The sequence below is a fragment of the Agelaius tricolor genome, unplaced genomic scaffold (genome assembly GCF_023055355.1).
Source record: "Agelaius tricolor isolate 1412-34295 unplaced genomic scaffold, bAgeTri1.0.p SCAF_9, whole genome shotgun sequence".
Classification (NCBI taxonomy): domain Eukaryota; kingdom Metazoa; phylum Chordata; class Aves; order Passeriformes; family Icteridae; genus Agelaius; species Agelaius tricolor.
The window spans coordinates 2,487,181-2,558,338 of record NW_027269269.1 but is presented as its reverse complement, the minus strand read 5'-3'; the positions used below and the strand labels follow the sequence as shown (position 1 = coordinate 2,558,338).

General features: G+C 44.0%; 2 protein-coding genes across 4 annotated transcripts; one reads left to right on the top strand and one right to left on the bottom strand.

The window, feature by feature from the left end:
• The first annotated feature begins 40,514 nt into the window (after window positions 1-40,514).
• GTF3A (general transcription factor IIIA) lies at window positions 40,515-45,353 on the top strand. Its single transcript, XM_071434012.1, has 9 exons — window positions 40,515-40,698; window positions 40,927-41,027; window positions 41,413-41,509; window positions 41,698-41,786; window positions 42,680-42,753; window positions 43,977-44,060; window positions 44,449-44,678; window positions 44,770-44,829; window positions 45,076-45,353. The coding sequence occupies exons 1-9, from the start codon at window positions 40,549-40,551 to the stop codon at window positions 45,232-45,234; spliced, it is 1,044 nt and encodes a 347-aa protein (XP_071290113.1). The 5' UTR covers window positions 40,515-40,548; the 3' UTR covers window positions 45,235-45,353.
• On the bottom strand, window positions 45,300-50,783 carry MTIF3 (mitochondrial translational initiation factor 3). Of its 3 annotated transcripts, none has more exons than XM_071434016.1 (5): window positions 50,638-50,783; window positions 49,034-49,242; window positions 48,221-48,684; window positions 46,812-46,957; window positions 45,300-45,576 (listed from the first exon to the last, which is right to left on the bottom strand). In XM_071434016.1, exons 3-5 carry the CDS (start codon window positions 48,681-48,683, stop codon window positions 45,364-45,366), a joined length of 822 nt encoding a protein of 273 aa, XP_071290117.1. In that variant the 5' UTR covers window position 48,684; window positions 49,034-49,242; window positions 50,638-50,783; the 3' UTR covers window positions 45,300-45,363. The 3 variants fall into 3 exon arrangements, with proteins under 3 accessions (XP_071290117.1, XP_071290115.1, XP_071290114.1); XM_071434014.1 differs by having other exon boundaries at window positions 49,070-49,242; XM_071434013.1 differs by lacking the exon at window positions 49,034-49,242 and having other exon boundaries at window positions 50,638-50,770.
• Window positions 50,784-71,158: the final 20,375 nt, after the last annotated feature.

Below are 71,158 nucleotides of genomic sequence, written 5' to 3'. Positions count from 1 at the left end.
ATGTTCAAAGGGGCTTCTTACACTCTCAGCTGCATCCTTCAAGTGAGTTCAGTGTGGCTCAAGCAAACTTGGGCAGGACATGCCGTTTTTCAGAGGAACATAGAGGCTGTGATGGGCTGAGGAGCAAGGAAGGTAGGAAGCTGCAAGAAATGCTGTGGAGCACTCTGCAGCAGCTGGACTTTGAAGGCTGAATCTGACTTAATTTTCTGACTTCCTTTTGATTAGAGACAAGAGAGTTACAAAAAGGAAAGCCAAGAAGCAGCCAGACTGGAGAAGCTCTAACACTGTCTATATAACCACTGGATGTCATTGTGCAGTCGGACTCTTACAGACAGAGAGGGGGTGAGACATCAAACATCGTGAAGATTTTTGTCAAGAACACATCTCATTAAAAGCTTATCCTGCAGATGTTGCTAACATCTGCCTCTTTGTATTTGGCATCTAAAAGAAGATTCCCCAAGGATATAAATTATCAACCATATAATGATATGGATACTCAAAAGGAAGTTCTCATCCAGAGCATCATCAGCTGTGGAAGAAGATGCAAGTCCAGATGTTTATTCAATAGGCACACCATTAGAAAAAGCACAGTGCTCAAATAGCCAGGTTGCTTTATGCAGCATGATAAATTATTAGTCTGAGTTATACACACTTACAGTCAGCTTCCCTGTCCCCTGCCAGTAAGCTTTCCAATCTCACATACCAACACAGTTCATGTGCAGGGTAGATTTATTGAATTTCTCTCGGCTAGAGACTGCCCAGTCTCATTCATTTTAGTTTTAGGTTTTCTTGGGTGGTAAAGGCACAGATTTCTACATTTTTGAAGTATGCTTAAGCAATTTCCAGGAAATAGATGCATATCTGTACGTGCTCTAGTGTTACCCAAATGGTCCTTAAGAAATAGGCAGCAGATGTTTTAAGGCAGAAAATCCCAGTATTTCACAAACAGTCTCAAGTTCTGTTTATTTAAAGAACGTACTAAATAAGTCCATTGTGAACATAATCATAAATAAAGTAAAATGGATGCATTTGCCATGACACTTTTAGCTCAAACTTTTCCGGATTTTGTTTTCTTTCAAGTTCTGCAAGAGCTGAAGACTCAAAAGGTGGCCTTCATAATTCATTAATCATCACAAAACAGTTCTTTGAGGGAAAGAAATATGAAAGGTATGTGCAGTGCTGAAAGAGGGCAGCTTCATTCACAGCAGATTTGAGAGTCTGGGCTCTGAGCCAGAGGATGATTTTTCTTAAAGAAATGGCCCATCCAGCCCCCAGGTGCATGGGAGGTCCTTCCAGCCTGGTGTGCATGGTTGTTCCCCCTCTAGCTGTTCCCCCTCTGCCTGTCCCTTCCAACCTGACACCTCCTGCTGGCTCTGCAGAGGTCAGGGCTCACCTCTTTTGGCAACTCAGCTGTGTGGTGTGGTGGCTTGGCTTGTTACTCCAGCTACAGCTCAGCTCTTACACCGTCACTTCTGCCAGAGATTGTCCTTGCCTTGCTTTTCTTCTGGGCTCCCTTTTGGTCTCTGGATACGCCTATGCAGACAAACTATGAAGGGACAGGACTTGGGCCTCCACCATTGGCCTGCAGCTGTGCTGGTGGAATACTTAGCACACCCCTGGCACAGTTTTTATGCCCAGCAGCCAGCCTTTGGTGCAGCAAACACCTGGGCACAGTTCAGCTCCCAAGAGACTCAGTGCACATACAAGTGCAATGGACTGTATGGATCTACACCTGAGCTGAAGGTGCAGGCAGGTTATCCAAACAAATGCGCACTGCCATGGATATGTTCACTGCACGTGTACAGTAGCAGTCAATGGGGTTCATCCCTCTGCACTACCCTCACACTTGGTTGCTCTACAATCTGTTCTAGGTCAACAGAAGAACCAAAAGGAGCAATCAGGCATCCCAGCAGAAAATTTCCTTGGGGTCAACAACACAAGATTTGTGAGATCTCACCTCATGAAAAAATAAGCCTGACAGACAGAAGAGTCCAGGTCTACCATCACCTTGGAGGTGAGACTTGCTGTGTATGGGTGTGTCAAGTTAATTGCTCCACCAGTGCTGGCAGTGCCAGGCCTGGGTGTCCTCATCATGAGTAGAGCTATGGCTGCTCATGCCCTCTGTGGCTGGGCAGGATGGCAGCTCCATTGGCACACACCATTTTTCACCATAGGGCTGCTGGATGCCCTTCACTCTTACCCCACACATCTTCCAGCTCTCTGAGCTGTGCTCGTGGCCATTTCACTGTCTGAGTATCACAGATGAGGCCTCTGGTGCATGTAGCAACTGCTCACGTGGTCCCCTGCAGCTCCAATATGCTGATACTGTTTTTCCCTCACACCACAGATGTCACATCTTCAAACTTGTTCTATTTGAAGCAGTCACCAGCATCTGTCTGCCTTACCAGTGCAGTGTGCAGCCAGACCTGGAGAGCTTCAGCTACAAGATCTGTAGGAGTGGCATTACAGCCTGAGGCCCATACTTGGACATCTAAGTAAAGCAGATCTGTCTTTAAAGCCATTCAGCATTGCAGATCTCCCTGATTTTGTCAGTTGTTAGCTGAAAAGGAATGAGAATGTGATTAGCATGGTACAACTCTCCATAACTCATCTGGGATAACTCCTTGTTTCCTCAAGCAAGTCTTCTTTTAGCCAAGCTTGCTACACAAATGAAGCTCTTGCTATGCCATGGTTTAGGCAGAAAAGCATGTGCGCAGGTGTTCCTCCTTATTCCTGCACTATCAAATTTTGACTGACATAAGCTAATATGTCTCACTATTTTCACAAAAATAAATGGCTATGTACAGGAGAAAAAGAGATGCTGGGCATGTCAGCATGGGGAAGCAGGAGAAAAGGACCAATGTCTTCACAGATACCAGGGAAGTTCTATGAGACTGGTACATTAGGACCACCACAGCCACTGATAAAAGTCTTGGAGCTGGCACGAAATAATCCATCAACTCAGCAGAAATCCACCAGGAAACCACTCCACCTACATTCCCACCGTAAGTCATGTTTTCTCAAGGCAAACACATCACCAAAACCCTCTTCATCCCTCCACTTGTTCAAATGGTCTTTTTAAGCCAGACAAAAAAATAACAAGAATGTGTCTTGGCTTGGAGGAACATGAAGTTGTTCAGGAAAGATACATAAGCCCCAAATGTTCAGGGAGGAGAAGCACAGGTACAAGAGCACATCCAGAGACACTGAAGTGACAGTGGGCAGCAAATCAAATACTTGCAAGAGAACATACCCTGAACTCTACTCACACACATGCATTTTGTCATGGAGAAATGGGTGAAAAGACCTTTTTTAATGGGCTTGATGTAGAACAGAACCCTCTGGTCCCACTCCAGCACAGCAGCTGAGCAAGGTTTTATTTTAAGGGCATGTGTAATCTCAGTAAAGCAAGTAGGATTTCTTGTGTTCTTAGAGTTAAACACAGGTTGAAAATTGCTTCTCTGTCTGGGACAGGGTGTTTACCGTGTAGGTCTTCCTTGCTGCCTTCAAAGCCTCTAGGAGTGTACACTGAGCACTGAGACCACCGTCTAGGTGGGATGACAGAATCCAGAACAAAGCCACAATTTCAGGAGAAGACCAGAGTGATCAACTTCTAAAGTAAAATCATAAAGCAGAATAAGGTTTTTCTGATGTATAACACATGTGTTTGGGCAGATGTAAAAGCAGTCTGTAAATATCTGAGGAGAGTAAACACTGTTGATAGAAAAAAATTACTCAGGAAAGCACACTGACAATGTAATTAGGGTAAATGAGAGAAAATTAAGAAAAGGAAAATTCAAATTAAATACTATGGACATATTGGTGAAAGAGTTTAGGCAGTGAAACTGCTGCCTGCAGTTTTTGCTAACTTTCACAGTTCTGCTTCTCATAAAGCCATCAGGCTGGAATTAAAAAAAAAATAACATCAATACTGTGGATTTTTAATTTGTTTTAATTTTAATTGGATTGCCTTTGCATCAGTCACTGTATCTCTATCACAATCAGGCCACTCAATGCCACCTCTACAAGAAGGAAGAGCCAAATTATGCTGAAAATATTGGTATCAGTCTTCTTAACTGGTTTTGGGCAAATGATGCTAGAGCAGTGGAAATCAGATGCTGTTCCAGGCTGTTCAGATTTAGGTGATGTACTTTGGATGTCCGTGTATTTTTCTTCTAATGTTTCAGAGTAAAAGAGCTTGTTATGTATTCACATAATTCTATCATCTAAAAATAGTTGACATTTATTCACACAGCTCTTTTTCATGGTGAAGATAAAGCACACTGGGATTTTAGTATGAGCAGTCTGCCTAAATCTTGTGTGTCAGCAAAGGAGAAGCAAAGACTGGTGCCACAGCCTGCAGTGAAGGCAGGCCTGTCGTTTCCTGTGCCTTTGTGTTTCAGACAGCTCAGGGCTTCACGTTCACAGAGGATATGTTGCTGGTTGTTGCTGATCAGCTGTCTGGATCCACACCCATGGGACAGTTTGGTCCTGGTGGGAGGATTCCAAAAGCCTGTGCTGAGCTAGACAACAGTGTCCAGGTTGTGATGAAGCCACCATTGCCCCTTGGCAACATTGCATCCTGGCTTTAGGCAGGGCATGTTTTGCTTCTGCTCTTGTCCTTGTTTTTCCCTCTGCTATTGCTTCTGCACAGAAGGATGCTGTAGGATCAAGGAGAGCCCAAATAAACATAACCCAGGGTCCAAACCCATGGGCACAGGTGGCTGGCAGTGCAAGCTACCACAGCATCTGTAGAGGAATTGTTCCCACTGGCACCTGTTTGCCTACAACCCCCCTGGATCTCTTGTTGCACCAGAGTTGGATGAGGGAGACTGGTGCAAGAGCAAGCGCCCAGTCAGGTCACAAACCACTCCCTCCCTGCCTGGGGGCTGGTCTGCCAGGGAGAGTCCCCTCCAGCATTCCCAGCCTGCTGCAAAGGCAGAGGGGCAGGAAGGGCCCATTCTGCCAGTGAGGGGGGCAGAGCAGTGAGCTGACCCCAGAGCCGCAGATGCTCCTCCTCCCGCCCTGGTAGGTACAATGCTAAAAGCACAACGTGTGTTTTATAGCTTCATCCCTCGCTGTGAGCAACTTTTGCTGCTATTTGCCTCCTTGGGGTTGCCAGAAGAAACTTCCCTAAGAGATCTGAGGTTTTGCTTTCCTTCTGTGATGATGCTTCTCTTGGCAAAAGTGCCTTCATCTACGTGAGCAGCTGGCGACTGAGCAAATCCTTTCAGGAAAGCTCAGTTTCTGTGGAAGCCTTGCCTGTGCCCTTACTGTAAATCTCCGTAAACACTGGTGTCACTGTGGGATCGGACGGCAGCTATTGCTGTGTTTCTTGATAAACACAGATGGTGTTTATGCTTAAATATGCCAAATGTGGTAACGAGAGCAAACTTTCAAAGGATTTATTTTTATGTTGTTTCCATTCTGTCCCTCTGATTATTAAGGCTGTTGTGACCTGCCTTTTGAAGGAGGAAAATATATTTATCCAGTGCTATTCAGCTTTCTAAAATGACTAAGGAAGGTTTTGTTTGGTTTTTGCTGAAGGACACTGAGCTCCTGTTTCCCAGGTTTTATTGCCCTGTATTGAGAACTGTACACCAAGGTTTACAAGGATAATTTGTCTATTGGTTCATCTACATATTAATTGCTTCTAAAGCTTTCTCTATAAAATTACTATTTTTTTTTCTCCAGAAAACGACATTAATGTAAGACTTGGAAAAGTTTTACTCTCTTCTGTGTAGGTTCTTATGCCATGGTCATGCAGTAGCATTGACCACCAGTGAGAAGTAGTATGTTGACATGTATCTGTCTTCTGGGACATGCCTCTTCTCCCATTGCCTATGGAGGTGAGTGTGCTGTTTCTGATAAACACTGACACATGCAAGCATGGAAACAAATGTTGATGATAGAGGCAAGATCTGAGGAAGTCTTACACTCTGTGAAGAAGGTGACAGAACTCCCTACATAGTTTGCTTTCCTTGTCCCTATGGAAAGGACCTTCTTTTCCTTCGGATAAATTTCTTTCCTGAAAGGATGGTCAGGCATTAGAACAGGCTGCCCAGGGAAGTGGTGGAGTAGCCAGCCCTGGAGGTGTTTAAAAGATGTGTAGATGTGGCACTTGGGGGCAGTTCAGTGGTGGACCTGGCAGTGCTGGGTTAATGGTCGGACATGATGATCTGAGAGGTCTTTTCCAACCTAAATGATTCTATGATTTTATTATTCCTCCTGCAGGGACTAGTTGAGGTTTCTTCCCACACACACATCTGCCATCCCTCTTGGAGGAGAGCATGCTTCTCTGCAACACAAGCAAAAAACTTCCCTCAGATTATGGTGCTGAAAACCTGGGATAGATCCATGTAAGGCTGCTCTGAAAGGTCAATTTGACTGACCAAGCTTGAGCACAGAGCACCCCTATTTGTCTTCTGTCTTCAGGCCAATGCACAGGAAATCTTTCAGGGCTAATGCAACCTTGTGCCATGAGCACTGGCACTGGATGCTTGGGATGAAATAAATGAGCTGTGACATTTCAGTGGGGTCAGCATGGAAAAGATGCTAATGTGACATATCAAGCAGGCTATGACAGACAGCTCCAAAGATGCCTTTCCTTCAAGGGCTCAGCATCAGCCATGCTTGTTGTGGGTCCTCAGGATTTAAATTTTGATCCTTGTTATCCCACTGTTTTATTGCACTAAAGGTCACAGACTCCCTGGCACCTCTTCTGTTATCAAATACAACCTGTAGCAGAGTCTCTTACGCTGAGTTCTTAAATAGCTGTGCCTAAATGTCACTGTTACAGAAGGAGACTGCATGCACAGAGACTGTATGCTCTGTTGGCACAGAACTCTTGCAGGAATGGCAAACTAAGAAGAATAAAAGAAAAAAGTGCAATTTCTTTGTATTATTTAAAAATTTTGAAATCATCTTGAGATGACTAAATAATGCAAACAGCTTTCTAACAATTTGACCTTCCAAGAATATCCACTTTTTTAAGGAGAGGTAGAGTTTCACCATATATCTTGTGACTTTGAGATAAAAATAATATTTTAAATTTGTGTTCTACCTTACGGTGTCTTGCAGATGCAGTGAGGAAGACACTAGGATGTTTTTTTCTGCTACAGCTGTTACCATTTAAATTGTGGCCGACAAGAGCTCTGTGCAATAATAGTTTCAGCAGTCTATAAGGCAGCAGACATGTAAGAGACAGCTGTATCTGTTTTCTTCTTTATGTCATCTCGACATCTATAGCTGCATTTGCAGACTTGTGCAAGAGGCCTCATTTCCTGCGCTGCCAAGCATCTTCAGCTTCCACCTTTGAAAATGAGAGTGGATTAGGGGGCTGAACCCTGGGAGCAGGAGATACTGACTTCCATGGCTACCTCAGCATCACAGCATCAATTCGCAAGGCACTCAAATGCAGAGCACAGAGCAGGAATTGCTGATCACACCCATTTCTCTCTTAGGGCTACACACAAGTCTGTAGGATGCTTCTGGTCTATGGAGTCTGTTACCCATAAAAGCTGACTCAGCTGATGATATGGACTTATTCTTCTTGGGTCAATGCAAAAATTAGTGTTGAAATGATGATTGGATCACCTGAAAGATGGTGGTGTAGATGTAGAGGTTTTACATGCATTCAGTGAGTAACCTGTGATGAAAGCTCGGCTAAAGGTTAACATTTGCACAGGTGGAACCAATTAAAAAGGCCTGGCAAACCAGACACTCACAGGGACAAGCTTAAAACCAAGTGCAAATCAGTTGCTGGAGCAGCTGCTAAACACTCAAGAAAATCAGGCTTTCAGTCCTTCTGGTCCAGACCCTCCTACAACTTTCAGAAATTCACCTCATAGGAGATCCATGTAGCCTAACTTTAGGTACTTAGGCTCCCTCTGTAATCAGAGGAGAGAGAAAAGCACTTAAAGGTAATTCATCCTACTCACATCCAGGAATATGTCTTGATGACCTCTGCTGAATTCTCTCAATCATCCCCATCTTATTTTTCCTGTATTGGGGAATACAAAACTGGATGCAGTATGTAGATATGGTATAATGAAGGGTGATTAGAGGGGATAATCCCTTCTCTTGATCCACTACAATGTTCTTTTTACTTCTGCCTGTATGAGCAAAGGCTGAGAAACAACCTATGTACCCCATCCTTTTGCCCAGCTTGTGTGAAATGATGGGGCTATAGGGTATTTCCCTGGCCCTGTTACCACCCCATGGCAAGAGCACCATTACAGCTCTCTGGCTGTAATGGATCTCTGGGCTTCCTCACAAAACTCCATGTGAGTTTTCCATGCCATTTAAATTCGAGCAGGACTTAATTTTACATCCAGACTCAAAGATGGGAAATATCCTGACAATAGCTTAACAGGATGTGAGCAATATGAACTCAGAAGAAAGAGTCTGGTACACAGCTTAGAATGACTGATTTCTTAAAAGAAGCACTGGAATTTGCTTTGATTTTTGCAATGACTAAGTAACAAAAATAGTCACAGTCAAATATTAATCCAAAAGAAATGAGGCATGAAAGATTAAGACATAAAGATCACTAGATTTTCCACGTCATTTGATTTTAAACAGTTGTTAGGAACTAGGAAAAACAACAGTAGTGCTTGTCTTTTTATAAAAAGGAATTTTTTGAGGGCATGCCAACTGCCCTACAGCATCCTGAGCTGAGTCTTAAAATAGGCTTCTGAAGTGTGACACAAAAACATGAAAAATATTTTAAGAGCAGCTGGAAGGGATTGGGATTGAAGTTCCCGACTAGAAACAGAAAGAAGAGGTCCTGGGAGCTGTCTCATCCTCAGATCCAGGCTGATTTCCCCGAGTCTGTCCGGCTCTTGTTTCCCTGATTTGCTGGCACCACCTGGTGGCATCCCAAACAATGTGGTTTATGGAGAAGCTGCCAGAGCAATTTCTTCCTCTGCAGGAATGGATAAATCTAAACCACAGTAAACTCTATTCCGACACTCAGAGCATGATTATTAGGAACTATCAATCAAAAAAACTTGCTCTAGTCTCCTTCGAATCCAAACCAGTCATGTTGCACTTATATCCAAATTCCTGGCAGTATCATAGCTGGGCAGCTTTCCAAGATTTTCACATAACTGACATTTTTACAGAACAGCACTGACATTTATACAGCTGTAAATTCTAAGGGCTTCAAAAGCAATAATTGTGAGGTACCATTAAAGGGTTGGAAGATGTCAGCTGGGGGTAGGTGAGCAGAACATTTAAGAGAGAATTTTGCCAAAGGACATCTGCTAAATCATGTTCTTAAAAAAATAAAAGTGCAGGATGTTAACATGCAGGAGCTTTCCTTATAGGAGCTTTCTTTACAGATTTTATCCAAAAGAGCACCACAAGATGGGCTGCATTAAATTTCATCCAGTCTATTATTGGAGATCAGACATTAAAGTTGATAAACACTCTTCTTCCACATGGTTGACAATCTGAACAAATAATTTTCTGCATGATTTGCATTCTTGTATCTCCAGAAGGAGTTTATTTTATAATTCACAAAATGAAACATAGTATTAGTCATTTGCATCACACATGAAATATACTGTGCTTGCTTATAGTGTTCCAATCTTTGGGGCTGACTGCTGGGGAAGCAGTGACTAATGGATGAACTAACACCCTGCTCTGGAGCATAGGGAAGTTTTCTCAGTGATCAAATTGAGCTAATCAGGAGAGATTTAGATTAGAAAATATATAAATGAAGTAATAAAGGCAATTTATTAACAGTAGGAGGTGATATCTATTGATCTGCAGAAGATATATAATCAAGGAGGACTGAGATGAGGTTACTCAGAAGGAGTATGGGAGACAGGAAAAATTTATGGGCCTATTTATTCACATGCCCATGAAGGGCTGAATAATGAAATCCAAAGAAGTGGACATAAAACAGGAATTTAAAAAAAAATAGGAAGAACATTGATCTAGAAAAGGTAGGTAATACCAAATAAACCTGAATCCTTCTTCACAGGGAAAAAATTATTTAGTCTCTGTGGGTATCTGAAAAGCACCTCATTAGATGACCTCAGACAAATTATCAAGCAGCTTTTAGAAAATGGGATTCAACATAGCACATACGTAAGGCCAGGCTTTCAGGTCACAGCAGATTCTTCAGGAACTGGTCATGGACAGAATTTCCCCAGTGATCAAAGCAGAGAGCAGAACCCCAGGATGGTACCTGGAGATGTTCAGTCAGTGCACAGGAGGACTGGGACATTGTAGGGGAAGAACCGGTGGCCTTGGAGACTGGAACAGGTGCTGCCCTCTCCCAGCCTGAACCAGTTTCCCACCACAGAATGAGAATCATAGAATGGTTTGGATTGGAAGGCATCTTTAAGATCATCTAGCTCCAACATCCCATGGATGCCATGGGCAAGGATGCCATTCACTAGACAGGTTGCTCAGAACTCCACCCAACCTGGCCTTAAAAACTTCCAGGGGTGGGGCATCCACACCTTCTCTGAACAGCCTGTTCCAGGGCTACACCACCCTCAGAGTAAAGAATTTCTTCCTAATATCTAATCTAAACCTGCCCTGTTTCAGATTAAAACCATTGCCCCTTGTATCTGCCCATACAAAAAGTTCCTCTCCCTCCTTTTTATAAGACCCCTTCAGGTACTGGAAAGTGCTATAAGGTCTGCCTGGATCCTTTTTTTTCTCCAGGCTGAACAGCCCCAGCTCTCTCAACTTGTCTTCACAAGAGAGGTGCTCTGATCCAGCTCTCTGATCATCCTTGGTGCCCTCCTCTGGACTCACTCCAACAGCTCCACGTCTTTCCTGTGCTGAGGACCCCAGAGCTGGACACAACACCCCAAGGGGGGTCTCATGAGGGCAGAGTGGAGGTGCAGAATCCCCTCTTGCTGGCCACACTGCTTTGGATGCAGCCCAGGATGTGGTTTGCCTTCTGGGCTACAAGCCCTGTTGGCTCATGTCCAGCCTTTCATCCTCGAGAACACCCAAGGCTTCTCTGCAGTTTGGTGCCCCTGTGCCAGTCTTGTGCTTTAGGAGCTGACTAAAGGTGTGAAGAAATAACATGAGGAAAGAGGACAAGTTGGATTAACATTTATGGTGCTGCAGATATTGCAGTGGCTGTGGGTGCTATTACACTGTGGGAATGCCAAGGTACTGCTTGTACCATCTCTACCACTGCCTCACCTTACCTAAACACTCACAAATTATATGCCAGGTGACAAAATAATAAAAAGCTTAAAAATCACAGTATTTGAAAGTATGAGGGTTGTTTATTTTCTATTCACCTTTGAATTTGACCCTTTGAGTAGTGTATTTACAACTTTTTTTCTTTATGGCTGCATTGATAAGAATTTGCAAGGTTCAGCCTCATGCAAGAGCCAGGATGTGGAGCAACAATGCTCCAGGTCCAGATTTCTGGCTGTGCCCACAGCCAGGCACTTGTTGAGTTGTATCCAGCCAGGGCAGTTTGTTGAGCATGGATCCAAGTGTTATAACCTGGAGCTTAACTATAATATTTCATCCAATACCAACAGAACAAAAGCCACCAGCCTGGAAATATTTATTCTAAAAATTACACAAGTATTTAATTTTTGAAAATATGTGTTGGATTAGTTATTATTCTAGGTTTTGATCACAGCTAGGCAGGTGCTTTTTCCTAATTTTACCTTATACTCTTCAAAAGGTAAAAAATATTAGAGAAATGACCATTATTTTGCCATTCTAAAACAAATCCTCAAATAAGTGGCAGCAATTTTCTGTAAAGAAAACTTCACTAATATTACTTCATATTTTTAGTTGTGCTCTGAACTGGTTGTGAATTTTCAATAAAAGAAATAGATCCAAAATCTAATCTTAATTGCAGGGGAATAAACTACAGGGGGATAACCTCTATTCATGTCTCAAGATTTCCTACAGCTTTGCATTGCTCCATTTGAATTCCCAGCTGTTTTTCAAACCCCAGACAAGGTCCGTGGCATGAGACACACAGCCTTCACACAGTTATAAAAGTAATCTATCGGCTTGGACCCTGGCGCAGTTAAACGAGCAGTTCAAACAGCACACAGCCTCCAGTGTCACTTTCCTTGGCACAGGTTTTTTTAGTCGTAAAAGCATAAAATGAGGCTGAAGGCACGGCCGGTAGATGTCACCCATGCGCCAGGCACTAGCGGGCAAACCCCACTCTGCATTTACCCAGAGAGCCGCCTTCCCACTGCAGGCGGCAGCCAAAGCAGGCAAGGAGGCTTGAAAGGAAGGTTTACCTCAAATAAAAATACCATGGACGGTGCAGGGGTGTTCAGAGGGCATCATGGGCATCCTGAGCGGGGAAACTCCTGTGAGCCATGCCGGACAGGGGGACAGCATCCAAACTTCTGCCTCCACTGCTGGCATCTGTACAAGGGGTGAGCCCTGAAGGGAGGAGATGTTACTGTCAGCTCTGCTGGGCACAGGGACACCTGCCCCAACCAGGGTGCTGGCACCTTGGGAAGCCGGTCTCCACCATCACCTCCTCTTCATCGCCATCTCCATCTCCTCCTGTCACCGTTTCTGGGCTGGGGATGCCCCTGACAGAGTGTCCCCTGCTGCAGTCCTGTGTGCTGAGGGTCTTGTGCTCCCCAGCCTGGCAGGTCCAGACTGCCAGCCCCTGTCACTCCTCTGTAAACGTGTGACATGACAGGTGTGACACCTGTGTGTCATGGAAAAGAAGATTCCAGCTTGCTTTTTCCCCTCTAAAAAATCAATTGAAAGCAGCTTGGTGCCAGCTTAATCATTAATTAGCATTGTGCTTGTTCAGGCTTTCTATAAAACATCTGAATCAAAACCCCAAACCCTGTACCCAAGAGTCTCATTAATTCCAGGCATACTGACACTGCACAGTCCCTGCATTTTTACTGCAAAAGGTTAGGAAATTGTCAGGCTTAAAACTTGTTCTGATTATCAGTAGGGCATTTGAACACAGACCAGGGTTTTGCTGCTGCTGCTCTGCTCTGGCAGAAGGCAACTGCTTTGGCTGAGCACCTCCTGCCTCACACCAGTGTCTGGTGCTGGTGGGGAGCTTGGCTGTCTAAGCAACTCTCACATGTTATCAACTAATAATGATTCCTGAGCAAAACATTGGGAACTCCCAGCCTGCAGAACATCAACAGATATACCAGTGGCTCTGACTTTTTGTGTGCTGAGGAGCTCTGTGCTTTGGTGGGGGCTTTTAAAAACCCAAGTCACGGGCTTTTAAAGTCACCTCTGTGGTTTACAGGAATTTGGGTACTGAAACAGAGGATTAAAAAAAATTATTTTGGGAAAAAATTAATTTAGCCAAGCACTGAGAGATGTGATCATCACTGCATAATTATTTCAAAGCATGGTACCCTTTGGTTCAGTGCCACAGGACTTTCCCGGGGGACTTTCAGAAGGTGGAGGAAAATGAACTCTTCTCACTATCCCACTTTATGTATGAAAAATGTGGGTAGAGACCACCTTCCCTGAGTACAGGTGGGGAAATAAGGAGAGGGCCATTTCCAGATCCTGAAACCCAGCAAATACAGGGTTCAAGGAGCTGCTGACTTGCAGCCTTTCCTGGGCTACACCTTCTTTGCTTGCTGAGCAGCTCCCCCAGCCAGTGCTCTCCTGGCAGCTGACCTGGCTGTAGGCAACCCCTTGGTCCTTGGGGGTTCCTCTGTCTGGTGCCTTTCCATGGCTTGGGACCACTTAAAAGGCCATTTGATTTCTTTGCTTCAATGGAAGATTCTCAGCCTGGCCTTCAACCAGGTGTCTAAATCAGATACCCAGTGTAAAGAATAGAACCTTTTTTCTTTTCAATAGTAACACAAATATCATTACCATTCATGTGGGCTGCACAGAATATCTTGAGCTATGGGGATGAAGACCCAGGCACCACCCCATGCCTGTGCTGTGCATGGTGTGACTGTGACTGACACTGAGATAAAACCTCTTATTAGACTAATTAATGTAGCAGCAGGCAGGATGTGAGCCATGAGGTCATGCTGGGGCTCACAAGCCAACCCACAAAAGCCTCTGGTAAGCAGGGCCTGAGGTTGTTTCCACGAGGTGGGGCTCTATCCCCAAATTTTGCAGCTTTTCCTGCTTTCCTGAAGGCATGTGCATCTTTTCCCTCTGAGGTGCTGAGGGTGGTGTCAGTGGTCCTCGAGATGAGAAGGGAGAAACTTTTCTGGAAGGGTGAAAAGAGGTGCTCAGCAGCACTTTTTGAAATTTTTCTGGAAAGATGGTTTGAGGTGCTCAGCATGGGGATGCTCAGTGCCAGCCCCCTAAAAGATGCTGATTCCTGGGAAGTGTTCAGCACCCCTTGCCTCTGCAGTGCAACAGTGGGGGCAGCTCCAACCTGCACTCAAAACCTGAAGCAAGAATATTTTTGCAAATAACCACTGAGCTGGTGCTCGGAGGGGGCCTGTGAAGGCCGAATCCTGCAACATGCTGAACACCTTTTCTCCCCAGCTATTGAGACTGTTCAGCCAAGGCAAGATGCTTTTGTGAAAGGGTTTTCCTGGCAGGAATTATTTGCTTCAGGCGGCAGTTTCACAGACACAGGCATTTTCCCCATTTCCCTGCACTTGATAGGAGTCATGTTAACATCCCAGTAAACATGTTTTCTTTTCAGCTGCATTGCTTGTAGCAGTATTTGCTTGAATTAGAGCGAGTTTGCTCTGCAAACGGCATTCACCTTTCCCAGATACAGCGCAGCTGTTCCCTGTGCGTTCTCTCAAGGTCCTTGTTTGCACAGACTTTTGTCAGCAAATACACCCCCTGAACAAGCCACTCACTCTGACTGCCCAGTGCTGATAGGGGACTTGTAAGTCCTGCAAGATACCTTCATCCTTGTCTTCTCCTTTCATTAATAGGCACCTGCCTTTGAGACGGCGCCAACAAGGCTTTGCTCACACCATCAATCACGGTGCTGGGCTTGACCGAGTCCTGCAGGAGTGTGAGGGAAAGAAGCAGGCATTATTAACTCTTCCTGCAGTGAAAGCTCTTCAATAACACAGTGCTGACACTCCCTATGTATCCCCAGCAGCACAAACACAAAGGTCACCACCTCCTGTCAATACTCAACAGAAAACGTGTCCCACATGCCTCCCACATGCATGACAGCATTGATGGCCACTCAGGTGGAATCATGGTCTGTGGAAAACACCAAAGCAGTGGTGCCTGCTGGGATGGTGGAGGTGCAGGGAACTGTGCAGGGGCTGTCCTGATGCCAGAAAGCAGGACTGAGGGCAGAGTCAGGGCAGGCTGCAAGTTCTGCAGAGACAGGGATTTCCAGGCTTGAACATCAATCTGCAGGAGCCAGAATATTCAAGAAATACACTAATTTCAATTATGTTGGGCACACATCCATCAGATCTGACTGTGAGGTGTTGCCAGCTTTTCTAGGAAGTTGTGAAGCAGTCTGGACTCCTGGGCTCTGCTGAGCCAAAGTTGTCTGTGACACACTGAGGAATTGGTGACTTCTAGAACTTGTGGACCTCTGTTACAGAGCTGTAAGATGGAGCCAAGGCTCTGGGCAAGACAGAGCTCTGGTGTCCAGGAGAAATCAACTTGAGCATGGATCTTTCATGTGGAAGTGTCAGTGTGAGCGAGGGAGGCATGGGAATGCTGACATGTTGGTGTGTGCTGGGTTCCCCATTGCTCCCATGGTTCTTGATGCACACACAGGAGCCTGCACTCCTGGTTCTCAAACTGGCTTTTCAGTCCCATCCATGTCTGCTTGGGCTTCAGCCTGAGATATAACCTTTTAGGAACATATTGACCATTTGGATCTAATGGAATGGGATGAGTCACCAGAGAGTGTTGCTGGTTCCAGAGAAGTATTGTCCTCATACGGCTCCTGAAGAGAAAAAAATTTCATGGATATATGTGGATATATGGACAAAGATACAGAAGAGTGAAGAGGGCAAAGAAAACTACTTTGGGGGTTTTTCACCATCTGATACATCCTGAGATACACATTGGGGCTCCCAGAGAAGGCCTTCTCCTCCTTTCCACCAAGGTCAAGGACTGCTGTTCTGTACACCTCTGGGAAGAATCACTCTAGCTTTGCCATCAAGTAAATTATCCAGCCACTGGTTTCCTCCATTTTTCAAACTGCTACTCAAACAGAATATTTCAGTTTTGAGGTGAACAAAAGCTGGAATACTAAGCAGGGCTTCATATCATGTACTGTGAGCATCCCAAATTCAGAGCATGTGTTGGAACCTGTTTCTTACAAAGTCTGGGATATAGGTAGCCATCTGAGGATCTCACTCTCATCTTCCTAGTCCTAAAGAGGTCCACACTGACTGTTTCTGCTCTCAAGGGCAGATACAGTTACAAACTTACACACCTGTGCTATTCTGACCCAACCAGACCTTCCAGATGCTCAGGCCAGGTCGCAGCGTTTCTTTAAACTGTATTTAAAAACTTAGCCTTTGTCGTAGCAAAGATGTTGCCTAAAATAAGAATGTAGTTTATTACAGTATCCCCATTTTCATGCCTATTGCAACTAAGGTTGGTTTCTCTTACAGCAGGTGTCATGGCAGATGAGTGCTTGGGGAGATCTTCAAGCACAGATCCAGGTTTCAGGCAGATGCAGGAGGTCTTCACCAAGCCTGACAGAGTTCAGGAAGCATTTGGACAATGCTCTCAGACATATGGTGTGATTCTTGGGGTGTCCTGTGCAGGGCCAGGAGCTGGACTCAACAGTGCTGATGGGTCCCTTCCAACTCAGCATATCCTGTGATTCTACAATTTTAAGTCTGCCACACCATCCAGTCAGTACCCAAGCAATCTCCCCAGAATGCATTGTTTTCTTTGCTCTGAGTTTCCTGTCACAGGAGATCTCCACTGCCTTTTAGCTGGAGGGCTCACTGAAGCTGCCTTTAAACTTCAGAGGGGATGAAGGCAAGACATGGCTCTCTTCCCGTAAAGTGCCTGCAGCAACTCCACCCTCCCAGCTGGCTTGATACTATCTGCAGTCATTTAAGCAGATATTGAATGAGTAAAGACTCTTGCACATCAACCATGCACTAAAAGAGTTGGAGGAATGGTATTTTACTTCATTGCCAATATCTTGAAGGGCTGTTCTGAGCTTATCCTGGTCTGGGGACACATTCCTATCTCCTTGAAAGCAGTCAGGCACAAAGCTGTTACATTAGTGATTCAGGCCCTCAGCTAATTCCACAGTCATGTCCAGGTCCAACAGTATTAATCTGGATTTTCTGGACTGTTTTTAATTGGCCAAGGCTATCTGAGGACACCTCCTCTGACCAGGACTCATTGAGAGATGAGGATATGGTGCTCATTACAGATCTGGATGCAGACAGTTCGCAGGTAAGGGCTGTGGTCTGTGATGCTGTGCTAAGAGCTGCAGTGTTAAGAGTTGGACTGAGCTCATTCTGCCCTGTACTGAGGGCAGAATGACAAAGGCTTTCTGTCTGCACTGATCATCCAATGCCAGGAGGAAACCAGTGGTGACATTACTCCTATTCAATGAGATCCAGCTGGTATCCAGAGCCATTTCACACTGGGAAGTCATGGCTCATCTGGGGTCAATAAAGAGGGATAATTTTTGCTATCTGATGAAAACTGAGTAACTTCAATCCAGTTCCCCGTGGGCAAGTGTGTCCTACCACGACTAACATCTGCAGGTGATCCAGCTGGCTTTCCACACAGGTCAATTACTTGTAGAGGCTTGTAGCTTGCAGCTCAGACTTACCTGGGACCCCCTCAGGGCTGGAGTGTTTTAGCAAGGACTCACTCTGATCCACATATCTAAATCTGTCAAAGGATGTTTTTGAAGCAGCACAGTGAGATTGCATAAAGTTTGTGTGACATCTCTTGCTGTACTGAAAGGTTATCTCAGCTGGGAAACTCTGAATTGGTGCACTTCCAATTAATACACTTCTGTGCAAGACATGTAACAATCCACTCGATGAAGTAAAATTTGCTACACATCTTGGTGCCTTTTCAAGGAAGCTTGAGTTCAACATTAAGAGAGATTTTGTCTGTTGTTATTATCACTGCATTCTGACTACGCAGACCGAGCACCAGAGAGACATTAAAGTCAAATGACCATGGGAGGGAAATGGAGCCAATTGTAGTTTAGGGCTGTATCAGCTGAATCAAGCAATCTGTGAAAGAAGCATGAAACCTGCTTAACATGCTATTGCTGCTTATCAGCCTGGGATTTGCTTCAATGCAGCAACTCAGTTCATCATGATAATCAATGGTGGAGAAAGCTGGGAGAATGTGAGGACAGTCACATTAGCCTAGAATTGTATTAAGATAAACCAATGGAACCAGAAAAGGAGAATGGCAAACTAGGGAAGTGCAATGTGGAAACATGAACTGTTTGCATGATCTTTAGGAAAATTATATTTACCAAGTAATCTTGGTTGTCTAATGCACATGGGCAGGGCACGTCTCTTGTTAGGTGCCTGTACAGCAAGTGGCTCAATAACACATAAATATAATTGATGGTAATATTATTTACTAACTGCAAGAATAAAAGCAATGGAAGATGAGGTCTTCATGAAGAAATCCTTCACAACAGCAACAGGCAAAGTTCAAAGTCTGTTGTTCACAAGGACATAGGTAGCATTCAAAAGAATATATGGAAGCTGTGCATTGGTGTTAACTTACAGCATAGCTGCAAAAAACTTAAAATGTCTACCACAAGGTTTCAAATTAAGAAGGAATAGGATCTGCATCTAGAATGGAAAGGAAATTAATATTTTTTCACTTATTTTTGAAAAAAAAAAGAAAAAAAGAGAAAGATTATATTTTTCCTAGTAAAGGGAAATTTCATAGCTCTGAATTGTGAATGTTAACACAGAATCATTTTAGTCCAGTAAAGAACTTTAATGACCAGACAAATGCAATTTTTTTCATGTAAGTGTAAAGACAGAAAGTATCAGAAATATGACTATTTTTTATTAATTTCTTGGGTTTTTATGACATCATTTATAGAGAGTGACTAGCTATCAAAGCATGTTTCAGAAACACCACAAGGGCAATATTGAAGCTCATCTGTTGATCTATAGCAGTAAATAAGTGTGGTATATTTACCATGTAGCTTTTGGAAAGTGGGAAAAACTTTCCTGGGTTTTCAGTAGGTAAAGAATTGCAGTTGCCATGCATAAATTTGCCCTATCTTACTTCCAAAGTTTTAAGTTTTTAAACTTCCAAAGTAATTCCTGTCTAAAAACTTATAGTTGGTGCCAAAAAGAGACAGACATGACTGAGGGGTTTCAGTCTTTAGGATGAAGGCTAAAAATAGAGAAACTTAACATTTATCACCCTCTTCCTTCCAAAATCTGACATATCCACATAGCAACTTCCACCATTCTCAGGTCTGCTGGTTTAAAGAGAAAAACCACAAATCTATTCTAAATACAACACTGTGTCTGTTTGCTTTCCTGTGTAACAAGAGAAATAAAGTAGTGCCTGATTTCTTTTACAGAAGAGATTGAAAAATTAGGTCCTGCATATTGTCATCTGAAAGGTGAATGAAATGGTAGCAGCCTGCAGTGACTATCACATAAACTCTTAGATTGGAAAAGACTTCTAAGATCACCAAGTCCAATTCAGCATTGCCAACTCCACCACTAAACCTGTCCCCAAGTGCCACCTCTACACGGCTTTTAAATACTTCAGGGACAGTGACTCCACCACTTCCCTAGGCAGCCCATTCCAGGGCTTGACAACACTTTAGGGGAAGAGATTTTTCCTTATAACCAGTCTAGATCTCCCCTGGCAAAACTTGAGGCCATTTCCACTTATCCTATCTGTTGTTATGTGGAAAAGAGACCAACAGCTACCTCACTAGAAATCTCCTTTGAGGAAACTGTAGAGTTTTTTCACTAGCTAATAAGTATTAGCCCATGGATTTATACTTTGGTTTGAAATTAGGCTCCTAACTTTTAGATACTGTGGAGGCAGGACCTCCTGACATGGTCTGAGTGTCTTCATGGACCACCAAACCACTTCTCTGGAAGTGAAGGCATGTGGCAGTTCAAGGAGCCAGATCCACAGTGAACTTTGCCTCAGAGATGCAATGGCTTCATTCCCTGTGTGCTGTGTCAGATGCTTGATGCATGCAGGGATCATAGAAGAGATAAGTGACTTGCCCAAGCACATTAGAGTCTGAAAGGCAACGTGACTTTTATGCAATTAATTTCCTTTCAAACAACAAATAAGCACTGATAAATATTGGCCCAAAGACAGCAATAAAATAAACACTATAAGTCTGGGTCTCGTCCCAAAACCATGGAGGTTCATTCCCAAAAGTTTTTTTAGTTGTAGCAGTACAGAATGAAGCCTTTATATTGCAGGGCAATTGTTCTCATGGGCCTGGAGATTAGACCTTTACCATAAGCTGTTTTCTCCCACTGACTTTCTCTGAGCTGGAATACAGCATGGCATCTATGATGCCTTGTGGTGTCCAGCCTGCCTTTGGCCCTCTGGTCCATCAAAACTGCTGTAGCTCTCACTGGTCTTGGCTATAGGAGCTCTAAAGACAAAGCTTTTTTTCCTGAAATTCAGCCACTGAAACAATTTAGCAGTAAATTCAGCAGACACCTGCAAGGTCAGACTTCTGGGCTAGAGAGCTGAGCCCAGGGAGAACCAGCTGAGCCCAGCACACTGCACACCATCCTCTCTGGCCATGGAGCAGAGCAAGCAGACCCATACTGTCACCCCAGAACAGCTGGTTTCAGCAGCACAGGGTAAATACAGTAGCCTCAAAGAAGCACCCAGTCATTCTCAATTTTTTTTCCTATGAGCCCCAAACCTTTGAAAGCCATTCAAGTCAAAATGCCAGCAGTATTTCAGACTGGAACAGGACACTTGGAGTACTTTGCGAGACACTTTGACTATATTGATCTACCCAGGAAGGCAAGATAAAATGGAGACTTATTGAAGCTGGCCAATGTGGCAGCTGCCCTCTCCTCTCAGCACATGGTTAATACATTAAAGCTTCTGTTTGAGCATTAGAGAGATGAAAAATAGGAGCAAGGTATGCAAACAGAGGATTTTTATTAGCTCTGATTGCAAATGCAAAGTAGAAATTGTTATTTTAATGGACGTGTGTCTGCAAATACAACCAGAAAGACCAAATAAGCAGTGAGAAATCTCAGAAGTGCTGGAAAAGCATGAACTACGAAGAAAAGTAAAGCCTGCAGGCTGGAGAATGGCATAAGGAACACCAACAGATGTCCTGTTCCCTCAGACATCCCAGTTCCTGTATTGACCATTGGGTTTTGGTTTAGCTTTTTTTTTCTTTTTTTTTTTTCTTTTTTTTTCTTTTTTTACTTTAAGTTAGTCAAGAGAATTGTATTGCAGAATTACCTGAGTATTCCTTGTTCTATGCCCTGTTGGGGCCAGAAGTAGCAGCCTGTTTTGGGCTGCATTTGAGATGTTCACCTGAGAAGTTGTGGACAAACAAATTCTGTTATGTATGATCAGGGACGTCACTTTATTAGGGATGATAAAGTTTTGGACTTGGGGTACTCTGGTATATTTATCAAATAATACTCAATCAGTCATATCTCCCTTATATATTTGGGTCCCCATGTCAATCAGAACATCACTCCTATCAGTCCCCACTACCCCCCAAGGAATGGTGCTCCTGCAGTTTTCATTACCAAGGCTCCAAAAGTACTCAAAAGCTGGAGATGGCTGTGGGGTGCATCAAGGTAGCTTGGCCCCACCAAGACACTTTTTAAGCTGCTTTGGCCTTTCCCTGGGAGAAATCACAACCACCTATCACAGACTTTCCCACACAGGGCAACACCTTAGAAAACAGGTTTCCTCTGGTACAATTGACAGTAGCAAAAACTGTACATATAAGCAGACTTATAAAAATCCACATAGAACTAGAGTGAAGGGAAAACTCCTATAAATCCAAATTCATCAGATGAATTTTCTTCTTTGCAGCATTGAAGGTCAATCAAGATGAGCTTGCCTAGAACAACCAGCAAGCAAAGAGCCCTTGAGATGCTCCAGCAGACCTCAACCTAGTGAGCAGCTTTCCTGCCAGTCTACCTGCAGCAGCTGCGTGCCACTCAAGTGCCTCTGAGGATTGAGACCTGGAGAGTAAATAGCTGCCCCCAGCTCCTGGGAATGGAGTCCTCACTTAATGGTGCTTGAAGCTACCATCACCTAGAGTGACCACAACATGACTTTTGGGCATGTGGAATTGTTTATGCTTTTTTTTTCTCTCTCTCTTTTTTTAAAATTTTTTTTACTTTTGTCAGTTTACAGGTTTATACTGTTCTGGCAGGTTCACTTGTTTGCACAGGGATTGAGGCCACTGCCTGTGATTTGAGGGGCACTGTGGGTCCTTCTCCCTCCCACACTCCCCACCACTTCCTGTGAGCACAGCACAGCTGGAGTTATGATCCAACACACAACACACACCTTGGGGAAAGGCAGGCAAAGGAGTCATGCGAGGAATTGGGTAATACCATGCTAAGCAGGGCTATGCCTGAAGGTTAAACATTCCCCTTCCTTTGAGTGGGAAGTCATGCACCACCTCACGCCTGTGGCTGAGTGTAGGCCACTCTGCATGTGAAAATGTGACATTTCAGGAGGACAGGCAGGGTACCTACATAGGAGCTTGACACTAGCCCAAAGTAATTTCCCTGAGAGAAGTGATGGGTTTCAAGTATGGCTTGTATTGATCTGCAACCATCTGAACATGGTCTAGAGGACCAGGGAACAATGAGAGGGACTGGACCTGAAAGCAGTTGCTTTAATATACCCATTTTGTACCCATGGTTACAAGCTGGAAAGGATACAGAATGTCCCCAAGCAAAGTTCATTTGTTTTGAGTAGCCCTTGCATAGCTGGAGGCAGGTCTGGTGATGGTGTTGACAAACACTAAAAGAGTCCTGTTCCACTTGTAAAAGTGGAACTTGTGCACTTGCATAAAACCAGGGGGCTGAAGCTGTAACTAAGGGTAAGAGGCTCTGAGCTGTGCAATGCAGGTCAGGCTGGGTGGTCTGCATCATTTGTCTAGCCTTCAAAACCTGCGAGCATGTCTCAGGAGAAAGGTGGAATTAGGGTTTGTCCAGTTCATTGCACAAAAGCAATGCTGATAATTGTACTAACACCCCAGTTTGCACTGGGAGAGCCACTCAGTACTGCTTTTTATGAGAACCCACCTCAGGAGCCAATTAATGCTGAACTGACCCACAGCAGGCTCATGTGATGGCAGAGAGGCCATGAATGGCCTCGTGCCCTGGGTTCCTTTATGACGTCTTTCCTTGTATCCACTGGATCAATTTTACCTGAAATGTTTGCTGCCCCTGAGCAGTGAGGAGGAGGTAGGAATGCTAAAGATAACTCTGTAAACAGAGAAGGCATGGAGGGGTCAGAGCCCAGGGGAAGGATCAATATGCTGTCTTAGCCAAGGGGATGAACGAATTGTAACCGGGGGACAGACATCATCAAAACAAAAAGGAAGGTGTTTTCTTTTTAAGACAAACCACAGATTATTTTCTTGACAGCATGAGGCAAAAGTCCATATTCCTGGGAAAATCAGGAAACAACAACAACAACAACAACAAAAACAATAATAATAATAATAATGGTAATATTATTATTAGAAGTACTACTATTACAAGCAGTAATAATTATCATAATAGTAATAGTAATCCAGGCATGTCCCCAGAGAAGAGGTGAGTAGGGTGTGGATTCAGCTGCCCGTTGCCTTTGCAGTTGAAATGCAGTGTGCATTTGGGTATTTGCACACCCAGGATGTTCCCTGCAGCCTGCAAGAAGCTTGCACAGGAATAAATGCTGATTTTGTGCAGTACCCAGACAAGCTTCCCAGCATCTTTTCTGGCTGTTCTTCCTCCTCCTTTCAGGCATCTCCTTGTTCTGTCTCCTGGCATCTGTAGCGCCGTCTCCTTTATTCTCTCTGCTGCGTTTTGTTCCCCTCACAGCTCCTGGTTCCCTGTTTTGTGTGGGTCCCAGGCCCTCACCCAGCCATGATTAAATGGTCAATGTCAAGATCATGTGAGGTAGGAGGGGCTGCAGGGGCTAGGGAAGCTACCCCTGATTCCGCCCAGTTTGGGGTGCAGCATTGTCCCTGCAGGAAGAGAAGGGAGCAGAAAGAAGAGTGGAGAAGCAGGGTTGGAGGCTCCTGGTCTCACTGATCCACTCCTAGGACTGGGAAATGAACAAAACATCCATCTCTTGGGAGAGCAAGGATTTCATGCTCCCCTCAGTTAACTGGGTACCAAGAGGTCCTGTTGTCTGATACTCAGAAATGTTGTGTCTGCCTGGGCTCTTCTTCATTGCAGGGGTCTCTGCATTGCACAGACACTGCTCCCCAGAACGGTGTCCCCAGTCCAGCCATCTTTCCCAAACGTTATTGAAAGCATTCCTAAAGCTTTTCCTTCATATCCTCTCCTCTTCCTGCAGCCCATCTCTCCCCAGGGGCTCCACTCCTGACCAGTGCTTCTGCCCCTTCTGAAAGGCCCAGCTCTGATGGCAAGGGGAGCTCAAGTGCCTCAGGACACTGACAGCAGCCACTTCCCCGCTCATTTAGCCACCCCTAACCCATAGTCAAATAATTTCCTTAAAGCCAAAGGGGTCTCTGTTTTGCATTTGGTATTTAGGAACTTGATGAAATATCAAGGCAACAAGTGGCTGATCCCCACCAGACTGGGCATGCCTTCTCAGCTGTGAAGCCATCATCACTGTCCTTGCTTCTAGATTTCCACTTGTTTGTTCATTTTTTGCACCCTCCTGCCACTTCCACCCCATGCAACAACAAGTCAGATTTTCCATCAAGGATTTCTCCTGCCCATCTGTCAGGTTCTCCCCCCCTGTTCCATTTGATTAATTGGCAAGGCACCAGCACTTGTAGCAGCAGCAATCACAACCACTGACGCAAGAACTTTGTTTATCCACCCTCAGCTCTGTAGTACGATACTGAATAAACAGGCTGAGCAAAAAAACGGGTTAAGGCTCCTTTCAGATATCAAGGTGCTGCTTTCCCTTCTAACAGGGAAAGGGAGGGGGTCTGCTAACACAATTCTGCTAGGTACACAGTCATGGGTGGTGGGAGAAGGGACTGTTTTTCTGGAGAAATACTCAGAAAGGCTGTACCCATCAGCCCTCCAGTACTTGGAGAGTTACCCTGACATGCCTCTGACAGGTGCTGCCTCTCCAAGCTCTGGTTCCCCAAAAGATGAAAATCTTTTTCCAAAGCTTAGTCTTTCTTAGTTGAATTGGGAGCTCACTGGCCTGTGTGCTGTGGGCTCTGGGCTCCCAGTTGGCTGAAGAGCCTCAACATATTGTCACAGCATCCTGAGCTGTGAGTGTAGATTAATGCATGTTCTGGTGCCTACGCTTCCGTGAGTGTGCCTGGTCAGGAGCACCTCTCCTCCTGCACCCCCTCTCCACCACATGTGGGAGAAGGGAGGGAACAGAGAGCACCTCAGCCCTGAAACAACATATCTGCATCACAGCATGGAAAGGTTGTGAGCTAAAGGATGAAACCCTACTGGGGGCACTGCTGGAGGCCATTTAGTGGCTGCTTGCCTAATCCTGAGCTCTCAGTTTGGGGGGTGTTTTGTGCCTCTTAAGTAAGAAAAGTGCATATTTGGGATCTGTCCATCACCCTCATGCAACCAAAGAGCAAAAGACTTCAGGAAGAAGACACCTTCGAACATCTGATATTGCCTCACCAGAGGAGAATGAGAAAACACATGAATTTTTTAGATCAGGGATTTGTTTTATCTGTTGAAGATTGTGGGTCCTCCTCTGGTAGAAAAGGATCCCATGCAGGGAATTAAAACCAGCTGTACTGCTTTTAAAATCATCTGGATGCAAGTAAACCTCTACTTCAAGAAGGATTCAAGGTTGCCTGTGCAGAAACCAAGAGACCATGGATGGCAAAGAGCTGTAAGAAAAACCAGCCCTGCGTAGCACAAGAGATGTGGAGCTGTTTGTTTCCACAACAGCAGCAGCAGCAGCAGCAGCAGCAGCCACGCTGCTCAGAGAGCATCCAGGTGATTCCAGCCCTGGGAAAATGGGGACGTTATAAGCTTCTGTGTAAAAGTAGCGTCTATCTTTGCTTCCCTTTTAACAAGATTAGTCTTGCTTTTCTCTCCCTCTTTCTTTTGCTGTCTGCTGGCCACCTCCGTGCTCTCCCACTAATGTGATTAGCGGTGCATGGGGACCATACTGGCAGCAACTGTCACAAAGATCTCTGCTTACTTGAGTGCACCTCTTTCCTCAATGAAACATCTTGTGTTTATGGTCACAGGGGGTATTGTTAACTCCTGGATTCGAATAGAAAGGGATATTTACGACCCTCCCATAAAAGTTGATTCAGGGAGACATTTAGGAAAGAAAGGGACAGAAGACAGATGTGTTTCCTACCACAGATGCTGAGGAGGTTCAATTGTTCTGCATATGTAATGACTTTTTATGGTTCCTTACAAACGCTTTCCACTCTGCTAGAAAGGTGCCTAAGTCAAATACGCATAGTTGCTTACAGAAGACAATTTAGTGACCATACAGGACACTACAACTTTATATCTTGTTAAATATGTCAGAGATGGGCATCACTACGTGCACAACATGAAGGGGAATCTCTGCCTGCACGGAGTCATGGCTACCCTGCTGCCTTCCCCATTGCAGCTCTGCTTGCATTTAACATTTCCTGGAGCTTTCAGAGCATGTTTACTGTCATGCCCATATGGTTAACACAGCACCTATTGATTTTTTTCTAAGTGAGGCACATTATCAGTGTTACATTGACAGCTGCAGTTTGTGTCTTCCCAAAAGAGCAAAAAAAGAAGCCTAAACCTTCCTAACTGTGCAAACAAATAAGTACTTGTAGGTGACAGGACCGGAAAGGTTGCTGGATTATAGGTCTGAAGAGAACAGATGACCAGTGACTGAAGCATAATTACAGGCAAGAGAGGAAAAGGAAGATGCCAAATTGCTATGTTATCCTAACAGCAGCCAGAGGACTCTTGGTTACATGATGCTTCTGCCTCAGGCTGCCTGGTTTTACTCTCTGATGTGAGCTCCCACAGGGTGACAAGAGTTAAGGTGAGTGTACAGGAGGAAATTTGTATCTCAGGTGGTGATATGAGCTTATGACTATTTACAGCAGTGAAAGATATGGCTGACTCTGGTTCCTCTGTGCTCCTGTGACAGAAACAAAGACATTTCCCAAGAATTCTTATGCCAAAAATATTGTGCAAAAAGTAGCTGTGTACTGAGATGCCTGCAGAGAAATGCAGCTCATCCCAGCTGCACCCACCATACTCCCACTGTCATCCAAGGGACCAAGACTGACACTGAGCACAATGTCCTTCTGTCTCAATGCAAACAGAAGAAACGGGAAAGCTTGGCAGCATGAGATCATTGAGGAGCTTGTGCACCTCCTTTTATACTCAAACACAAATATTTCCAGCTGCCCTGTGGGTTTGCAGCATAACAGAGCTAAGGAGGGTTTCACTGGATTGACTCACTCTTACCAAGTTAGCTATGAACTTAAATCCCAAGCAGGACAGGCTCAAGTTGCGAGTGGATGGTTAATTTTTAAATGTCCAGATAGAGTCCAGCTTGTTATAATTCAGAGCTGAATTGCCACCATGTGGGCAGTGTTTTCAGGGTTACCGTACCTGCCAGACTGATTTCCTGCAGGGTGCAATTCTGCATGGCAACATCTCAAAAAGGGTTATGACCAGGTTCCTTGCATAGACAAGTATTTTCTAATGATTTTGTAGCAATGGATACCTTTTTGTCCAACAGCTGGGAATACCAACATCATTCCTGCATTCTCTTGTCACGAGTGTCCATTCATTACCCTGGGAAAATATAAAATTCCCAAATGGGATAGGTTTCTTTGGTAAATAATTAATAATGAAACTACAAGCTGCTGCTTGTCTCATATGCTCGTACAACAAATGGTACTTTCTTTGCCTGTGAATGAGCAAGGTAAAAACCTCATGGGATAGACAGCATGTCTGCAAAAGCCAAACCTCATTTGTTAAAAAAATCTGGGCTAAAATAACTGGGGAACAGCCAAGTTCAGTAAAGGCTGGAGTAAAAAAAATGCTATGACTCACAGAAATCCCTGCTCAGGGGAAGGCAGGCTCAGCCACAGCAATCTCATCTCTCAGATTTCAGGTATGCTCCATCCAGATTTCTTCTGACACGGACAGTGGGCATCCTCTGGGATTTACCTAACCATGCGAGTAGCGAAGGCAAGAGTCCCCCTAGCCCATGCAGCTGAAGTGAGACAACAGTGGAGCCTGGCTGGAAGGGGAAGGGACACTGCAGAAAGCATCAGACTCCTCCTGCCAGCAACACAGTTGTACTTAATGCGAGCTTTGTTACATTCAACTGCCTTGGGAGAAAATAAACTCTAATGTTTGTTTCTGGTTTCCAAAGATCTTTGCATTATTTCCAGATCTGTAGGGTCTTACCTCATCCTTCAAAATGCTGTATTTTCATGACCAACTCTTCTCATCACATGCTTTGCAGGTCAGACCCTGCCATTAGGTCCTCTACCAGCTTTATTGACTTTTTAGGAACAAATCCCTTTATTTGAGAACGTATTTCTCTATTTCCTTCCTTTTGATGTGAGCAGAAGTGCTACATGATAAAGTACCTACTGATAAGGAAAACCCCTGGCCACCAGCCCAGGAAACCTGACACTAGGGATACCAGTGACAGCAGTTTTTCTTGCATCTGCTGGCTGTACCTTTGCAATGGCTCCAAGGAGGGTACCACACAGGGCAGGACTGGGCAGAGGTAGCCAAACTGGTCTGGAGCACAACAGCTCCAGCACTGAAAGCCATTGAGACTGTGGTGTCTCTGTTTGACCATGGTCCCAGCCCCACACTGATGGAGCCCTTGCACCAGCCACTCAAAGTCCCTTGTGCTCTGACTAGGCAGGGCTTTGTGCCTTGGCAATGCTGGCTGTAAGAGCAAGCTCTCAGTTATTAGCTTGCCCAGATTAGCCTTGTTTTAGCTCATGTAGGCTTTTGAATCCCAGCTCTCTGTTGCCCCAGTGATTTGACTGAGCCTAGGATGTGGCCTTGCATGTTGAGGTGGGGCACAGCCCAAAAAAGGGGGAATGCTGTGAGCACTAAGGAAATGAAGCCAGGAACGCTGAGAGTTCTTGGCCATAAAAAGCATGCTGCAGGCTGTGTCTTGCTGAGCAATGTTAGTTCCCAAGGCTTTTTTCCCTTGTTGTTGTCATAAAACCTCAATGAAATTACCTGCAAGTTTCAGAAGTTGCGTGTGGGAGGGGGGACAAGTGTAGAGCCCATTGCTGGAGCCTGTAGAGACTTTTTTGCATAAACTGGCTTGTACTGGTATGGCTTTTCTGGGCTCAGTGGCATGGTCATCAACTCAGATCCCAGGAGTGTGGGATAATTCATAATTTTCTTCTTTGAAAACAGATGACTCTGCTAGGAAAATTTTTGAAAAAGAGAGTCTGTGCTGGGCTCCAAAACCTTGCTGTTTCATCCCTCTCTGTAGGGACAGGGCATCTATTTACCAGGACCGTTTCATGTGGGAGGTAGAGTGCAAGCTGGTGGCAAACCAATGGACCAAAGCACAGAAAACAAGCAAACTCAACCAATAGGGACTTTCATAAGGGCAACTGCAAACACTGCAACACATCACTGTGCACATGTACAGGACACGGCACCTTCTGAGTAAGGCAAAGCTGTAAATGTGCCTCGGTGTGAATGCCCAGTGATTCAGCTGACCCCCCTGCTTATCATTAGCTAACTGATGCAATCTGTCCTTCTGCCTGCAAACCATACTCAAGCTGATTGCAGCTCTCCCTGTCCTGATGCCATCCCTCCCTGCCCCTCCTGGGCAGCACATGGCTCAGCAGGTGTTTGTCACTTGACACTGGAGCTGCAGAGAGCATTGGTCCAATGGGCACCCAAGTAGCATCGCTGTGTGTGGTTTTGGATCATTGAAACATAGAACCTTAGAATGGCCTGGGTTGGAAGAGACCTTAAAAATCATCAGTTCCACCCCCCCCACCATCCACAAGATCAGGTCATTCAAACTCCCATCCAACTTGGCCTTGAACACTTCCAGGGATGGCACAAGGAAAGACAGTAGGCAGGACTGAGGGGCAGCATGGACAACAGGAGAGATATAAGAGGAAAATGATGTGGTCCAGTTGTGCTAATTAAAATCTGTAAAGAGAGCTAGTTCTCTTAAAGAGGTAAGAAGACTTCTCCCAAGAGCATGAGCTGAATGACTCAGTCCTCTACTCCCCAAAATCTGCTACAGCAGGGAAAGGCAGTTTCCTCTCAGGCAGATGATGTATTTAAGACACCCATCAGAGGCATGGCAGCTGCTTGCTATGGAGCACAGCAACATCTTTTAGGTGGGCAGGGAAAATAGAGGTCAAAGTAGAGAGACAGAGAGCCTGATGAGTAAATCTGGTTGGTGACTTATCATCCAAGTCAGTTGCAGTCACAGAATTACTAACAGATATGAAGTACAATGGTGAAAAGTATTTGGTTTTGCCAGCTTGATACGAAGTGAAGAAGAGCTTTGTATTTTTCTGTTTACTGTGATTGAGATATGGAAACTTTTCAACAGAAAACTCTTTTGTTTGGAGTCCTTTCCAGAAAGCACAGAACATATTTGCCCAGCTTCCAGCACCTGGGGTGTCTGGTGGACTACATCTTCACAGAGAGCTTTCTCTTTCAATACACTCAGAATTAGGCCTTTTAATTTAATGTTGAGCCTGACTAAGTGTCACAGGCAGCACTGTGAGACAGCTACAGTCTTTGGACCTGGCTCCGAAGTGATTAAAGTGACTTGACTGAACTGATTTGTCACTCCCAGGCTCACAATTGATTAACCATGACCAGAGTAACACCTTCAGATGAGAGGGTAAGGGAGAACCATGCACTGCTGAGGCACTTGTTCTGTGTTTGTAACAGCCCAGTGAAAGACTGGAATCCCTACTGGGAGATGCCAAGGGCTGGATGAGCATGTAGCACTGCCTCTTGCCCCAGACTTCAGTATGCAGAGTTATGAATAAGCATAACATGTGGGTGCATTTTTCCTCACAAATAGCCAAAGGGAGCTGAGAGGATCTGGGAAGAGCAACACATAAAACAATCAAAGCAAAGTGTGATAGAGATCGACCGCAATCAGGTAATAATTGTAGGGAATTCTTGGTTTAAATTGTAAGCCTACACAAAAGCATTTTTCTTTCTTTGATGACTGCATTGTCCTTGTTCTCCTTCCATGCCCTTCACTCTTATTACATCCACTCAAATGCCACCTCAGCTTAATTAGGGATGTGTGAAATAACCAGAATGTTAATGCTGAGTTTCTGACTGGGACTGCAGGTATGAACAAACCACTAAGTAGAAAATGTCCAAAAACCTGCTATCTGATAGAAAGTAACCTTTCTGTGGGAACAACAAAAGCAAAATTTTGGCCTTTATTTTCAAAAGAAAAGCAGAAATCAGAGGATAATCCAAACAAGTAGATTGATCCTGAACAGATTGCTTTGGGGTGTTTTGTGGTTCCAATGATGTTGGGTTTCTTTCCATTCTGAGTCAAACCAAATTTTGCAGTTGGAAGTTCCCCACAAAAATGGAGTTCAGGTCCTTTCCTCTCCCAGCAGAGCTTGGTACAGCTTAGTCTGTCCCTACTTGCCCCAAGCTAGGTTTGGTGCTGGTTCAGTGCAGGCCTGGTGTGGTGGTCCCAGCCCCACATCTTCAGACAGCGTCATGCCACACTCCCACAGGTACCTCCATCCTCGTACTCTGATGGGCTACCATGTATCCCTCATCCATTTCAGGAGCTTGGAAGTGGTTTCTGCTTCCAGCACAAGGTGACAACCCTGTATTTTGTTCATGGGGAAATCTCACGGCGTAAGTAGAAGACCTGGGCTTGAGGGCTTTGTGGTTGGAACAGAACCACTTTGCTCAGGGGTCCATCCCTGAGCAGCATGGATACAGCCTAAGGCATACAAATGATCCCTGTTTTGGCTCTGCTTTCAGCACACATATGGTGTCTCTCTCTCTGCCCTGGGGAAAATGGCCTCACCACAGGGTCTCCAGCAGGAGAATCCCTTCCTTCCCAGAACTGCTGGGAGACCTGGACTATGCTTGGGAAGGGTAACATAAAAGCTATGGCAGCTACCTTATCTCCCACTTTATAAACTAACTGTATGGAAATTACCCAAGGAACAAAACTTGCAAAGTAACCTCATTATCCCTTTCTTTGTGGAGTTTACTGTAAACCAGCAGGCTTTAGATCTTAATTTGCTGGGAAGTGCAGTAATGTAATTAGCTAAACTGATAACAAGATGAGTAGTGTGAATTCTTCAGAGGAAAGGAGGAACGGGCTAAACAATGAGAGAAGTAAAAGGAATAGGAAAAAACAATGCTTTCTTTGAAAAGAAATAAATTTGTTCAGTATGTTAATGATATTATGGAAGACTTGTTTAGGTCAGAGGGAATGCCATGCATGAGTACTTTCGTACTTTAAAAGGACACAATTTCCACAATTTCTAGAATCTCTTTATTATTTTTAAGAAATAAAATTCATGCATATTTTGAAACAAAGTGGTTTTTTTTTGTTGTTGTTTTGTTGGTTTTTTTTGGCGGGGGGGGGGGGAAGGTTCTTTGTTTGTTGTGGGTTTTTGGGGGGGGGGTTTGGGTTTGGTTTGGTTTGTTTGTTTTTTCCTAAGAAACATCTTCCCCGTCCTGAATTTTTCCTTGCTTGCCTACAGCAGTTGAAACAAAAAAAAAATCTTGGGGAAACCATCTCCCAACAAACACAAGAGCCCTATTTCCCACTGTCGATGCCGGGTCAAGCTCTGCCTGCTCCTGGCCCCCCGTGCTGCCCGTGGGGCTCTTCCCAAACCCAAACCTTGTCAGAAATCCAAGCAGCCTTTCTGCTTGGCGCTGTCATCTCTGCTCGCAAAAGCTTTGCTGAGGACCATGCAAAGCTCCAGCGGTGTGAACCTCATGAGGCTCAGCCATGCACATCCCTGGGTGAGGGACTGCCTGTGCCAGTCTTGGTGGCCAGAACAGGTTTTCATAGGCTTGTGAAAGGAAGGACGCAATGAAGAACGGAATGAATGGAATGAAAAACGCAAGTTTCTCTTGTCACTAGATGGCCCTATCTCCTTTCACTAAATGCACAGTGTTTTCATTTTACAGCCTCAGATCTGCAGCCCTACAGCTGTGTGCTTGCAGGTCATCAGCCACATATGGGACGGGAAATCTCTGGGAGGAGGAAAAATTCACCTGGGCTTTGATGATGGTTTTCATGACCTTGGTAACTTCCCTAAGTAAAACAAATACTGTTGCAAGAAAACTTTGAGATTTGTATGAAATGGTACCCTGGTGGAGAAGTTCTGTTTTTTCCTCATCTCAGAGTCCTCCTGCAGCTATGCTGTGCAGATTTAAACCAAAAAGGGAGGAATTTAAGAAGCTGCTGGGCATTTAACTCAGGTGCAGGCTGGTGGAGGGACAGGAACTTCAATCCTTCATGAGGTGGGAGACAAAGAGGAGCTGTCTCCCAGCATGCTCCTGAGATGATGTAAACTGGTGGGATGAGGCTTTCCAGGTACCTTGTGCACCACCAGCCACCCCTGGGGTCACCTGGCCCCTGCCCAAGGGTTGCTGCCCCCATGTCAGCAACAGCCATCCTGTCCCACACAGCCCCTGACCTGCTTCTGCACGGTATTCTCTGGGGGACTGTGGCTTCAAGGCACAAATTTACCTTCTGAAGGTGCTCTTGTTCAAGGACAGGGAGCTCACTGCCACAGCCCACACACAGCAGCCTGGAAGAAGGTCTGAGGCATTGGAAGGCAGCGGGAAACAGAGCATTGCAAGGAAGCCATCCCATTTTTTAACCCATGATGGTAGTACAACACTCTTCTGGGATTTTGGCTTCTGTAGGTGGAGCAGGCAGGCAGCTCTGCCTGTTGGAGCAGAGTGTTGGCATTTAAATAAGGGGACACTGAACTCTGACTGTGCAGTAGGCAGAGGACATGCACTAAAGCCCTGTGGACATCTGCTGCCCCAAACCATTACACTGACAACCACATTTTCGTGTTTTGGATGTATAGAGTAACTGAAAAGCTACTTAGAGATTTTCAGGTCTGACTGTGGACAAGCAAGCAGATCAGATTATTGCCTTCCCCAGGAAAAATACTCTTATGTTGCAAAAACCACCAATGTATTCAGGGCTTTCACTGGCTGTATTGGCTCAAGGCTGAGTATTTTATCAACTGCCAGATCTCTCAAGTGTTTTCAAGTGATGTTTGAAGCAAAATTCCTGCCTGGAAAAAGTTACTATCTTATGATATAATCCAAAGCCATGAAAGACTGCGAGCATTTTTCCACCGATTTCAAAAGGATTTGGATCAGGCCCTGAGGAACTAGTCCAGCATCTCCCCCTCATATCAGCAGCCTCTGTGCTTTGAGGGCACAACCGTTGTAATAACAACTATTTGCAGGGGTATTTGAAGGATCACAGCTTCAGCTGCACAAATGACGCAGGACATGAGTGACCACGGTGGGAAAGGAAGCAAATTTGCTTATTTAGATAATTAACAGGCATTTGAGACTAGTGTTGCTGTCTAACACATTACTGACAGACCAATAATTCTGTCTGATGAAGCAGCAATTGTAACAATAGTTATGGTCCACAAAAGAAACCAACCCTCCTAGGCACTGCTGCCAGGAAAGGAAGGTTTCTCCTTCGTCCTAGTGAATAGACCACATTCAACAGAAGCATCCCATGGGGTTTGGCTGGGAGAGGAAGGGCTCACTGAGCTACTGAGTGGCAGCTTCAGAGGATGCCTTGCTTCTATGGCCTCAGATAGCTGCAGGCATGATTTTGCACCTGCAGTTTTGGTCAGATGGATAACAGCAGTCCTTATTGACCCACATTATGTGATGCCTTGAGAGGCCAGTGCTACAAGCACAAATAGTTAGGAGAGGCACCATTTGAGAGCAGACATAATGCTGGGTGTTATGTCCCTTCTGAAAACTGCCTGTGCTGTCAGTATAACCCCATCAATCACAGAATCACTGAATGGGTCAGGCTGGAAGGGACCACAGGGGGTAATCTGGACCAAACTCCCTGCTCAGGTAGGGCCATCCCAGTGCACATGGCATAGGATTGCATCCAGACCCTTCTTGAATATCTTCACTGAAGGAGACTCCACAACATCTGTGGGCATTCTGTTCCAGTGTGCAATCACTGCACAGTAAAGAAGTTCTTCCTTATGTTCATCTGAACTTCCTGTGCATCAGTTTCTGCCCATTGCCTTCTGTCCTACTGCTTGGCACAATGTCCTTCCAGCAGGCAGCTCCTTCCCAGAGCTGAGCTGGGCAACTGAGGAGTATCTCTACTCACTTCAGGGGACTACCATGGGGAAAACAAAAACTGGGGCCATTCTGTTTTAGCCTGGTCTTGTCTTATCCTGTCCAATGGCTGGGTGAGCTGAACGTATGGGTAAACAAATCCTCCAGGGTGAATGCAGGAATGGGGTGAAAAGAGCTGTTTTTCAGAAGAGGGACCCTCCATTATCACACAGCCCATGGAGGGGCTGTGTCCAAATCCTCCTTTCCCCTATCCCACTCAGAAAGAGCTCATGGAGAATGAGATTAGGGAGTCAGGTTTTTCCCTTCTTTTCATGAAAGTCATAGGACATTGGTAGAGATCCAGGACCAGGCAGCACTATGAACTGACTGGCCTCAAACTCTGTAAGGAACACCTGGGACTTGGCTTTAATTTGCTTTTTATGACATACAGAAAATTTTATTCAAACTAAGTGGGTCAGGATAGTCAACAGGAGGGTTGATGGGCAGCAGAGGGCTCTGTGTGCTGCTCCCCACAGCTCTGCTGTACAACTTCACCATTGCTTACATCCCATGCTTCCCAGAGACAGGAGGAAAAATCAACTAATGCAGATTTCCTCTGTTTCTTCTCTTCAGGGAATCAGTCTATTGAGAAATTCATTAAAATCCATTGTGACTGAGATAGAAAAACATCACCTGACAAGAAAATGCTCTTATGGAAAACAAGCCTTTGATAGCTTTACATGCTTCTTGAACACAGGGAAAGCCAGTCAATAACATTCCTTGTGGCCTAAAAGCAGAAACATCTGTCAGAGGCGGCTTGCTGGGCTGAATATAGCAGCAGGAAAGCCCAACTGATTAACTCCATCCTCTTCCTAACATGTTTTTGTGATTCCCAGAAATCCCTAGAAAGGGCTCCTGAGGACACTGGCACCATTACAAGCCAGCTATAATTCAGTAACAGAGCCATGAAGAAAACATTATCCTGACTGCAGTTCACCTCTGGCATCCAGGTTGCATAATTCACATATACTTCCATTCTATGGTCCCTTGGCTGTGTGGCAGGCTTGTGATTTAGGAAAAAAGGAAGACCACGTCCACACTTGGTGAAGGAAAAAAATAAAATTATTGTTGTGACGAGGAAAAGAGAGTTGGGGTCCATACAACCTTGCAGGTAGACTGGAGCAGGGCAAACTGGCAGAAAAGATTATGGCAGTAACACAGTAGACAAAGGAAGTACTTCCATTGTGCCTGGGCTGATCCTTCTTAGTATGGGTAATCATCCACCAGGACCCTTCTTCCAACCCCTGCTTTTTTCATCCACATTTGTAGATTCACCTCTATAAAATAAGCTAAAATTACTTCTTTGCTATGTTTTACTTCTGTCCTACCTTACACATGACAGTTCACCATGCATAACTGAGGGACTTGTCCAAAACCTGCAGGAAGTTTCCTGACAACTCTTGCTAACTTCATCACAATTTTCCCCCTTACTCTGGAAAGTAGAAAGGCCTTTTATTTTTTAGACATGTGTCTGGTCTTATTGTTGAACCACCAATGCAGTCAGGGCCTAAAAACTTGGGACCATCTCAGAACACATAAATAGTAGTTAGTGTCATTCTTAAATCACAGTCTCTCTGCATCCCACTGCCACTGGACCATGCCAAGAGACCTCTAGATTTGGTGCCTCAAGCAAACAATATTCAGCTTGCAACAAGTCTAGAGAAAAAAGTAATCTTTCCATTTCCAAAGTTTCTCATGTAGGGGAATAATTTCTGCAATGACAGAGCTACTCTGGATGCACATTTAAACACATTTATCTTAATTTTAATATACATTCAAATAACTTCTGTGAAATGCTCATAAACATAAGATCTTTTGACTTCAACTGTGCTGCACAAAGAGAAGCAACTTACCTAGGAGATGAGGTAAATATCACTACTTATAGCAGAAGGGTGGGATGGGAAAATGAAACAGCCTTTGTTAGAAAATGATATGTGGCCCATTCACCCAGCAGTTCTTCAGAGGGATATGAGTATTCACAGCACTGTGTGAAGTCTTTCCCTGATTGATACTTAATTCTGAGTACATCCTTGTAGCTTAAATAAATAATTTCAGAGTCCAAGGGATTTACTATCCTGTGGTGGTTTTACATGTGTGGGAAGGAGTTCTGTGTTGTTTTTTTTCCCTCAGGGTATCAGCTGCCTCATTTTTCTGAGTTTTTGCTCCCTTTCAGTTTACAGATTATTAAAATTTATCAGCTGCAGTGTGGACCTTGCTCTGGAAATGTTTATCTTCAGATTTAATTTTTCTCCATTGCATATGTCTACCTCTTAGCAGGTTTACCTTTCACCTCCTACAGTAGAAAATTATAACAGCAAATATGAAAGGCAACCCACTCTCTTTCTAGCTCTAGCTCTCCTAGAGGACTCCTCAAAATACTCCCTCTCACAGTCAAGTCAGGAGACATCAAAAATACAACACAACAAGAAGCCCTCTGGCCTTGAGTCACCCACCATCTATATATTTCCAAAACTGGATCAAAATTCCCAGAGGACTGCTAAAATCTCAAACTGGCATTGCATAGCACAAAATCCAATGTGAAGAATGTTTGTTCTCTGTATAGCCAATAGCAAGATTTCCGAAGTTTTCTGCCTTGCATCCTATTTCCTCACCTGTTTTAGAGCAGCCTGAAGCAATATCATGTTTTCACAGGAAAGGAAAAAATGTTCTCAAAAAAGGAACATTAATAACTTCTTTTCTAACTTTCTGGTTGGTTTTTTATTGCAATTCCCAGACCAAAAAGAACCCGAACAACCAAAACCACAGCAACATTTTCTTTCATGTATTTTGGTTAGTATTTGTTAGAAGCTGAGATCTTTTCAGACTTTCAAGACTGACTTCCCCGCTGACAAGGAGCTGATTTCTTGCCATTGCTTCTTGATGGTTTGACTGATTCAGCTCTCCTCTTAATCCTGCTACAGATGAGCGAGATAAGAGAGATCCCTCGGGGCCATGGGGATCTGCTCCGGGCTGGCATGAACTCCTCCCTCTGCCCAGCATCTTCCCTCCCTGCAATGTGCAGCCATTAGGTTCCCCATCCTTTGGCACTCCTGCCACCTGACTTCATGCATCCCTTCCCTCCTCCACTCCCCCTACACTAGATTCCTGACCCTTATTCCCCCGTCTTTCCTCCCCCAGTTCGCCAGCCTGCTCCAAGCACCACCATCTGCTCAGGCTTTACAGCTCTGAGGACACAAACAAGGAAGAAGGATTGGGAATTTTTTTCTCCACAGGATGGTTCCCTTGTCACAGTCATATTCCAGCTTTCTTACCCTGTTCCTAACACTCACTCTGTGGGGAGTATTGCAGCAGATGGAGGATGTCACCTAAAATAAAGCTTGTGTGACAACTCAAATAGAGCAAAACAGAGCAGATGATGTGTTCATAGAATCATTTAGGTTGTAAAAGACCCTTAAGATCATTGAGTCCAACCAGTAATCTGGCACTGCCAAGTCTACCTTTAAACTACGTCCCCAAGTACCACATCTGCACATCCTTTAAATACCTTCAGGGATGGTGACTCAACCATCTATCTCCCTGGGCAACCTGTTCCAATGCCTGACAACCATTTCCCAAAAAATTTTTCCTAATATACATTCTAATCTCCCATGGCACAATTCGTCCTGTCCCTTGTTATCTGGGAGAAGAGAGAGGCCTACCCCTACCTGGCTACAAACTCCTTTCAGGCAGTTGTAGAGAGCTATAATGTCCCCCCTGAGCCTCTTTTTCCCCAGACTGAACAACCCCAGCTCCCTCAGCTCCAAGTCTGTACCAGGAATGTGCTTGGCAAGATATCACAGACACTCAGCTCACCTTAGCTTCATGTCCTCTTCCTCTAGCTGTACCCTCAGGTGGCCTGGGGACACAGCAGGCCAGGGTGAAGGTCATCTGCCACAGGATCCCAAACAACCCAGGCTGAAAACACCTCAATTTTGGGGCAGGTGGTAAGCAGCATGCAGCAGAGGCTGATGTCAGAGTCCATGAGATTCCCCTGGTCTGGACCAGAGGCTGACCAGCATTATGCAGATTCAACCTCAGGCAAGGCAGGGACCCAATCCAAATCTCAGGCTCAGAGAGCCTTTGTTCCAGGACTTTTGCCTTTTGCAAAAGCCATGAAATGCTTTTCAGGGTGGCAGCAGAGCCCCTATGTCACTAAAACTGCAGGAGAGTGTTATGTGTGGCAAGGAACACAGAATTAGACATGTGTATCTCTGTGTGGCCAGATCTCTTCTGCCATGTGCTGAATTCTGCACCTGGGACAGGGCAGCCCTGGATGCTCACACAGTCTGGGAAAGGAGATGCTGGAAAGTAGTGCCATGGAACAGGACTGAGAGTCCTGGTCAATGATAAGTTGAACATGAGCCAGGAGGGCCACCTGTGTCCTGGGGGGCATCAGGCACAGCATGGCCAGCCGGGCAAGGGAGGGAATTGTCCTGCTCTGCTCTGGGGCGGCCTCACCTCCAGGGCTGGGGGCAGTTCTGGGCGCCACAATGTAAGAAAGACATTAAACTGTTACAGAACATCCAAAGGAGGTCAACAAGGATGGTGAAGGTGTGGAGGGGAAGCCGTGTGAGGAGCTGCTCTTCAGCCTGTTCAGCCTGGAGGAGACTGCGGGAGGAGCTCATTGCAGTTACAGCTTCCTCATGAGGGGAAGAGAGGGGCAGGCACTGATCTGTTTTTCTGTGGTGCCAGTGACAGGACCTGAAGGAATGGCCTGAATTGTGTCAGGGGAACTTTAGGTTGGATATTAGGAAATGGTTCTTCACCCAGAGGGTGGCTGGGCACTGGAACAGGCTCCCCAGGGAAGTGGCCACAGCACCAGCCTGACAGTTCAAGGAGCATTGGGACAACGCTCTCATACCCATGGTGTGACTCTTGGGGACGGAGTTGTGCAGGGCCAGGAGCTGGACTCGATGATGCTTGCGAGTGGCTTCCACCTCAGGACATTCTGTGATCCTGTGCGGGGACTCCCGGCACACAGCCACAGGAAGAGCTCTGCCGCTGCCGCTCGGGGCCCGCAGCGTCCCCAGAGCCCCTCAGACACCGAGCCCGGCCCTCGGCCCCGCGCGCGCCCGCCCCACCGAGCACGCGCCGCCACCGCCCCGCCCACCCGCGCGGTCACGTGCCCTGCGGCATGGCCGGCGCGCGGGGGGACGGCGGCGGGGACGGGAGCGGCGGGAGCGGGCCCCTCGTCCCTTCCTACATCTGCTCCTTCCCCGGCTGCGACGCCGCCTTCAACAAGGCCTGGCGGCTGTCCGCCCACCTCTGCCGGCACACGGGCGAGGTGAGCCGCGCCGGCTGGGAGGGAAGGAGGGGTCTGTGTGAGCGAGGCGTGGGCGCCGCGCTGGGACCCCGCGGGGCACCGGGCAGGCCGCTTCACCTGCTCGGGGGTGCCCCACACCCGGGGGCTGCGCGGTGTGGCCGGAGCGGGCGCGGCCGGAGCATCCCGCTGACGGCAGGATGGCCTCCCCGAGGGGGTGGGTTTGCCCCTGCGACTGCTCCTCTCTTTCAGAGGCCGTATGTTTGCGATTATGAAGGCTGCGGCAAAGGGTTCACGAGGGACTTCCACCGCGCCCGACACCTCCTCACGCACACCGGGGAAAAGCCGTTCGAGTAAGGCCCAAGTTTTTACTTCTTAAGCTGAAGTGCGGTTTTTGTGAGGAAAGGAAGTTAAAACAGGGCAGTGGTAGAGAGCATGCATGCCTTTGGTGTCATGGGCACTGTCATAACTGTGCGTACACGGGGTGGGATCAAACCCCCTGTTCCGGCAGTGATCTGTAACAAGTGCTTAAAGGAATGGGCAGATCTCCCCCAAGAATACATTATTAAAAAGCTAACTTAGTCTCTGTCTTTTAAAGAATGTCTTCAAAGCAAACTTCTGTATTTGAGTTGTGAGTTTCAGTAATTCTTCTGTGTGTTGTTCTTGTACGATGACTTCTTAATCTGCCTAGGGAACAAGTCATTGACAGCAGTAATTGAAAATGCAGATCATTTGCAGGTGCACAACTGATGGGTGCAATGAGAGATTTGGAACAAAATCAAACATGAAGAAGCACATTGAGCGCAAGCATCAGAATCAGCAAAAGCAATATGTGGTGAGTAATAACCTTTGCACCGTACAGTGGAGGTTAAACAAGCTCTTTCTTGTGTATCTGGTGAAATACTTCAACTTGCTATTATGTGGTGCTTGTGTAAGTTCAAATACCATAACTGGGATTTCAGCAAAGACGTGAACTGAACAGTCATTATTTAGCCTCTAATCAAAACTTAATTTCCTCAATAGTGTGACTTTGAAGGCTGTAACAAGTCTTTCAAGAAGCATCAACAACTTAAAGTTCATCAATGTCACCACACCAATGAACCTCCCTTCAAGTACGTGGATAATTTTAATACTGAACTTTAACACTTAAACACTGTAGATGAAAATAGGTGCATTTTCTCAGCCTTTTCACTGATGTGGCAGTAAAATAAAGAAATCAGTCTGTAGTCAGGGCTGCAAGTATATTTCTTGTACTAGTCCTTTGCTCAGTGATCTGTTTTGAGCAACAATCTTGGTGCTCTGTAACTTCAGCATTCCAGCAGTTTTATTAAAAATAACACAACACTCCCCCACCCCGCAGATTTTAGTTCATAGTTTGACATACAGCCATAAGAGCTTGCACAGTAATGAAAAATGCAGCTACCTTTATTTCCCAGTAAGAAGCAGTGACCTGACATTGAGTAGTGAGTAGTATGTAGAAAAAGAGGACAGACTTGGACACTAATCTTGGAAACTGTGCATTGCGGCTCCATTTGGGTAACACGTGACTATAGATCTGCTAAAAGGAAAGTTCAGTCTTGTATTTCTTGCAGGTGGGTCACACTTAACATGAGTGTTCTTCCACTTCAGTGAAATGCACTACTATGGTTGGATGACAGCCAAAAATGTCGGTGCTCTGCTGGTTCTGCACAAGCCACTTAAACCTTCCACTTTCTGTCCTTCTATGTTTGAAGAGCCTGCTGTGTGGAGATGATACAAGGCTTGACTCTTCAGCTAAAGCTCAACTTGCTGTATATTTGGAAATGATACTATTGTTCTAACTCTCAAAGTCATCCAAGTCTATTGAAAAACTATTATGGAATTTACTTTTACAAGGTGGAGGGACACACACAGATTGTAGGTGAAGGGAAACTTGAATTATTTTGTTAATTTTAATTGTTCTTGATTTAACAAAAAGTAGGTAGATGCAGTGAAAGAAATGAAGCTACTGCTATTTTGTACCTAGATGTAATAAAGAAGGATGTGGAAAGTGTTTCTCTACTCCAAGTCGACTGAAGCGGCATGAGAAGATACATGAAGGTAAAACTGTTTTTTCTTTTTAAGGTTATGTTTCAGCAAAGGAAGAAGAACTGCTTCTAGTGCAGAGTATGCACGGATGCATGACCATCTCAAAGTGTTCTGGGCCTAGTGATCCAGACAAGACAAGACACCCATTTTGAATCGTAAAGCGGGATATAACTGCAGGGCATTGCAGTGTTCAATTATGTGTGTTTGTGGCAGTCTGAGCAGAGCTCAGGATTACTTCAGTTATTTCTTCTCCTGAGGTGTTTCCTTGCAGATAATCCATCTTTTGGAGATGGGCTGGTAGTAAAGGCATTAGCCTAGATGTCCAGAGCTTAGGATCAGTTGCCAATTGTGCCACAAATTTCCTATGGAGCCTTGGCAGAACCATGTGTATTTTTAGTTATTAATGAACCTATGTGAGAGGCTTTTAAGTGAAATCATCAGAATGTGGCCATGTATATTTGAGCTAATCCTGCTGCCCTCCTATCCATTCTTTCACTGACAGATAACCAGCTTTCCAGTGATAGGAAAAAACCAAAACCAAATCAAATAAACGCAACAGACTAGGAAGAGTACCCAGAAGGCTGTGATTTGTGCTGTGATTCCCTGTTCTTAAGACAAGGACTTGTTCATAGGTTTTTGAGCGTTCCAGTCCTGGGATTTAAATAGTGTTGACTTTCTGTGGTTCCTGCCTGATAGAATGGTAGAATCTCTTTAGACTCTGGAATACTACTGTATGGTCAGTATTTCTTCATAATATGCAGGACAAATATTTATATAGAAGTAATATATATTACTAGTTATTCTCATCTATTTGAGAGAAAGTGTATGGCTGGGAGGAAGTAGCTTTACTGAAGCAAGGAGAGAGTTTTACAAAATCATTTAGGTCAGAAAGGATCAGCCACCTTGTCTAGCTCCCTCCTCAAGGTGGGGACAGTTAGACCAGTTGTTGAGGACCATGTCCAGTGGTGTTGAATGGTTCCAGGGCTTGGGCTTCCACAGCCTCTCTGGACAACTGGTGTCAACGATGTAAGATTTCTTACATAAAATTGCTAGGATTTTCTTTTGTTCTAATTTGTGTTGATTGTTTATTGTCTCTTATCCCACTCCTGTGCAATATGGGAAGAGATAAGGAATAACTGGCTTTTAATTTTCAAATGCTGGAAGTGTTCCCCCCTTGTAAAATTGGACTGTTTGCCATACCCTCTGGGATTGTAAACATCTGTTCCATCCAACAGGCTATGCATGCAAGAAGGAAAACTGCTCATATATCGGAAAAACTTGGACAGAGCTTCTGAAACATAATAAAGTCAGTCATGCAGGTAAATTCCAAATACATTAGTAAACTTATGATACAAATAGGAAACCAACTTCTAATCTGGAGTCCTTGCTGTACTCATTTCATCAGCTTGTCAGAGTCTCCCAAACTTGTATACTAACTTTATTGGTGAAGCAGCTGTCACTCCAGCTAGACCTTTGATGAAAATGCTGCTCAGTATACTAACTTAGGTTTGTGATTCAGTTAACTGAAAACTGTTTTATGTAGGATTTCAGATCTGGATAATTCCTACCGCATTATCCTCCTGAAGTCTCTAAGTTGCTAGCATTTTGTGTTGATTTTAGCACTGTTCTAATAGACCACCAGGGTTTGATTCTGAGCTGCTGTAAGAAGTTATTTATTTATACTCTGCCTTTCTTTCTCCCACTTAGAGCCAATAGTCTGCAGTGAATGCAACAAAACTTTTAAACGGAAGGATTACCTCAAGCAGCATCAAAAGACACATGCTGTGGAGAGGGAAGTCTGCCGCTGCCCCAGAGAAGGATGTGGAAGAACGTACACAACTTTATTTAACCTTCAAAGCCATATCCTCTCTTTTCATGAGGAGAAAAAACCATTCTCTTGTGATTATCCAGGCTGTGGAAAAGTGTTTGCAATGAAGGTATGTTTTTTTTTTAACTGTTCTTTTCTGAATCCCATTATCTGAAATTATAAACTTTTTTTTTTTTCCCTCCTGCTCTATGTAACTGTAGCAGAGCCTAGCAAGACATGCAGTTGTACATGATCCTGAAAAAAGAAAGCTGAACTTGAAAGTAAGTTACACTCTTGGAAAGTCTCACCACTACCCTGTCACTGCAGAGGAGGGAAAACTTTACCTGTTTTATAATGTGACTTCAAGCAGGAAAACAGGTCAAATATGTTGGTAATTTATGAGATTCTTAATTTATGAAGCTCCTTTAGCTAATGCAGTCCTGGCCTCTATTTTTTCCCACACTACAATAGTAGTTTTTGCTCCACAGATATACTAAGTTTACTAATTCTGGATCTATTTCTGCCAGGCAAAGCGTTCTCGTCCCAAGAGGAGCTTAGCCTCTCGTCTCAGTGGCTACATTCCTCCCAAAACACAGCCAGGAAAGGATGAGGTTGTGATGGAAAGCAAGACAGCAGATAAGCTCGTAGAAAATGGAATACCAGCTGTTGAAATTCAGACTCTGTAGCAAAGGTTAACTGAGACAGTGTTCTTCATGGAATGACCAATGCAAAGCTCAACAATAACTTTAGATAAAGTTAATTTTTTTAAATTTTATTTTTAAATAAATATATATTGTTTACACCGCTTCAGAAAGTCATTGATGCAACTCATTTGACTTCAAGTCTTCATTTTTATCTTTCTTTACTGTATTGTTTTTCTTGATTTCCATCTTCTGGTGCTCTTTCAACTCTTTATCAGACATGTGCCTGAAAACACAGGTACTCACTCCTTCTCTAGCAACTTTTGGCTTGGAAAGGTAAGTTGCTTTCTCAGACACAGTCTCCAAAATTTGATCAAAAAGCATGAACTAAAAAGGAGGAGAAAAATGGAACTAAATGAATGCACAGATACAGGTAGAAAAATATTTCAAGCTGCTCTGTAATAACATGATCTGCTTAGTTTAGCTATTAGCTGAACCAAGCTAGTTCCTAGTCCTAGTTTGAACACTTCAGCTTGTCCTTTCCTAACTGTTCTTTACTCATAAGCAGGTTTAGGCAAGTCACTAGAGGGGATTCAGCCATTTCCTAACATTTAGGTTGCAGTGCTGACTCACAGTGTTCTGCTCTTTAAGGGTGTCCATTAGAGTGGTCTCCATCTGACTCCTCTGCACCCTCCTCTTCCTCTAGATTCAGATATATTATTATATGAGGCTTTTTTCTTAAGGGGTAGTATTGTCCTCAGGTAAGCAGGACCTGGTAGTACTGAACTGAGTAACAGTGCATTCATGTAACACACCAAATTCCTAACCTCATTACTAAGCCTTCAAGGACACTGTAAATCAGGACTATGACATGAAATGTTCTGTTCCCTCCCATCATCAGTTCTTCCTGTTACTCTTTCCCTGTGAATTTGGCTTCCTATAAAAAGTATTGGTTTTTTTGGATGAAATGCTGTCACAATTTTCTCCAGCAATTTAGTTGAGACAATCGTCAAGAACACCTAATTCACTAGAAGAAAAAAATAGTCTTACACAGAATATTTATAAAAACCCCATTTTTGTGAATGACAGGAAGTCTCAAGGCCCTGCAATTATACTGGGAAGTTACCATAAGCTGCTTAACATTTTTAGTGATGTTCATTTTGCTAGTCTTGGAACACCATTCCAATAGTTTTTCATGTAGGAATGGACAACTAACCTTAGCCAAAGTTGCATAAATGCAGCTCCAGAAGAACTGTTGGTGAAATAATACAGCTAAAATACAGACTTTTTTTTTTTTTTAAAAAAGTAAAGTTTTCAGAGTGGGTGAGCTGGCTAAAGGCATAGATCAGAAAATTTCACTGGCCCCATTAAACAGGGTGGTGCTGCATAGGAGTAGGAGCTGCTTAGACTCTGCTGTCCAAGCCAGTACTGCAGCTGGATTGTTAAGGAAGCATGGTATTTGAACTGTCTCTCTGGGACTACTTTTCTTCACCAGTGTTTGAAGAGGGGCCTAGATCTCCACTGAGATACCAAAAACGGTGGCAGTACTCAATAAGGAAGATCAATACAGCTGCAGCTGTTAAATGCCATTGACTGGTCCCACTTCCCAGGAGTGCACTTACCATGTCTGTACTGCTGCCTTTGGCTTGCCGGATGGTAACTTTAACATGGTGTCTCTTTTCAATCCACTGTGCTATCTGTTTAGTCTTGGTCTCTAGGTCGTTCTTGGCAATAGCTGAAGAAAAGGATAACTCCTTTTGCACCACCCCTGTTTAAAACAGAACTGAAAGTCTGTTGGCTTAACATTTGACAAACCTGTACTAGTTGCTCTCTTTTATCAGCTTATGGTGCTTTGTCTGCTTGACTCCCTCCTCCCTGCTTTCTCAGAGCATCCTGATCTCACTGTCTCAGCATGCACCACTCACCTGAGAGGGTGGCAACTTGAAGCTCTCACACTCACTGCTGCAAATGGGAGACTGAGTGCATGTTTGAGGCACACAGGGAAAATCTCTCAGGGTCAGAAGGCTTAAGGTATTTTTAATTACAGTCTTGTTCACATGATCCACAATGTGGGTCTAACAAACAGGTAAGCATTGCATCTGGAATTAAGGACTTAGTGTGCAAATTCCTGTGTTCTGCACATAGACAGCTGAAGGTAAAAGCGCTGACGTTAGACAGCTCTTCATCTCAAGCCCATTTTATTGAATGGTGAGTGCAATATTCAACTGGAAGTACAACAACGCCTTGTAATATATTTGAACATAATATATATATGATGATATCTACAGTATCTTCCTCCTTCAAGTTTCTCTAAAGCAGTTACCATCTGAATAATATTTTTGTGGTTTCTTGAACAAAGCAACTCACTATCACAATAATGTTCTCCTCTAAAATCAGGACTCTACCCAAAGCATAGGTATCTTCGTTAGCCTGAGGATATGAGAGGATACAAGGTCACGTGCCTTTTCTAAAACATCTTTGCCAAGCTCAGTTTGTTAAACTGCTGGAGCAGGTGGTACTAAGAAAAAAAAAAACAAACTGAAAAGTGTTAAATACTGAAAAAGTTCTCTTACTCTGTACAAGAAAGGGCTCCAGACTTTGTCTTCCTAGCAGCAAATGAGGAAGAGAGTGTTTCATGACTACTGGTGACAAACTATATAATTATATTAGTGTATCTGGTCCTTAGTTTATAAAAACTACCTGTCACTCTATGCCTTAGTAAAAGAACAGAAATTCAGTGAGTCTCATGGAACCAGAGCCTAGTTATATTCACTCACATAAAGATATTTTTTTAACAAGTCAGCAGATGCCAAAATAGCAAATCCTAAGAGGGCAATAGAAGGCTTCTCTGTGGAAGACTGGACTAATCCAAAATTTTATTTTCACCACTGTAAATCCTTAATAGCGTAGACTGCAGTGACATTGCTTTGGATTTACACAAATACAAGTAAGAGGATTTAATCTGTTGAAACCACTTTTAATGCAGCATTTTTCAAAGTCCTCAGCATTGTAGTGTTTACAGTGCACATACCTTGCTTTGGACTTGCTTTTTTCTTCTCTGCACGTCTAAGCTGCTCTTCATGAATCTGCTGCCCAGTCATTAGTCTGTAAACTGGAGGTTCTACGTTCTCATGAAGCAGAACCAGTTTCAGGCCATGCTGATCCATAAGTCTGAGTGCCTCTGCTCGGTGCATGTTTCCTAAGCTCTCCCCATCCTGGTTGATTACATGCAAAATACGATAGGGAATTCTTCGCCCAACGCTTCCAAATGCTGCTTTACTTTTTGGTTGTGCGTGAGATTTTTCATCTGTACAATATGGTTGAGTAAGCCCAAACACAGCTGACTTCCTAGGGTCAGGTACCACTATCCAGAATGGAGAAAAGAGCCACTTTTGTGCTGTCTGTGGCAGAAGAGTACCAAAGAACCTTTTTGCATATCTGCTCTCATTTCTGGCCGCTTGACATAAATATTTCATTGTGCACAAGGCAGTCATTCTGAGGAAGAAGAAAAAACAAGTTACCCCATCAGTCAGATTCTTCTAGTTACATTAGAAAGACTTGACTCCAGTTCAATAAACCCTAGTGCTTGTAACTACTCTTTTAAAATGATACATGGTACTACCATACAGAATCATCAATCAACAGTCATTTTACAGTAACAAAGGGATTTAACCCAGAGAGACAATCTGACAAATGAGCAAAATGTATGAGTTGATGTTACCTTCTGTATCTTAAAATCTGAGCCTGAACTCCTTTAAAGAATGCAATACTTCTAGTTCCTTTCTTCTCACTTTCAAATTTTAATCTAAATAATTACAGGCATCTATCCTGACACGGTACTCACAAAGCTATAAACTTTCAAACATGCTTCCAAATATACCCGTGCTTGAAGACTACTGAAACTCATCTTTGAGACATTTCTTCCACCGGATTTTTTTTTTCCCATTCTTCCCCGGTTCATGAAATCCCCCTGGCAATTTTGCTGCAGCTCCCCATTATTTGCATTTTGTTCAGACCTTCAGAAATTGTCCATTTTCTAACAGCTGCAAAAAACTTGGGAAATAAAGAGCAAACTGTGAGTACTCTCTGCAGTTTTCCTATTTTTTGTTTAAAAGGCAGCAATTGCAGGAAAAGCCAAGGATGATGCAGGAAACCAAACACATGTCATACCAGAGGAGTTGGCAAGAGTGAGACCTTTTTTGCCCAGGAGGGAATGTGACTCTGCTCTATAAATGCATGCATGCATACACATATATACACACACATATATGACATGGTGTAAACATGCATCCATGTGCATACATACACATGGAAAAGGTGTAAACCATCAGCAAGGATAAAAAGCTATTTATAATTCTAAGCAGTGTTGGCACAGGAACAAGTAAAATGACTTGTCTGTGAATAAACAGTCTGAAAAGGGGACAGTCTGGAGCCTGGGATGGATATCATGCCTCAGCAGCAGGGACAATGTCCATGCAAACTGCTTGAAGAAGGAGCCAGAGGAGTTCATGAACAGGGCAGTCTGATAACAGCTGTGTGCTACCTAGATCCAGAGCTCAAACTAGCCACAGGGCACAGAAGAGAAGTAACATGATTTTCACAGCAGCCTAAAACCAGCTGGTAGAGCTACCTTTCCTTCCTGCCCTGGGCTCTGCCTCTGTCCAGTCCAGACCCCTCTAAAACAGCTTTTTGTCTGGCTGTGACAACAGCCCTATGACTGAACACCCACTGTCAACACCCAAGTATCTTTGTGTATCATCAGTGCAGCCACAAAAAAGCCATGATGTCCTTATTTTTTTTAATGGCTTCATAAAGCAGCTCTGGATGATGCACTGCAGACTTGGTCTGCAATCTGGACATCACTGCTCCATACTGAATGATATGATTAAATTCATTTTCTATTCAGAAGAACCTGGCTTGCCCTTGAGAGCTACTGATTTATAAAATTAAGTAACAGTATCTCAGCAATGGAACAGCAGCTTGTTTTAAGGAAATGATGACCTTGCTCTGCTAAACACATGGTGTTGTTGGTATCCTCGTTCATTCTCTGACGCTATTTAAATCTAATAAATCTAGCCTTAGCTGTCTGAAAGAAAACAACTCCTTTTTTATGGAAGGGTTTTTCTTTGCCTAACACAGCAAAGACACGTGTGTTTCGCCTTGTGCGTTTCGCTCGTCCTTGCGTTGGCAAGGCCGCCTGACTCCGCTGGGTGGGAGCTCTAAGGAGCGGCAGCTCCGGGCACACCGGGAACCGCGGGAGCCGCCGTGCTTCCCATGCCGGGCAGCAGTCACGGGAGGGGGGCGGCATCCCGTGGGTGTCCCTCCTGTAAACAGGGAAGAAGGGCTGTACGTGGGTGTGTGACCGTGCCCTGTCGTGTCCGCCTTCCCGGCTCTGCGTGTCGCGGAGGTCACTGCGCGTGCCCGTGGCTCCCTGTGACCCCCTCTTACCTGCCGGCCGGGACGGGCCGAATGGAGCCGAACCGAGCCGAACCGCCGGCCCCGGCCCGCCGAAGCAGCCGAGGGACCGGCCCGAGCCGCCGGGAAGTTGCGGCACGCCCCGCCTCTCCCCTTTCCTTTTCCTCCTGCTCCTCCTCTTCCTCTTCCTCCTCACGCGCCTCCGCCTCTCGCTCCCGCCCCGCGCGTGCCCGTGGGCGCGAGCGCGCCTCCGCTGCTGCGCGCCCGCGGGAGCGCGCGGGGTGGGAGCGGCCGTGCGAGCGCGGTCCGTGTGTCCCTGTGTCCGTATGTGCCTGTGTGCTCCTGCGTTTCCAGGCCGACACACCTGGCGTGCCCCGTTCCCTTTGTGCGGTTGTTGGGAGCTGCTGTTTCCCTGCGTGGCTCTGTGGGTTCCCGCTGTGCCTTTGCTGCGCTGCCGTGGGTGTGAGGGCCGCAGCGGGGACAGGCTCCGCACTGTGCCCTGGGGCCGTCCCTGCAGGGCCGCTTGGTGCTGCTAGCGGAGATTGTGTGGGTGCTGAGCGCTTTGTGTGGGTCTTTTGAGGCGTAGAATCATGGAATTTGGGTTTGGGTTGGAAAGGATTTTTAAAGCTCAACTTCTCTAATCCGTCTGCAATAAGCAGGAGAGCAGGAACGTCTTCAACTTCATCAAGTTGCTCAGAGCCCTGTGTGTCCTGACTTTGAATGTTTCCTGGTATGAAGCATCCACCATCCCTCTGAGCAACCTGTGGCAATATTTCTTTACCTTCCCTGTAAAAACTTATTCCTTACCTCTAGTCTAGATCTACCCTCTTAGTTTAAAACCATAACTCGTTGTACTGTCACTACAGGCCCTGCCAGAAAGTCTGTTCCCATGTTTCTTACAGGCCCCCATTAGGCACGGGAAGGCTGCTGTGAGGTTTCCCCGCAGCCTTCTCCAGACGGAGCAGCCACAGGTCTGTCTCCATAGGAGAGGGGCTCCAGCCCTCAGAGCATCTTTGTGTCCCTGCTCTGGACTCGCTCCAGCAGGTCCGTGTCCTTCCCGAGCTGGTGACCCCAGAGGGGGATGCAGCCCAGCCCCGGGCTGTGTGACACAGCTGTCCCCGTGTCCCTGTCCCCATCAGGGGCTCCGTGAGCGGGGTGCGGGCAGCGCACGGCACAGCCGAGGCTGCAGGGGTCAGCAGCGTGTGCGGCTCTGCAGCGGCGTGAGTCAGACCGAAGGCGTCTCGGGTGCTTGGATTTGTTACCTTCTTTGGTAGGAGAGGCTCTGCCTCGGGTTTACGAGCTCCTCCGTCAAATTTGGAGACAGGAGCCTTTGAAAGAGAAGCTGAAATTCATGTGCAAGCGTCGAGTCCCCAGCTGTAAGGAGCACGCTGAGCATCAGCCATTGAACAGCACTGGAGTTTGTGGAGGACCTCTCCGGAGCCCAGGGGTTCGTGCCTATCGAGGGATGCTCTGTAACCATCCGGGCAGGAGCTGGAGCGACACTCATACTGAACGTGTGCTTGTGTTTAGAATTTAGTACAAAATGGAGCTATGGGAAGCAGCTGTCTTTCCTGCCTAAAAATGATCAGAACTTTTTATCTTATATGCTTTAGGCCACAGCTAAGTGACCCTTCTTTCCTCTCCCCCTCTTCTGTTCAGGAAGAAGAAATGCAATGAAAACCTGACCTTTATGATTTTGTGTTGAAAGCTGTGTTCTTAGAACGATTCAGTTTCATGTGCTTGCTGGTTTTGTTTTGTCATTGTGATACATACATGTAAAAAAAGGTCTGTCGTTGTTTCATGCTCTCCATGGAAGACATCAAGTGGTAATTGTGTGCAAACCCAGAAAACTTCACTAAATCAGTTCACAATATGAAGTTCATTCATATAACCTTATCCTCATTAAAAGTCCTCGCTGGCAGTAATGAATTTGGAAAAATGCCAATAACAGAATTAGCCAAGTAGATGGTGAGCTGTGTTAAGACCCTGAATCACAACTGTAGCTTCTCCTATTATATGCAAATAGAGCTGAATTTTTCCATCCTGCTCTTTTGTGCTTTTTTTTTTTTTTTTTTTTTTTTTTTTTTTTTTTTTTTTTTTTATTTCACTCAGGCTCTTTGCTTTTAGAGTTTTAAGCTCTTTGGGAGCAGGGATTACCATCACATCAGTAGAATGCCTAAGAAAACTGGATCTCAGTTTGATGCTATTGAAACATAAATTATTGAAATTCTACAGTATCCAGTTGTGGAGAGTGAAATATTCCACAATAAGAAAAGGTGAAACAAAAAAGATTTTTACTGCTCCTTTCATGGTCTGGAAATCAAGTGTGGAATTTGAATAAGCATGAAGGGAAATTTTGGCAGAGCTGAGGCCTGGAGAGATATTTTTTCATCATCAGCTCTGCAATATGCATTAGAAGAGAGCGTGTCAGCAGCCCCCTTGCAGTTAGTGACTATTGCCACTCCGAGAACCATCCCCACAAGACAGGTAATTTCCAGCAGTGTTAGTAGCAGCAATAAAGCTAATAATCCTCTTCACTGGAGATAAAAACTACCTGCATGAAAGCATTCCTTCTCTCTTCCCATTGTTTAATTTTGTTAAGTTTAAACCTGATGCTTCTTTTACTTCAAGCCTTTCTAATTAAATATAGTGTGCCAAGAAGTAGTGCAGCCTTCTAATGGAGTTTGTCCTCAATTAATGTGATCTTTCTGGGAGTTCATTATAATCTTTCTCCTTGTTCTTTGTCTCATGTCTGTTTACACTGTAATTGTCCTGGGACCCTGTTTTTATATGTGCCTGCCACAGTGAGACTGCAGTCTTAATTATTTGAAAGACACTATCATAATAGGTGCAGTTAATAACTTTCTTCCTTCTACTTTGCCTGATGCACATCATCTTCTGCCCACCCCTGACAGTACACTCAGTCATTTATTTGCTTTTTAAATCTTTAATCTTCATCTGCCTTTTCCCCCCCTCTTTTTTAAAATTTGACATTTACTTACAAAGTTGTTGTTTTCACTTTGTTATTTTTTGTGCCATATTAAGGCCTGTTCTGCTAGACCTTGTGCCAAACTGTAGACATTTCATTCCCCAGCTAATTTTAAATGCAAATATATGAGAAGGGAAAGGATGGGTGGATGGAGAGATTTCTGGTCCTCGTACATGAGCAGTGCAGGGATTTGCTAGTGTGGAAGTTATTAGTGTTAGTAATTACTGTGAGGCTCAAGATGCTACTGAGAAACTTCTTCCACATTAACAACTGATCTGGTTGTTACAACTGGGGGATGGTTTCAGTATTCCCTGCGGATGTTGGAAACTGGTTCCAATCCTTCTGTGTTTTGGGTTATTTTCAAAATCAAAGAATCACAGAATCATCCAAGTTGGAAGAGACCTTCAAGATCATCTAGTTTAGCCATCAACCCAGCACCAGCATAGTCCCCACTCAAAATCTCCCCCCAAAGCTGTTCATGATGGGTGCAGTGAGCAATTTCTAATGCCCAGCAGAGAGTGAGGATGCCCTTAGCTGGATGACAGTGTGTGTTCACCTGGAGACCCAAGGCTATGGTTTACTGTCATTCAGACTTCATCACTCATTTTGTGGCAGCAGGAAGCAAGCTGCTGAAGTGCCTTACACCTGCAAGGAGCTCATACCTGCAGGCTCTGGGTGGAGGGGACTGGTCTTTCCTCGGTCCATGGTGAATGTCTTGCTGCTTCCTAAACTGGAGCTGTGCATACGAATATCTGGTAAAAAAAAAATTCAAGTGCCAAATGAGATCATCAGGAGTTTATTACTGATATTTTTGGGTTTATGCAATGCCTGGGACCCTTGGACATGGAGCAGTAGCCCTGGGACAGCAGGTTTTTCACTCTTACTACTAAATCTGCGATTAGTCTCCTGCACACTTGTGCTTACAAAAGTACTGAGCATCTGGAGGGCTGCTTACCCTGTGCACTTCTGTTTTCCTGCTTTTTCTGTATAATTTCCTCCTTCACAGGGCGATCCAGCAGGGAAGCTTTGGGGAAGACTTGGAAAGAGTCTCTTAGTCTCTTACTCCTCCCCACTCCCCAGTCCTGCTGGCAGCTGGCATGGCCCCCCTCCACCTTCCTGCTGGTTATAATCGTGGCTGTGTGTTCCTGCAGACCCCTGGTTCAGAGAGGGGCTGTAGCCTCCCCTGTACACTCCTTAGTGTTCCTTTCCCGTTAGTGTTTATGAAAGACTTTGCACATAACTCAGATGAAAACCTGCCTTGTGCTGAGCTGAGCATTGCCATATGGCAGAGAACACATCAGAGTAAACATGTATTTAAAGTATACAGAAATTCTGGGTGTGTAGTAGATCCAAATTTCTGGATCTGCAGTAGCTCGTTTACTCCTTTTCCATCCACAGCATTTGAAAGTTGCTTCCTACACAAACTTCTCTATTTTTATTCTAGCAAGAGACAGCAAAGATTAAAGCAAACCCCAAAATTTCGTTGTAGTTGAGTGGTAAGTGATCATTGCTAACTGATGTCCTGCACAGAACATGCAAATATAGTTGAAGCAGATAAAGTTTTGCTTGATTTCTGAAATCTACCCCTGTTGAGGGAATTAAAACAAATCTTTTGAAGATGCATGCTCGGCCATTAAATTGCTTGGGCTGAATTACTGAACCCAGGCAAAGAACCAATTTTGCTCCCTGAAAAGCAAGGCTGACTGAATTTGTTAAAATGTTAATCATAGAGCAAGCCTGTGGGTCCCTGGGGTGAGATGCAATTAGAGTTAAAAGTTCACAGTATAGAAAGTTTTCTAACTGTCTAGTTTTACATCTTGACTGTAGGGAGAGGAGTTTTCACTGTACATTGAAGACATTGTTCTACAGCCTTTGCAAGTTGTTGGGTTCAGCTGCGAAGATTTTAAAAGCTGCTTTTGTTGGCAGCCTAGGACACATCCGTGACCTTATTAAAGTGGAAGTGAAAGCTCTCTTCTTTTTTTTTTTTCTTTTTTTCTTTTTTTTTTTTTTTTGCAACAGTAAATCTACTAATTTTACAGTCAGTTGAACAGCAATAGATTAATTTGTTTAAAGTCTGCATTCACAAAGAAAATGTGAACTTCGCTGCCTTGAATACCCGAAACTACAGTGCGATATTTAAAGGGTAGAAACTATTACAACTTGCCCTAGAATGGTCCAAGCAGTTCCCTGTCACCTGCTTCTCAGCACAGGTGCTGACCTCCCCGTCTATTCTATCCCTCCTGACAGACTAGCAGCCAGGCTGGGGCTTTGTGTGCAACAGAGAGCTCTTTTCCAATGACTGGGCCAGTTTTCTTCAGCAGCCACAGGAAGCAGAATAAAGAAAAGGTTAAGGGCCACCGCAAGGGTCAGAAAGGGTTAAATTTAGTTAACATCAGAGGTTATAGCTTTTAACAAGAGCATGAAGGAAACTTATTCGAAGATGCAATTTGTTTCTTCTTTGTCAACCATTATTTTTTTTTACTCTATTGATAGTGACAGCTTAACAAAGTTTTTATATGCCAGGGTTTTCATCCTTTAGAGGATAAAGAACTGTGATGCAAAAAAGAGATGCAGGTGGAAGACTTTATAAAGCCTCCATGATTTTCAAATTGAGGGTTGAAAGTAGGCTCCCTGCATGGCTAAGTCAAAAATAATTTGTAAATGTTAAAAAAAAATACACATTACGGACAGAGGAACTGCCTTTTTTTTTCTCTCTCCAGTGTAGCTTGCCAAGAGTGGTGTTTTATCAGAAGCCTTACAATCTGCCTGATTTCATATGTATTTTTTCCCAAGGTAATCTTACATTTTTTTTATCACCCTCTAAAGATGATCAAAGTCAAATGCCTTTATCAACAGTCTTCATCATCTCTCTTCAAGATATTTTAGTCTATAATGTACAATGCTGGGGTTTTTGTGGGTTTTTTTTCCTCCCACTTTAGTGAAGAAGCAGAAACTAGAAAATGCATTCAGTGTAGCACAGTGTTAGGTTCTCAGTTAAATTCTTGGAATGCAAAATGAGGAAAGTTTAAGTCTTTCTGAAAATTATTGAAGAAAAATAATTTTTAAAAGGTTCAGTAGCATTTTTTTACACTTTTGTACACTTTTGTACAGATCATCTTCTGCCATTTTTTTAAAATCAAAATTAACAAAATCACTAATTTTTTTGTTTATTTTATCTTGATACAGAGAAAGAACTGAAATAAAAAATTAATTAAGTCTGATAACAATTCATAAGTACAAACAATGCATTTGGGTAGGTTTCTTTTTTCTTTTTAATGTGTTTTCCTCAAGGGGAAAAAAAATGCTTATGTGATCATCCTGTCTCCCTATCCATCTGTCTCTCTGCAAGTTCCCTCAGCAGTTTTAATTGCTTGGACATTTCAGCCCAGTTTGGCAAAGAAATAGGAGCCTCAAAGATATTGTACATTTATATTACTATATGTATTTCTATCAAGTTTTGTGAAAACCATGGAGAGACCTTCAAACTGGTGTCTAGTTCTGGCAGAAGGGTTCATCCAGCTGACCAGGCTGTAAATGTGTGTCGGCTGCCCAGGTAGCATACAGGTGTTATCAGACATGATTGTGGCCTTTCAGTACTTAAAGGGGGCTTGTAAAAAAGAGGAAAATTTACTTTTTACACTGGCAGATAGACACAGGCCATAGGGAATGGTTTCAACTAAAAGAAGAGATTTAGAATAGATGTTAGGAAGAATTTCTTTACTCAAGAGGGTAGTGAGGCACTGGCATAGGTTGCCCAGAGAAGTTGTGGATGCCTCATCCCTGGATGTGTTCAAGACCAGGTTGCATGGTGCCTTGAGCAACACAATTTAGTGGGTAGCATCCCTACCTTTGCAGAGGGATTGGAACTAAATGATCTTTGATGTCTCTTCCCACCCAAACCACTCCATAATTCCATGATGCCATGATCAGCTACAGTCCATGTCATCTGTTGCCTTGCCAGCTGCTCAGGGGCTGCATGGGTGATGTGTAAGGCTGAGGGGGATTTTGAGATGGGAGAAGGAGCCAGAGCATTTTGATAGCAATTGTAAGGTGTAGGGAATGTGCTGGGGTGATTTGGATCTATATTCTTGGTATTTGGTACTGTAGGTCTGCTGTAGAAGGCTGGGAACTGACAAGACAAGCCTCAACAATTCAAGTATCAGTTATGTCAGTGCCCATTTGCTCACAGGAGGTATTTCATCTGATTTGTGGTGTTGTTATCAGTATGATGAAGACTTGAAATTCCCAATCCACTTGGTGTTAACTCAGACTAGGGTGGGTTCCCAGCTGTAGAACCAAGAGCTGATTTTGCTCTCCAGAGGATTGGATTGTGCCTTTTGGTGCATGTGATCTCTTTGACTTTTCTGGGAGGGTTCTGTTTGGAATAGGTTAGTATGAGCTCTTTTGTTGGTGTAGAATTAATTCTTCCCTAAGGAACAGCTAGCACATCTGGAGAAAGTCTATGTAGATCACAAACAGAAACATTTGCACTGGTATGGTGTACAGGCAGGTGTACAGACTCTTGACTGGCTAAGGACTAGAGAAGGGGAAGAGGGAGCTGGAGAAATACAGGGCCTTCTCTGTCCCCAAAGATGGGGAAAGTGGCACAATCCAGCTCAGCCAGTTGAGCACTGTGTACCCCCTCTCTCTGGTCCACACAGGGGCAGCCTCTGCTGAAGAGGTGACTTTGAAAGGCCTAACTGCAGGGAAAAACAAATGAGAAAAGTATGGATCTCCACAGCCCAGACAGACTGGCCTGGAAAAACACAACAAAAACTCCCACTTACTATTCTGCTCACAAGCTGCCACCAAAACTCAGCTGTGAGGAGAATAAGAGCATCTTTTTAAAAATGTAAAACTGTCTTCTTTTTTTTTTTTCTTCTGCGCTGCTCTTACAGGCTTTAAAGCATTAATTTCAAAAGCTTCACAAAAGCAGCAGGCATCAAACAATCCAGGCTGGGTGGAAGCTTGGGGAGGAGAATTGCAAAGTAAGTTGTGAGGGTGATGGCTGCAGACATGGAAGCAAGGTTATTTGTTTGTTACAAGTCAGTGATCATAGCTTGCTTTTAATGATGGAGCAGCAAAGAAGGAGAGTTAGAGCAGCCCAGAGAGCCCTGGATTCACACAGCCTAAAGTTCAGCTACATCTTTTGTCTCATGCTTCTGTTGTCTGGGTGATTCTTGGATTGGGAGTCAGGAGATGTGAGTTTTGTCTGCAGTGCTGACGTGCCCTGTGACCTTGGACAAGTCTGTTCACCCCCGTGCTTCTCCTCTCATCTTTTTGCTCACTTAGAATCTCTCTCCCTTTTTCCTTGCAGTGTCTTTCCCTAATTATACACCTGGACCATGGCTATCAGAATGCAGCTGTGCTCTCAGGTTAGGCACTGCTATTGTCTGAGTGAACCGTAAAGAAATCCTGCACTGAGCACTTCACTAGGTCTCTCCTGTTATCTCAGGGTTTCACTGACAACCTTAATAAAATAAAAGTCCTTCAAAAGACTGAGTGTTCCTGCCTGCTGCCCGGCTGCCTGCTTTTTCTGTAGCATCTTGAACAAGAAAAAACATAAATTCTGATCCCTGGGTTGTCAGAAAACAATGATTTATAGTATTTCATACTTCCTGATTATTGGTAACATATTTTTTGTTCCTGAAATCTCAGCGGTAATTTCAGTACTTCACAGTGCCTAATTTTCTTCAAAGTGAATTATAAACCAGCATGCTGTTATATATCTTACTCTTTTTTGATAGGTTTTCCTTAATTTTGCTCTTTTGTGGAGGTGCAGTTCATGTGCCTGAGACTAGGGACAAAGCCTCCTTCAGAGTTAATTACACAGTACCTCTGAAATCTACTCTATTTTATCCCCATAATGATGGGGTCCAGTGCCAGGATAACTGGCTCTGCAATGTGATCTCAGCAAAATTGGATATGTTCTTTAAGTTCAACTTCCCTTGTATGGGCCGCTCTACCTGGTCCAAGATGGCAACATCATATAAAAAAACCACTACTATGCTCTTGGGAAAAAAGATTACATCCTTCAGCAACAAAGCACACGTATCAATAATCCATATCTGCTCTTGCATCTCCTTCTGTTCCAACCAGAATTCAGACTGGATTTTTCCATGAGATCCATAGGGAAATTCATCATCCAGAGTTTTGTGTTTCACATTTTCCTACAGTGAAAATTTGTCTTTTGTCTTTATATCAGGTGTGCTCTCAGACAGCATCTACAGCAAATCTCTCACAGCTGTGTCAGCTTTCAGCATCCTGTATAAATTGTCTGATCCCAGAGTTTGTACAGTTGTGGTTCCAGATCCCACAGTGCATCACCTCATGTTTAACTTTGGTACTCTCTCTCCCCTTTCCCCTCTGCCTCCCCTCCACATAATGCAGGATTATAAGAACAAGTTTTTGGCTTCAGGAGAAAGGGCTGTCAAAGACAATTTAGTACTTTGTGATAGAAGTGCAGAATTGTAGAATGATTTGGGTTGGAAGGGACCTCAAGGGAGTCATCTGCTCCAATGGTATACTAAGAATTTTGGGCTATGACCTCAACTTGGGTGAAAAAAAAACCTTACTTATCTGTGAATCAGTTCAGGAATCAGCAGGACTTGAGTGATTCTACTTTTACATTCTAATTGAAGGGTGGAGACCCTTATGTATACATTTTCTTAGAAACAATTACAGTCCTACAAGCTCAGTCCACTTCAATATAAGAAAATAATCTGGTTTTGAATAGAACATTGAAGACTTGTTAATAATTTTCAAGCACTTCAGTTGTGCTGAGACAACTCTGCATTCCAATCAGTTTATATATTTATTTGGATTCATATGCCCGTGATGCTTACATGGTATCAGACCATAAGTTATTTACATAAATTAAACATGGATGATGGAGCCACAGAAATGAGTCATAATTTTTTCTTTAAAGAACAGCGGGAGGTAATTGTTTTTATAAGGAATTCAGAAATTAGCTCTGCATCAGAACACATAATTGTACTCAGAAATCAAGCAAATTATTCCCATATTCAGTGAAGACCAAGTAACCATCAAATGTAGATGGTGTTAGAAGGACTGAGCATTTATTCATGCTGTAAAGGCTCACATACATTTATTCTGTTTAAATTTGTAGAAGGAAAATCATTCTGCAAAATATGCTAACAAGAAGTTCTGTAAGTATTATTGACCACAACGCTATCTTTAAAAAAATCTGAATTTATTAATCTGCAGTGGTATAATGTTTCCCTGTGTTCAGTGTAATACAAATTTAGTGTCTGGCTCTAACAAGTAAGGGCATGAGCATACATAGAGAAACTGAAGTTTCTTGTTTGTCTGCTTATTTACGAGGAAATAGAGCAACAGAGCTGGAACAATTTTCTTAAGATGCAAATCTCATTAATCTGAACCAACGTGTTTCAACAGGTCTCTGAAAAAGATAAGAGTTCTTGTTAGCTATTTCATGTCTGGTTAAAAATAAAGGGGGAGAAATCACAGTATCTTTTCTGAAATGGCCAAAAAAGGGAAAAAGTTAAAAGCAAGCCTAGAAACCAGGCCAGTTGGTGCTTTATTTAGTGGTTCTTTTTCCATTAGCTCACCCTGCTTTTGTAAACTTTGGAGAGGAATGCTGTGTTATAACAGTAGCATTTGCTTTGCTTTTATAGTTCCATATGTGGATAATGAAAAACAACTGTAATTTGTGAGCTTGAAGTATAATTAACTGATGCCCTAAAAGGTAAACAGTTTCTTCTAATTATGTAAAAAACCCCTCAGTCATGAGCCAAGCAAGTGATTTATATCAAGAAAAGATAAGAAGTGTCTGAATAAATATAGAGAGGCTGTCCCACTGTATTTTATTTTGTTTTAATTGTATTGATCATAGATCCTTTGGTGTATTTCTGATAAAATTAAATATAGTATATAATATAGCATCTTCTTGGAGCCAAAGGCTTTGCTCAAGAGGGGCAAAAGACAGGTTCAAGTTTTTGCTTCATGTCAAAATTTGTGGTCTCTCATTGCTCCAGGCTAGGTATGTGAACCTAGTTTTCCACATTCCCACATCCACAAACTGACTGCAGGAGAAACAGAAAAAGCATACAGAACTTCAAAATTTGGATGTAGTCAATGAAATTAAATAATTAGCTTGTGGCTGGCAATCAGTATATTTTTGTACAGTGGACAAAGCTACTGATCTTTTAGTCTTGAACATATTTTGTCAAAGTGTAGAGCCAAGTGATTTGATATGGAAGGGCCCTGAGGCTCTTCATGCCTTCATTGCCCTCTGCAGGCTGGGTTTTCTAGCTGAACTAAATTTCATTAAGTACACCAATTACTAATTTCAGTAAATTATGCCTCAGTAGTCAAGCTGAGCCCTGAAAAGAATAAAATAGAAATAGAAACAGAAAAAAGAGAAATAGAAAAATTTAAGCTGGAAGTGAACTAAATTTCATTAAGTACACCAATTACTAATTTCAGTAAATTATGCCTCAGTAGTCAAGCTGAGCCCTGAAAAGAATAAAATAGAAATAGAAACAGAAAAAAGAGAAATAGAAAAATTTAAGCTGGAAGTGACATACAGCAATCATCCAGTCCAACTACCTGACCTCTTTCAGGGCTGACCAAAAGTTAAAGAATGTTTTTAGGGGCATTGTCCAAATGCCTCTTGATCACTGGGTGGCTTGGGGCACCAACGACCTCCCTAGGAAACCTATTCCAGTGTTTGACCACCCTGTGGTGAGTCAACCCACTCAGCTCAAAGGATCTCTGCTCTGAGTTTCTCTGAATATTCAGAATAGCATATCCCCATGGAAATGTGCTTTGTTTGGGACACAATTCACTGGGACAGAAGAGGGACAATATTCCACAGAAAGGACACATCCTTTCAGTAAAAAAAAGAGAAAAGCTATTCAGTTTTAACTTGAAGTTTTCCATAAAAACAGTTTCAGTGGAAAATTTTTGGACAACCCCTAGATAATAACTGCTCACAAGGTTTGCCAGGAAAAAGGGCAGAACATCATTGTTTATTGACCATATAAGCACTTGTCTTTGTTGAAAACTATATGGGTTGGAAATATCTGCTGTAGACTGAGCAAATGTAGAGTCCTAGGGTGTTGTTAGTTCAGTCACTAGAGTTGCATAATGTCATTTGCATAATCACTCCTGTAGCAGCAACTACTCGATACCTCTGCAGTTACGGTGGTAGATTTGTTGAATGCATAAAAGAGGAATTAAAGAACCTGCTTCTCCTCCCTTCCCAGTTCCCTGTTGATAGGAAAAGGGCCCATTATCTGGGGCAGGCACATTGGGATGTGCACTTCAGCAAAGGGTTGTGATCTGTGTTCATTATATGCAAATTTGCTGGAGCATTAATCTGCTAGGCATTAACATAATATCAGTTGGTGCCTCGGAGTAATTCTCATCTGATCTAAAACATTCCTCATGCAAGCAAAACAGTTTGGCTACATAGAGAAATTATGAACTAACCATATAAAAATCAGCAAATATGAACCAGAGTAGAATGTGACCTGATTATATGTGCAAAACCCCACTGCCTTACAGGCAGTTTATTCAGTTAAATAATCAAATTAAACAAGATAGTCCTAAATACATCTTGCTTAACTTGATTACTTAAATAAGCAGCCATCTGGCATGAATGACACAGATTAAGTTCTTCCTTAATTTTTTCTTCTTTTAATTTTTCAACACCAGAATTGTTTTGCACCTTGTGCTTATTTCATGTTACTTCTCTGCTGGAGTATCTTCACATAGAGATTGGGGGCAGAAGTTAATAGATATTATTACACAAGTACAAGCTGAACTCACCATCCCTACAACTTGGTATTAATCAGCTGAAAGGAGCTGAAAGATTAGCAACCCTATTTATACAATTATTTTAGCCACAGGAGAATCAATTTGTTGCTGGAGGAATACAGCTGAAATTTGTCAGTATTAGAAGGCAAGGAAGTGCAAGTGAAAATCCTAGCAAGTTTAAGTAAATCCAGTTCCCTATTTGAGGTCAGAGACCTGATTTTATTTAAAGTATTTTTGTTTCATTGAAAAAGAAGCACTTTTTTCTAGTCTTTATTAAATAGAAAATGCTTTTGGGCTAACAAAGCATTATTTAAGGTCTGATTCTGTGTGTTAGAATTGCTTTACATATAGGAACTGTCTTATTGACTTTGAAAGAATAAAAGGCTTGAGAAAAGTTATGTGTGCAGGAGAGTGCTGAAGAGCTGGGACTGCTGAGGTGCTCATTGACATGTACCTGCACAGATCTTAGCACAGATCCTGCTCTAAGATAACTATCTTAGGGCTTTGGATAGTTATAGTTACAAGGACTGTACTACAGTGAAATTAGTAAAAGCAAATGATGTTTGATTGGGGTGAATGTTTTTTACAGTGACCTTATACAGTCTCTCACTTACAAATGTGTGCTGTGCTCTGCAGTGTCTTGAGAAAAGAGGATCCTCAATTCTGACACTTGTGTAATCCATGGATAGTATGACCAGAGTTACTCTTCTCTCTTGAGGATGCAATCCATGGATAGTATGACCAGCAGTTATTCTTCTCTCAGTGGAGCTTGACCTAGTTCCAGCACACATATCAGTTCTGACATTTGGGTCTCTAAACGTTCACTTTTACCAAATGCTTTCAGATCCCACCGTCTTTTGTTATGTGACTCTGGAAAACCCATGCATGTGGGTATGGCTGTGGTGTTCTCCTATGCATGTCCTGGGCCTGTCAGCTGGATAATGTGCCCAGCTGCCAGCTGTATTTTGCTGTGAATGATCTGACTATTGCCATTCCCCTCCCAACTGCTCCCATTTTGCAGGTGGAAGGCTGTCTATGTGTAAGAGTTGTAGGCAGTTAAGCTGTGCTTGCATTTACACCACAAGAGTGTGATGGAGAGGAGATGTTAAAATTCTTTTTCCTTTGTATCCACGTGCAGCATAAGGTGAATTTCTAAAAAAGGAAAAAAATTGTGAGATGCTTAGGGTGGGCAATGGTGTGTGCTGGCAAGGTGTCTGTTGTGATTTAACCCCAGCTGGCAGCTGAGCACCACACACCTGCTCACTCACTTCACACACACCCTCTCCCCTTCCCACACACACACTCTTCACCTGTGGGATGGGGAGAGGAGTCAGGAAAAAAAAGAAAATAGAACTCGTGGGCTAAGATAAGGACAGTTTAATAATTGAAACAAAATAAAATATAATGACAATGCTAATTCTATTAATAATAGAAAGGAGAGGGAGAGAGGGTGATAAAACCCAAGTGATGCACAACACAACTGCTCACCACCCACTGGCTGATGCCCAGCCTGTCCCTGAGCTGCAGTCAGCCCCACTCCCCAGTTAATATACTGAGTATGATGCTCCATGGTATGGAATAGCTCTTTGGCCTGCTCAGGTCAGCTCTCCTGGCAGTTCTCTCCACTGGCTTCTTGTGCAGCTTTTCAGTGGCACAGCATGTGACACTGAGAAGTCCTTGACTTAGGGTGAGCACTACTTAGCAACAACCAAAACATCACTGTGTTACCAACATTATTCTCACACTGAATCTGAAACACAGGGTTGTACCAGACACTAAGAAAATGGACTCTGTCCCAGACAAAACCATGACACTGACTCAATGAGAAGATTCCTGGATTTAGTATTTGCCTCCTCTTACCCCAAGACCTTTAAAAGAAATTTAATTTCTCTACATTGCCATTTCCCCTTTCACCTGTTGCCTTGTTGGGTTAGCCAGCAGGCTCCCCAAGGAGTTTTCACTGTGTTTCACTTGATGTTCATACAGTGACCTTCATCACAGGGATACACAGCTGCCATGGCATCAAAAAAGCCTGTCCATCAACTGAGCCACAGCTCCCTGACTGCACAGCTGCTCCTAACCTGTGGGACACACAAGGAAAATCTTTTAATGCACACCTCAATGAAAAAGGTTGGTGTTAATGCTGCTGATTGGTTCTGTCACACCAAGACCTTACCACATTCACCCCTGGCTCACCTCTCAGGAGGAACTGGGCAGATCAAGATATCTCTGTGGTATGTTCAAGTGCTCCTATCCAGCCAGGGTCTTCACACAAGCAAGTAGGAAAATATCCTGAGCAAGCACATCTGTAGAAAAGGACCTGAGCAGCCTTGCTGTGGTATCAAAAATGAGTAGTATTACACAAATTCAGTTTCCTTTTCTTAGGTCAAAATACACTTTAATATCACAGAGTTATGTAGGAATGGATAACTAGAAGACTCTTGTTCCTTCAGGTTTACCATCTTCAGAAGATTTCTGCCATGCTTTGAATATTTTTTTCCACACAAGAAAAGATTCCAGTATGGAAGGTAAATAAAATGGCAGGTTTATCTCATTCTGATGTTATTCTGAATTTAGATTTTAATGTAAATGTAAGAATGAGGTGTCCTTTCCATTATTTAGTTAGAATAACCTTTCCTCCTCCCCACCCTGCACATACACACACCCACTAGTGCTGTTAGTTGTAGTAATTAGCTCAGTGTGCTAATGACAGTTTCCAGGGAAAATGCTGACAGGACTAATTAATGGGTGAATTTCACTTTCCTAAATGTATGGACAATTTTCTAAATGCAGATGGCATGGCCCACCCTGACAGGGGCCCAGCCTAGAGCTACTTAATTCACCAAGTGTCTGGGGAAAGTGGTTAATGAATAATGTGCTTCATGATACTGTGTTGGGTTCGCATGGCGAGGTTGTGGTGGTGGGGGCCCACAGGAGTGGTCTATGAGAAGCTGCCAAAACTTCTCCAACGTCCATCAGAGCCAATGCCAGCCAGCTCCAAGGCAGACCTGACACCCATCAGGGATGGCTGCAGTGCCTCTGGGATAGCACAGTTAAGAAGAGAGAAAAAAGATGTTGGGCAGAAGTAAACAGCCACCAGGGAAGCGGAACAGCTCTGCAGACACCCAGGCCAGTGAAGAAGGAAAGACAGAAGGTGCTCCAGGCACCAGAGAAAAGATTCCCCTGCAGCCAGTGGTGAAGATTGTTGTGGCACAGAGATCCACCCACAGCCCATGGAGGGCCCCGCACCCGAGCAGGTGGGTGTCCCAGAGAAGGCTGGGACCTGTGGGAAGTCTGTGCTGGAGCAGGTTTGTTGGCAGGAGCTGTGACCCCACAGGGGACCCATGCTGGAGCAGCTTGTTCCTGAAGGATTGCACCTATGGAAACAGCCATGCTGGAGCAGTTTGTGAAGAACTGCAGCGTGTGGGAAGGACTCACACTGGAGGAGTTCATGGAGAGCTGTCTGCAGTGGGAGGGATCCCACGCTGGAGCAGGGGAAGAGTTGGGGGAGTACTCCCCCTGAGAGGAAGCAGCAGCAGCAGAGACAACGTGAATTGGCTGCAGCCCCCGTTGCCCAGCTCCCTGAGCCACCTGCAGGGAGGAGGTAGAGAATATCAGCACTAAGGTTAGGCCTATAAAGAAGAGAGGGGTCAGGGGAAGGTGTTTGAAGATTTGTGTTTATTTCTTATCTCACTCTCACTTGATTGGTGATAAATTATTTCCCTCCCCCGCCTCTAGCTGAGCCTGTTTTGCCCCTGACAGTCACTAGTGAATGATCTCTCCCTGCCCTTATCTCAACCCATAATTCTTTTGTTATATGTTCTCTCCCCTTGCCAGCTGAGAAGGGTGATGACAGAGCAGCTTTGGTGGACACCTGGCATCCAGCCCGGGTCAAACCAGCAGATACTGATTAGAAGAGAAATGATGCTTATACTTGCTTTCCAATGCATTATTCATTCCTCAATAGTATGGAAATGCAATGTCCTTTTTTAGGTTCACCTTTTCCAGACCCGTCCATTGAATCATGAGGAAGGAATGAACGTGCAGTGTCATTAGAGCAGTCTCACATGTTTTTCCTGCCAGCCTGCACCTCCCAGTCACAAGGTTTATTTTGTGTCATAAAAGGAATAGAGCAACAGGATGCTCACTTTGGCTGTAACAGAAGCCAAGAGTGTGACATACACTAAAACATTTCTTTGCAAGCATCAATCCTGCCCTTGCAGGTCCAAGGAGAATTGGACCCTCCTCCAGGTGTTTGGTAGATCCTTTGTTCCGAGCTCCTCTGTAAACATGGTATTTATTGACTTAATTTTGCCACACAAGATTCCAAATGAAAAAAAGTGTTCTTACCTGTCAGATCTCAGCAGAATTCAGGATTTTGTGATTTAGTTTTCTTCTGGCAGGAATAATTAGCAAATAAATAAATTGTGGATTTTTTTCTTTTTTACCACGCCCTTCTTATTAATGCACAGATGCTGTTCTGTGAACAAAGGTGGTCACAAACAAAAGCACCTTCTCTTGCTAAATGCTCAAGACAGCTGCCAGTGTCCCAGGAAGCAGTTGTATGTGAAGAATCAATTCCAGTGAGAGACCTGAGGGCAGGGAACGGTGCTTGACATCTGTGACAGTGATCCTGAAAGGAACAGGAGGGACATGGGAATGAGTCCTGGGAGAGAGAGGGCCCTGACAGTGGTCAGGGTGGATGTTTACAGAAGGATGTACTGACAGTACGTGGTGTTTCCTCCTTGCTGTACCCTTCTGGCTTTGGAATAGTTGTGTTCATGTGCATTCACATACACGTTTGTACTTACACATCCACTCCTGTTTATGGAAATGTGCACTTCTATTTTCTTGAGCTAAAAATTGCATTGCCTTCTTATTTTTTTAAATAGAGTTTGATTTTTTTCATATGCTATTTGTATTTTATCCCTTTTAGAACTCATCTGTGCCTTTATGTATCTCATATCTTGTGGCAGTTGCGAAATTTAAGTATTTTTCTGTTCCTTTCAAAACATGTTCTTTGAGAAGCAGCAAATAGCTATTCTATTTTGTTTTCTCAATGTTATTAATAATTTATTAATAATTTATCAATATCAGTTTTCTTTTTTTTTTTTTGGTACATTTCAGTGTTCTCATATTTGTAGTCACTTCCCATAAAAGTAATTCCATAGCTTTCATATCCTTATCTCATCATTTCTCAGCTCTAGCACATGCTTTTAGGGTAGTGAGACAGAACTGATAGAATATCCAGGGTCTGAGTACATCCATACCGAGCATAATGGTGTTCTCTGTTTTGCTGTCTCTTTGCTTCCTGATAACTCCTGATATCATATTTACCTTCTTGACCACCACTGAGTAATGAGCTGTTATTTCAGAGAGCTGTTCAAAGATCTCTTCCCTGGTGATAATACCTAATTTAGAGCCCATCACTGAGCATCCATAGTTAGGATTGTTTTCCCTCATACACATTACTTGGCATTTTTCAGTGTTGGATTTCATCTCCTGTTTTATCCTCAAAGTCACTGCACAGCATAAAATCCATCTGCAGCTCTTCATACCCAGTTGTCATTGTTACTCCCAGGCAATTTTGCAACATCAGCAAACTTTGTCACCTCACTGTTCACCCCTTGTCCAAATCACTTATGAAAATCTTGGCCAGCACGGCTCCCCAGTGGTTATTGCCTTCACTGTGAAAAACGGTCTCATCTTTTTCACCTTTTGTTTCACATCTTTTAACCACTTCAGATTAGTCATTAATCCTCATAGGAGGGTCTTTTGTGACAGCCCAGCTTCTGTAAGATTCTTCATGAGTGACCTGAGTGGGAGCTTTTTGGAGAAAAGAAAGAAAAAATAAAAGGTAACAGCACAAAGTTCCTTGTGCCCAGAGGGAACAGTACTTATGAAGGTGGGTGGAGCAAAGTTCCTACTGGCCTTGTTGTACCTGAGGTAAGATGAAAGCAAGTGGGGAAATAGCTAAGGCAACTCTTTGGATGTAAAGATGCTCCATGGAGACAGGATGTTCTCCCAGGCAGCCAGAAAATCTCAGTCCTTGCAGAGTTTCAGACTCTGGATGAAGAAAGCCCTAAGATCCACGTTTTAAATTACTTTTCAGCAGTCAGTGCAAAGTCCATAGACTCCATCCACAGCAGTTGCAACTCTGAATATTTCATGTGTCAAGATCTCCCATAACTGTCCTGACCGAAGATAGCCTGTGATGGTCCCATGAGCAACCCAAATAATATCTTTGAGCAGCACCTGCATAATAATTCATTTCATGTCCCTCATTTTAGGTAGAAAATTATCTTTGTCCCAGTCAAATCTGATATTAATTGTCATTTATTACCACAAATTATTGCAATTGGAGATGGCTGGCTATTAATGGGCTGTAAGGAAGTGAATTGATGTTTAATTCAAGCTGCCATTTCATGATTTAGTCATGACTTGTGTCCTTCAGACCAGTGCAAAGGTGCTGTGCAAAATGCTCTGTCTGAGAGCGCCGTGAGCTGCCCAGCTGGGACTGAGGCTCCAGGGTGTAGTTCATCACCCTGGAGGTACACCTGGTAGTGGAGAAGAGGATTTATTTCTTAACTGAAAGGGCACAGCAGTTAAGCAGTGAGCAGACAGGCTCACTGAGGAAAGAGCATCAGCTCTTCTCCGATTCTCCATGGACACAAGGGCACAGCTGCCTCACCATGGTCTGCACCACAGGCTGCGGGGGAATCTCAGTGCTGGCACCTGGAGCACCTCCTCTCCCTCTTTCTTCACTGACCTTGGTGTCAGCAGAGCTGTTTCCCTTACATATTTTTATTCCTTTCTTCTCTGGATGCCATTGCTTCTGCGAAATAACATTTTCCTTCTCAAATAGGTTATCACAGAGGCGTTACTGCTGTGTCTGATGGGCTCAGCCCTAGTCAGCAGCAGGTCCAACTTGGAGCTGGTAAGATTTATTGGTTAAACCTCATTTATTATATTAATTTATATATTAAGCTTTATTATTTTTAGGACTTGATTTCTGAGATAAAGTTCAGGGACCACAATATCACAAAATAATTTATATTTCATGTTTATCTCTTCAGTCCCCGTCATGAAGTGTGACAATGTACATCTCCTGCTTCCTTTGTTTTTATCACACCAATCTTAAAAGAAACACAGACTCCTTTTAGAAGGCTTACATCATTAGCCATTCAGCAGATTGCACTTGCTAAGCTTAAATGGGTGTGGGGGTGTTGAAGAATGTTGTGATTATTGTTGTGAAGTCTTTTGTGGACCCACACATCCCACTTTGGTCCTGACTTGGAGTGCTCAATGGTGTTACTCTATGAAGCAGTCTCAGCAGCTGCTGTAAATTGCATTTCCCTTGTTCCAGCCCAGGCTATGTCACACCACCCATTGAATTGAGTGGGAAACCTACGTCTGTGCTGGGAATCGTGACTAAAAAGCTGATCCCATTTAAAAATAAATATTTTTCAGAGTTTCTTTTTTTAGAGGCGAGGCCAAAAGCACTAACTCAATTTACAGTGCGGCTGCAGAATGGTTGCTGCAGATCCATGATGTAACAGGGTACCAGGTGGGCAAAGGAATGTGCTGCAGGAATGAGGGGGCAGAGATGCACTGCTGCTTGCCACAGAGCTGCAGCCTCATGTGGAGACAGTTCTCATCAGCCACTGCTCTGGTCTCCTTTCCCTGCCCTTTCATGCCCACCCACCATGCTACCACCTGTGCTCTACTGGCACAAGCAGCTTCACGACTGCTGAGGCAAAC

What these genes read in the sequence shown, in the direction of transcription:
- GTF3A (XM_071434012.1), top strand. Translation starts at nt 40,549, where the DNA reads ATGGCCGGCGCGCGGGGGGACGGCGGCGGGGACGGGAGCGGCGGGAGC. An exon ending in TCTGCCGGCACACGGGCGAG is followed by an intron (nt 40,699 to 40,926) that starts GTGAGCCGCGCC and finishes CCTCTCTTTCAG; the next exon opens with AGGCCGTATGTTTGCGATTA. An exon ending in ACCGGGGAAAAGCCGTTCGA is followed by an intron (nt 41,028 to 41,412) that starts GTAAGGCCCAAG and finishes GATCATTTGCAG; the next exon opens with GTGCACAACTGATGGGTGCA.
- MTIF3 (XM_071434016.1), bottom strand. Translation starts at nt 48,683, where the DNA reads ATGACTGCCTTGTGCACAATGAAATATTTATGTCAAGCGGCCAGAAAT. An exon ending in AAAAGCAAGTCCAAAGCAAG is followed by an intron (nt 46,958 to 48,220) that starts GTATGTGCACTG and finishes TGTTTTAAACAG; the next exon opens with GGGTGGTGCAAAAGGAGTTA. An exon ending in AAGGCAGCAGTACAGACATG is followed by an intron (nt 45,577 to 46,811) that starts GTAAGTGCACTC and finishes CCTCCTTTTTAG; the next exon opens with TTCATGCTTTTTGATCAAAT.